General features: G+C 43.2%; 1 protein-coding gene across 2 annotated transcripts; it reads right to left on the bottom strand.

The window, feature by feature from the left end:
- Positions 1–34,795: 34,795 nt before the first annotated feature.
- On the bottom strand, positions 34,796–59,875 carry LOC124047787 (soluble lamin-associated protein of 75 kDa-like). 2 transcript variants are annotated; one of them, XM_046368098.1, is made up of 14 exons: positions 59,527–59,875; positions 47,037–47,173; positions 46,851–46,950; positions 46,483–46,568; positions 42,957–43,128; positions 41,622–41,801; positions 40,080–40,202; positions 39,600–39,697; positions 39,310–39,352; positions 39,040–39,151; positions 38,571–38,736; positions 38,114–38,266; positions 37,669–37,878; positions 34,796–37,578 (listed from the first exon to the last, which is right to left on the bottom strand). In XM_046368098.1, exons 2-14 carry the CDS (start codon positions 47,169–47,171, stop codon positions 36,856–36,858), a joined length of 2,301 nt encoding a protein of 766 aa, XP_046224054.1. In that variant the 5' UTR covers positions 47,172–47,173; positions 59,527–59,875; the 3' UTR covers positions 34,796–36,855. The 2 variants fall into 2 exon arrangements, with proteins under 2 accessions (XP_046224054.1, XP_046224055.1); XM_046368099.1 differs by having other exon boundaries at positions 37,684–37,878; positions 59,527–59,873.
- Positions 59,876–72,089: the final 12,214 nt, after the last annotated feature.

Below are 72,089 nucleotides of genomic sequence, written 5' to 3'. Positions count from 1 at the left end.
TAGTGAAGTCTAATTAACATAAAGAGGGTTAAAATTATGCCTACTTGATTTTGGCTACTTTCAGCACCACAAGCTGTCCATTTCCGATTGATTGTGCCTCGACAGCTGCATCAAGTTTTAGCACCACAATGTCAGTTACTCGAATCTGGCTTTTTGTGAGGTCAAATAGCAGCAAGCTATCAAAGTTGACTTCCAATCCTCCTCATCTTCTTGCTCTCCTTCTCGACCAGAGCATAGCGCAAGATAGTCCAAAAAATGCACTGGGCCTAATCAAAAAAGATTTTCGGGGAAGCCTTTGCCTCTGCACCTTAAATGCCACCATAGCCCTACACAGCACAGTCATTGGTTGCATCTATGCAATCAGATCCGCTTTAGCCGGCATCCGCAGAGCAGTTGTTTTGGCAGTGTTACAAGTGGAACTGCGTCAGATCTGTCAAATCAAGGCATAATACCTAAAGTGGACATTGCCATTGGCTGCATGGAGTCACATCAGGAGAAATCCCTTGCAGCCTTGTTTGCAAGGTCGAACACTGGAATGTGAAATATAATCTACAGCTCGATTAGGCTGATTGTAAGGACTGACGCTGGAGTAGAGAAGCAGGTACGGTGAGTCAACATTTAATTGAAACAGACATGGAACAGGACAGGAACAGTGTCAGAACCGAGTAATACACAGACAGAAGACAATTAATGCAGAAGCGGGGAACGGAGCTGGGGAACAGACAGATATAGGGGAGGTAATAAAACAGGTGATTGAGTCCAGGTGAGTCCAATAATTTGCTGATGCGCGTGACGAGGGAAGGCAGGTGTGCGTAATGATGGTGTCAGGAGTGCGTGATGCAGGGCATCCTGGCGCCCTCGAGTGCCAACGTGGGAGAGCGGGAGCAGGCGTGACACTGATAGGAATCCTTATGATTTTGTTTAATGATTGTCAATTTGAGCGTATTTACAGAGCCTTCAGAAAGTATTCAAACCCCTTATTCCACATTTTATTGTGTTACAGCCTGAATTCAAAATGGATTAAATATATATTTGTTCTCACCCATCTAGACACAATAACCCATGACAGTGAAAACATGTTTAGATTTTGTATGTATTTATTGTAAATGAAATACAGAAATAGCTAATTGACATGTGAATTAACACCCCTGAATCAATAAATGTTAGAATTTTGGCAGTGAATATAGCTGTGAGTCTTTCTGAGTAAGTCTCTTAGAGCTTTGCACACCTGGATTGTACGATATTATTATTTTTTTAATTCTTCAAGCTCTGTCAAGTTGGTTGTTAATCATTGCTAGACAAGCGATTTTCAAGACTTATCATAGAATTTCAAAGTCAAAACCGAAGACAAAACTGCAAATAGGCCAATATTCAATGTCGCCTAGGATTTTGGTTGTGCTTAGCTTCTTTTTGATCCTTAAAGCACTCTCTAGTCCTTACCGATGACAAGCAAACCCATAACATGAAAATAGCCACCACCGTGCTTGAAAATAATGGTACTCAGTGGTACTCAGTGATGAGTGGTACTCAGTGATGTGTTGTGCTGGATTTGCCCCAAACATGATGCTTTGTATTCAGGACATAAAGTTAAGTTCATGACCACATTTTTTTGCAGTTTTACATTAGTTTCTTGTTGCAAACAGGATGCATCTTTTGGAATATTTGTATTATGTACAGGCTTTCCTCCCTTTCACTCTGTCATCACAGTCATTACAAACTCTAACTGTTTTAAAGTCACCATTCGCCTCATGGCCTGAGCAGTTTCCTTCCTCTCCGGCAACTGAGTTACAAAGGATGCCTGTATCTTTGTAGTGATTGGGTGTATTGATACACCATGGAAAGTGTAAATAGTAACCTCACAACGCTCAAACGGATATTCAATGCCTGCTTCTTTTCTTTTTTTTACCCATCTACCAATAGATGTCCATCTTTGCGAGGCATTGGAAAACATCCCTGGTCTTTGTGGTTAAATCGGTGTTTGAAATTCACTGCTCTACTGATGAGGTAATCATTAAGAAAATTTGGTTAAACACTATTATTGCACACAGAGTGAGTCCATGCATCTTCTATGACTTGTTAAAGCACATTTTACTCCTGAACTTATTTAGGCTAGCCATAACAAAGGGGTTGAATACTTAGTGACTTAAGAAATTTCAGCTTTACATTTTTTATTCATTTGTAAACATTTCTAAAAACATAATTACACTTTGATACGATGGGATATTGTGTGTAGGCCAGTGACACAAAATCTCAATTAAATCCATTTTAAAGTCAGGCTGTAACAAAACAATTGTGGGGAAAGTCAAGGGGTGTGAATACTTTCTGAAGATATCCTTATCAATTTACACACAATAACCCATAAGGACAAAGCATAAACAGGTTGATGTTTTTTGCAAATGTATTAAAAATAAAAAACAGAAATACAATATTTACATACACATTCAGACCCTTTGCTATGAGGCTCGAAATTGAGATCAGGTGCATCATGTTTCCATTGATCATCCTTGAGATGTTTCTACAACTTGGAGTCTACCTGTGGTAAATTCAATTGACTGGACATGATTTGGAAAGGCACACACCAGTCTATATAATGTCCCAGAGTTGACAGTGCATGTCAGAGCAAAAACCAAGCAATGAGGTTGAAGGAATTGTCCGTAGAGCTCAGAGACAGGATTGTGTCGAGGCACAGATCTGGGGAAGGGTACCAAAAAATGTCTGCAGCATTGAAAGTCCACAAGAACACAGTGGCCTCCATCATTCTTAAATGGAAGAAGTTTGGAACCACCAAGACTCTTCCAAGAGCTGGCCAAACTGAGCCATCAGGGGAGAAGGGCCTTGGTCAGGGAGTTGACCAATAACCCAATGGTCACTCTGACAGAACTCTAGAGTTCCTCTGTGGAGATGGGAGAACCTTCCAGAAGGACAACCATCTCTGCAGCACTCTATCAATCAGACCTTTATGGTAGAATGGCCAGACGGAAGCTACTCCTCAGTGGAAGGGACTGGGACACTAGTCAGGATCGAGGCAAAGAGGAATGGAGCAAAGTACAGAGAGATCCTTGATGAAAACCTGCTCCAGAGCGCTCAGTATCTCAGACTAGGGTGAAGGTTCACCTTCCAACAGGACAACGACCCTAAGCACACAGCCAAGACAGCGCAGGACTGGCTTCAGGACAAGTCTCAATGTCCTTGAGTGGCCCAGCCAGAGCCTGGACTTGAACCCGATTAAACATCTCTGGAGGGACCTGAAAATAGCTGTGCAGTGACTCTCCCCATCCAATCTGACAGAGCTTGAGAGGATCTGCAGAGAAGAATGGGAGAAACTCCCCAAATACAGGTGTGCCAAGATTGTAGCGTCATGCCCAAGAAGACTGTAATGGCTGCCAAAGGTGCTTCAACAAAGTACTGAGTTAAAGGTCTGAATATTTATATAAATGTGATATTTAACCTGTTTTTGCTTTGTCATTATGTGGTGTTGTGTGTAGATTGATGAGGGGGAAAAAAAATCAATGTAATCAATTTTCGAATAAGGCTGTAACCTAACTGTCGCACCCTGACCATAGTTTGCTTTGTATGTTTCTATGTTTTGGTTGGTCAGGGTGTGAACTGAGTGGGCATTCTAGGTTACATGTCTAGTTTGTCTAGTTCTATGTTTGGCCTGATATGGTTCTCAATCAGAGGCAGGTGTTAGTCATTGTCTCTGATTGGAAACCATATTTAGGTAGCCTGTTTGGTGTTGGGTTTTGTGGGTGATTGTTCCTGTCTCTGTGTTTGCACCAGATAGGGCTGTTTTGGTTTTTTCCACATTTCTTGTTTTGTTAGTTTATTCATGTATAGTGTTAAACATGAATAACCACCACGCTGCGTTTTGGTCCGCCTCTCCTTCACCACAAGAAAACCCTTACTAACACTAACCAAATGTGGAGAATGTCAAGGGTCTGAATACTTTCTGTAAAACTTACGAAAGATGACGTTACCGTGTTCTCAGAACTTAACATATGTGTTCTAGACACGTTTAATGGGAACATTGCAAAAATATTCTAGTGTCGGTTGGTTAGGAGAATATTCCATCAACGTCCCACCAAACATACACAGCAAAAGAACATTATTAATGTTCAAGACATGTTTTATGGGAACATTGCAAAAACATTTGTGTAAAAATAAATAAATCAAGCCACTGATTTGACAGTTACATTGTGCATGTTCATTTATACAGCAATTATTATTCAACATCTCCTCGTCTTTGTCCATGTCCTTTGTCTGGTGTTAGTTAAGCTGACTCTTCTCTCATCATTGATTTGATTTACTAATTTCAGCAATTGATGGTCTTTCTGCATAGTTGTCTAATGTTGGCGTGGTATAATAACCTGTTGTAAGGATACTGCTGAATCCCTTTGATCAATACATCATTTTCATGAGTGTACTTTTAACAGAGTTGACATTGTACATCCAAGTCCATTCACCCTATTCCTTACACCTATCAAGTTGTTTCAGATATGTGCCTAGGGAGGAGGGGTTAGGGTGTCTTCAGCATAGGGCCTGGCTATACTGGCCCAAGAAGCACATGCTCCAGAGATACCCCTTATTGGGACATTGGTTAGGGGGTTTGACATTGTTGCTGGTGGCCTGGGTTTGAATATTCTCTGAACACGAGACACATGAATGTTTTTGCAACATCCCATGAAACGTGTATAGAACTTTAATATCGTATAGTTTGAGGAAATGGCAACCATGTTTTAGCTAATTAATGAATTAAGCAACCTTATGGGTAACATTAAAACAATGTTCTCTCTCCTTAGCATTGTTAGCTGGGTAGTTCTCTCTTTAATGGCAAACAGAATTTCCCTGCAGAAAGGATAGTGATATTGGTAAGGCCAGCACAGCTAGTGTTTACTAGTACATTCAACCGCACCAGTATACAGTATATAATGTAATCGTACTATATTCTGTAGAACTCTGAAATACACAGATTTAATTTCTAATCAAACATAATTTAGTCTGTATCTCGCTCCCCTCCTCACCCTTCTCCCATGGGATCTCCCTCCCCCTTCCAACCCAGGATTGTCGCCAAGGCAACAAGCAGTGCATTTCTAAAGTGTCAGTTTACATTATTGTCTTCACGCTTTCTATTGATAACCTCCACGCCTCTCTCTCTCTGACTCTCTTTCCTTCTCTCTGTTCTATATATCACTCCCTCTCGCCTCCTCTCTTTCTCGTGTTCTCTCGGTCACTGTCTCTCACATTCAAACACTGTTGTCTCTCGCTCGATCTCACTTCATTTCTCACTCTGCCTCTCTCTCCCTCTATCTCACTTCATTTCTCTCTCCGATTCTCTCTCTCTAACACACAGGACAAACTTGTGTGTGTGTGTGTGTGTGTGTGTGTGTGTGTGTGTGTGTGTGTGTGTGTGTGTGTGTGTGTGTGTGTGTGTGTGTGTGTGTGTGTGTGTGTGTGTGTGTGTGTGTGTGTGTGTGTGTGTCTGAATGTTTTAAGAAAAAGAGGGAAAGTGAGTGATTGAGTGAGGACAAAATGTACATTCCCTAAAAGGCGCTGACAAGATCTCACAGTAAAAGAGAAAAGGTTTGCACAGATAGAAGTGTGAAAGACAGTCGTTCCCATGTTCTACCATGTGGCCTATCTACACATGTTTAATGCTCACTGCATGTATAATGTACACGACATGGCCAAAAGTATGTCGTCGAACATCTCCTTCCAAAATCATGGGCATTAATATGGAGTTGGTCCCCCCCTTTTCTGCTGTAACAGCCTCCACTCTTCTGGGAAGGCATTAATATGGAGTTGGTCCCCCCCTTTTCTGCTGTAACAGCCTCCACTCTTCTGGGAAGGCATTAATATGGAGTTGGTCTCCCCCTTTTCTGCTGTAACAGCCTCCACTCTTCTGGGAAGGCATTAATATGGAGTTGGTCTCCCCCTTTTCTGCTGTAACAGCCTCCACTCTTCTGGGAAGGCATTAATATGGAGTTGGTCCCCCTTTTCTGCTGTAACAGCTCTTCTGGGAAGGCATTAACAGCCTCCACTCTTCTGGGAAGGCATTAATATGGAGTTGGTCCCCCCCTTTTCTGCTGTAACAGCCTCCACTCTTCTGGGAAGGCATTAATATGGAGTTGGTCTCCCCCTTTTCTGCTGTAACAGCCTCCACTCTTCTGGGAAGGCATTAATATGGAGTTGATCTCCCCTTTTCTGCTGTAACAGTCTCCACTCTTCTGGGAAGGCATTAATATGGAGTTGGTCTCCCCTTTTCTGCTGTAACAGAAGGCATTAATATGGAGTTGGTCCCCCCCTTTTCTGCTGTAACAGCCTCCACTCTTCTGGGAAGGCATTAATATGGAGTTGGTCTCCCCCTTTTCTGCTGTAACAGCCTCCACTCTTCTGGGAAGGCATTAATATGGAGTTGGTCTCCCCCTTTTCTGCTGTAACAGCCTCCACTCTTCTGGGAAGGCATTAATATGGAGTTGGTCCCCCCCTTTTCTGCTGTTACGGCCTCCACTCTTCTGGGAAGGTTTTCCACTAGATGTTGGAACATTGCTGCGGAGACTTGTTTCCATTCAGCCACAAGAGCATTAGTGAGGTCAGGCACTGATGTTGGGCGATTTGGCCCGACTCGCAGTTGGAACTCCAATTCATCCCAAAGGTATTCGATGAGGTTGAGGTCAGGGCTCTATGCAGGCCAGTCAAATTCTTCCAAACCGATCTCAACAAACCATTTGTGTACGGACCTCACTTTGCCATGCTGAAACAGGAAGGACCTTCCCCAAACTGTTGCCACAAAGTTGGAAGCATAGAATCGTCCAGGATGTCATTGTATGCTGGAGCGTTAACATTTCCTTTCACTGGAACTAAGGGGCCTAGCCTGAACCACGAACAACGGCCCCAGACCATTATTCCTCCTCCAACATTATTCTACAACACTCCAGCCGACGCTTAGCATTACATTATGGTGATCTTAGGGTGGTGTGCAGCTGTTCGGCAATGGAAACCCATTTCATGACGCTACCGACGAACAGTTATTGTGCCGACGTTGCTTCCAGAGGCAGTTTGGAGTGTTTTGAGTGTTGCAACCGAGGACAGACAATTGTTATATTTTTATATTGTTTTATATTTTAAAATAATTTATATTTTTCGTCATGCACTTCAGCGGTCCCGTTTTGTGTGCTTGTTTGTACTACCACTTTGCAGATGAGTCGTTGTTGCTCCTAAATGTTTCCACTTCATAATAACAGCACTTACAGTTGACCGGGGCAGCTCAAGCAGGGCAGAAATTTAATGAACTGACTTGTCGGAAAGGTGGTATGATAGGACGGTGCCACGTTGAAAGTTACTAAGCTCTTCGGTAATGCCATTCTACTGCCAATGTTTATCTATGGATATTGCATAGCTGTGTGCTCGATTTTATACACCTGTCAGGTGTGTGGCTGAAATAGCCAAATCCATTCATTTGAAGGGGTTTTCCACATACTTTTGTGTATACAGTGGGGCAAAAAAGTATTTAGTCAGCCACCGATTGTGCAAGTTCTCCCACTTAAAAAGATGAGAGGCCTGTCATTTTCATCATAGGTACACTTCAACTATGACAGACAAAATGAGAAAAAATCCAGAAAATCACAGCACTTTGATATATCAGCTGATTTATTATGAATTTATTTGCAAATTATGGTGGAAAATAAGTATTTGGTCAATAACAAAAGTTTCTCAATACTTTGTTATACACCCTTTGTTGGCAATGACAGAGGTCAAATGTCTTCAAACTGTTGCTGGTAGTTTGGCCCATTCCTCCATGCAGATCTCCTCTAGAGCAGTGATGTTTTGGGGCTGTTGCTGGGCAACACAGACTTTCAACTCCCTCCAAAGATTTTCTATGGGGTTGAGATCTGGAGACTGGCTAGGCCACTCCAGGACCTTGAAATGCTTCTTACGACACCACTCCTTCGTTGCCCAGGCGGTGTGTTTGGGATCATTGTCATGCTGAAAGACCCAGCCACGTTTCATCTTCAATGCCCTTGCTGATGGAAGGAGGTTTTCACTCAAAATCTCACACGATACATGACCCAATTCATTCTTTCCATTACACGGATCAGTCGTCCTGGTCCCTTTGCAGACAAACAGCCCCAAAGCATGATGAGTTGAGTTTTTACCAAAAAGTTATATTTTGGTTTCACCTGACATTCTCCCGATCTTCTTCTGGATCATCCAAATGCTCTCTAGCAAACTTCAAACGGGCCTGGACATGCACTGGCGTAAGCAGGGATGACACGTCTGGCACTGCAGGATTTCAGTTACTGGCGGCGTAGTGTGTTACTGATGGTAGGCTTTGCTACTTTGGTCCCAGCTCTCTGCAGGTCATTCACTAGGTCCCCCCGTGTGGTTCTGGGATTTTTGCTCACCGTTCTTGTGATCATTTTGACCCCACGGGGTGAGATCTTGCGTGGAGCCCCAGATCGAGGGAGATTATCAGTGGTCTTGTATGTCTTCCATTTCCTAATAATTGCTCCCACAGTTGATTTATTCAAACCAAGCTGCTTACCTATTGCAGATTCAGTCTTCCCAGCCTGGTGCAGGTCTACAATTTTGTATCTGGTGTCCTTTGATAGCTCTTTGGTCTTGGCCATAGTGGAGTTTGGAGTGTGAATGTTTGAGGTTGTGGACAGGTGTCCTTTATACTGATAACAAGTTCAAACAGGTGCCATCAATACAGGTAACAAGTGGAGGACAGAGGAGCCTCTTAAAGAAGAAGTTACAGGTCTGTGAGAGCCAGAAATCTTGCTTGTTTGTAGGTGACCAAATACCCGAATTTCTGAGGCTGAACTTATCCTCTGTAGCAGAGGTAACTCTGGGTCTTCCTGTCCTGTGGCAGTCCTCATGAGAGCCAGTTTCATCATAGCGCTTGATGGTTTTTGTAACTGCACTTGAAGACACATTTATATTTCTTGAAATATTGACCTTCATCTCTTAAAATAATGATGGACTGTCGTTTCTCTTTGCCTATTTGTGCTGTTCTTGCCATAATATGAACTTGGTATTTTACCAAATAGGGCTATCTTCTGTATACCCCCCTACCTTGTCACAACACAACTGATTGGCTCAAACGCAGACTGAAGGACGGAAATTCCACAAATGAACGTTTAACAAGGCACACCTGTTCTTTGAAATGCATTCCAGGTGACTACCTCATGAAGCTAGTTGAGAGGCTACTTCTAAAATGTAGAAAATAGTACAAATAAAGAAAAACCTTGGAATGAGGTGTCCAAAATTTGACCTGTACTGTATACTGAACAAAAATATAAATGCAATATTTAAAGTCCCATATTTCATGAACTGAAATAAAAGGCCCCAGAAATGTTTCGTACGCAAAAAAATGACTGAATTTACAGTTGGATCATTTTGAATATACACAGGAAGGGAGCAGAGATGTCTACTGTAGATCTACAGACCGTTCTGCAGTAGTTCTACAGTGCTGTTTACAGTAGATATACAGAGCTGTCTACAGTAGTTCCACAGAGCTGTCTACAGTAGATCTACAGAGCTGTCTACAGTAGATCTACAGACCATTCTGCAGTAGTTCCAGAGCTGCCTACAGTAGATCTACAGAGCTGTCTGCAGTAGTTCCACAGAGCTGTCTACAGTAGATCTACAGACCGTTCTGCAGTAGTTCCACAGAGCTGTCTACAGTAGTTCCACAGACCGTTCTACAGTAGTTCTACAGAGCTGTCTACAGTAGCTCTACAGACCGTTCTGCAGTAGTTCCACAGAGCTGTCTACAGTAGATCTACAGAGCTGTCTACAGTAGTTCTACAGAGCTGTCTACAGTAGTTCTACAGACCTGTTCTGCAGTAGTTCTACACAGAGCTGTCTACAGTAGCTCTAGTTCCAGAGCTGCCTACAGTAGCTCTACAGACCATTCTGCAGTAGTTCCAGAGCTGCCTACAGTAGCTCTACAGACCATTCTGCAGTAGTTCCAGAGCTGCCTACAAAGGTTTTACAGACCTCTCAACATTAGTTCTACAGACCTGTCTACAGTAGCGCCATAGAGCTGTCTACCGTAGTTCTATATACATGTCTACGGTGGTTCTACAGAGCTGTCTACAGTAGTTCTACAGAGCTGTCTACAGTAGTTCTACAGAGCTGTCTACATTAGTTCCACAGAGCTGTCTACAGTAGATCTACAGACCATTCTGCAGTAGTTCCACAGAGCTGTCTACAATAGATCTACAGACCGTTCTGCAGTAGTTCCACAGAGCTGTCTACAGTAGTTCCACAGACCGTTCTACAGTAGTTCTACAGAGCTGTCTACAGTAGCTCTACAGACCATTTTGCAGTAGTTCCATAGAGCTGTCTACAGTAGATCTACAGACCGTTCTACAGTAGATCTACAGACCGTTCTACAGTAGATCTACAGACCATTCTGCAGTAGTTCCACAGAGCTGTCTACAGTAGCTCTATAGACCGTTCTGCAGTAGTTCCAGAGCTGTCTACTGTAGATCTACAGACCGTTCTGCAGTAGTTCCACAAGAGCTGTCTACAAAGGTTTTACAGACCTCTCAACATTAGTTCTACAGACCTGTCTACAGTAGCGCCATAGAGCTGTCTACCGTAGTTCTATATACATGTCTACGGTGGTTCTACAGAGCTGTCTACAGTAGTTCTACAGAGCTGTCTACAGTAGTTCTACAGAGCTGTCTACATTAGTTCCACAGAGCTGTCTACAGTAGATCTACAGAGCTGTCTACAGTAGATCTACAGACCATTCTACAGTAGTTCCACAGAGCTGTCTACAGTAGATTTACAGAGCTGTCTACTGTAGCACTACAGACCATTCTGTAGTAGTTCCACAGAACTGTCTACAGTAGATCTAAAGACCATTCTGCAGTAGTTCCACAGAGCTGTCTACTGTAGATCTACAGACCATTCTGCAGTAGTTCCACAGAGCTGTCTACTGTAGCTCTATAGATGGTGCTGCAGTAGTTCCACAGAGCTGTCTACAGTAGCTCTATAGAGATGGTTCTGCAGTAGTTCTAGACATGTCTATGGTGGTTCTACAGACCTGTTCTGCAGTAGTTCCACAGAGATGTCTACAAAGGTTTTACAGACATGTCTATGGTGGTTCTACAGACCTGTCTACAGTAGCGCCATAGAGCTGGTTACCGTAGTTCTATATACATGTCTATGGTGGTTCTACAGACCTGTCTACAGTAGTTCTATAGAGCTGTCTACAGTAGTTCTACATGAGCTGTCTATGGTGGTTCCACAGACTGTCTACAGTAGTTCCACAGAGCTGTACTCAGTAGATCTACAGAGCTGTCTACATGTGGTTCTACAGACCTGTTCTACAGTAGTTCCACAGAGCTGTCTACAGTAGATTTACAGAGCTGTCTATGGTGGTTCTACAGACACTACAGACCATTCTGTAGTAGTTCCACAGAACATGTCTATGGTGGTTCTAAAGACCATTCTGCAGTAGTTCCACAGAGCTGTCTACTGTCTAGGTGGTTCTAGACCATTCTGCAGTAGTTCCACAGAGATGGTTACTGTAGTTCTATATATGGTGCTGCATGGTGGTTCTACAGACCTGTCTACAGTAGCTCTATAGAGATGGTTCTGCAGTAGTTCCAGATACATGTCTATGGTGGTTCTACAGACCTGTTCTGCAGTAGTTCCATAGAGCTGGTCTACCGTAAAGTTTTATACATGACCTCTATGGTGGTTCTACAGACCTGTCTACAGTAGCACCATAGAGCTGTCTACCGTAGTTCTATATACATGTCTATGGTGGTTCTACAGAGCTGTCTACAGTAGCGCCATAGAGCTGTCTACCGTAGTTCTATATACATGTCTATGGTGGTTCTACAGACCTGTCTACAGTAGTTCCACAGAGCAGTCTACAGTAGATCTACAGAGCAGTCTGCAGTAGATCTACAGAGCAGTCTGCAGTAGATCTACAGAGCAGTCTACAGTAGATTTACAGAGCTGTCTACAGTAGATCTACAGAGCTGTCTACAGTAGTTCCACAGAGCTGTTTACAGTAGATCTACAGAGCTGTCTACAGTAGTTCTACAGAGCTGTCTACAGTAGCTCTATAGAGATGGTTACAGTAGTTCCAGAGCATGTCTATGGTGGTTCTACAGACCATTCTGCAGTAGTTCCAGAGCTGTCTACATGTCTATGGTGCTTCTACAGACCTTCTACAGTAGTTCCACAGAGCTGTCTACAATAGATCTACAGACTGTTCTGCAGTAGTTCCACAGAGCTGTCTACAGTAATTCTACAGACCGTTCTGCAGTAGTTCCAGAGCCATCTACAGTAGCGCCATAGAGCTGGTTACCGTAGTTCTATATACATGTCTATGGTGGTTCTACAGACCTGCCTACAGTAGCGCCATAGAGATGGTTACCGTAGTTCTATATACATGTCTATGGTGGTTCTACAGACCTGCCTACAGTAGCGCCATAGAGATGGTTACCGTAGTTCTATATACATGTCTATGGTGGTTCTACAGACCTGTCTACAGTAGCGCCATAGAGATGGTTACCGTAGTTCTATATACATGATACATGTCTATGGTGGTTCTACAGACCTGCCTACAGTAGCACCATAGAGCTGGTTACCGTAGTTCTATATACATGTCTATGGTGGTTCTACAGACCTGCCTACAGTAGCGCCATAGAACTGGTTACCGTAGTTCTATATACATGTCTATGGTGGTTCTACAGACCTGTCTACAGTAGCGCCATAGAGATGGTTACCGTAGTTCTATATACATGTCTATGGTGGTTCTACAGACCTGTCTACAGTAGCGCCATAGAGATGGTTACCGTAGTTCTATATACATGATACATGTCTATGGTGGTTCTACAGACCTGCCTACAGTAGCGCCATAGAACTGGTTACCGTAGTTCTATATACATGTCTATGGTGGTTCTACAGACCTGTCTACAGTAGCGCCATAGAGATGGTTACCGTAGTTCTATATACATGTCTATGGTGGTTCTACAGACCTGTCTACAGTAGCGCCATAGAACTGGTTACCATAGTTCTATATACATGTCTATGGTGGTTCTACAGACCTGTCTACAGTAGCGCCATAGAGATGGTTACCGTAGTTCTATATACATGTCTATGGTGGTTCTACAGACCTGCCTACAGTAGCGCCATAGAGATGGTTACCGTAGTTCTATATACATGTCTATGGTGGTTCTACAGACCTACCTACAGTAGCACCATAGAGCTGGTTACCGTAGTTCTATATACATGTCTATGGTGGTTCTACAGACCTGTCTACAGTAATTGTTTAAAGTGAATCTCTGTGAAGGTATTAGGTGAGCATTAGGGATCACATTCTCATTAGATACTAAGAGGATTCTTAAGTGGTGACGCTTCCCACAGCCTGTTGTGTGTTTGTTTGTGTGTGTGTGTGTGTGTGTGTTGGTGTGTGTGTGAACGTGTGAGTGTGTGTCATCATCTGTTACGACCCAGCTAACAATTCTAGGGAGAGAGAACATTTTTGTAATGTTCCCAATAATGTGCCTCTAATGTTTGCGTGTCCAGTTGTCCGTTAGTTAGAGAAACATTCTATCTATGTCAGCAAAAAACTTCTGTAGCATGTTTTGGCATTGAAGGTAGAACGAACATTTCATGGGACGTGGCAAGAACGTTCATATGTCCACTTCTCTGTAGCGTTAGGAGAACATTCCGTCAACGTCCCACCGACCACACACAGAACATGGTTGCCATGTTCTCAGAATATAAGACAAGAACGTTCATATGTCCACTTCTCTGTAGCGCTAGGAGAATATTCCATCAACGTCCCACCGACCACACACCGAACATAAGACGAGAACTTATACACGTAACACTTTTGTGTATCATTTGGAACCAATTGAACGTTCGCCCTTCCGAAAAAACAGTTCCATTGCACATCACGCCTTGTTACTGTCGCCCAGCCAATGAAAGCCCTAGCTCTTTGCCCGTCGACAAGGTTGGAGCTACTTTAACACACAGCATTTTCTCCTTACATGCCTGACACACATGATTACATTGTGTATGTTCACTTACACACTAATTGTTATTCAACAGTCCTCACCTGAGATTTGAACTCACAACCTCTTGGTTCACTGTATATTCTGCCCTTGAGTTGCGTTCCCATGCAAAACTAGACAGATAGTGAAAAAACATCATCACAGCGGGCTCAAGCACAAGAATAACTGCACACGGTGGTTATGTTTCTACGTTCATCAGCCAACAAAGCCTCTTATCCTAGGGAAGACCAGCAGTCTACGATGCAACAACCAGAGCCAGGTGTTCAATAGAGAGATGGAAGAGCCTCTTCAGCACATTGGGACCAAGTCTCAATCTACAAGATCAAGGTCCTCAAAACAGTCAAGCAGATCCTCAACGGCGAGTTCTGCAGCAGTCAAAGCACGCACCCAAGGCAGACGCAGCGCGTGCACAAGTCCCCTATGCTGAGAAGGAAGCTTCTGTGATGAAGCAAAAAGCTGACCTCGAGGCATCTTTATATGTTCTCCAAGTTGAGGGAGCAGCTGCTGCTGCGTTGGCTGAAGCTGCTGCCTTTGAAGAAGCTGTAGAATCAGAACGCAGAGAGCTTCACAAAGAACTAGACACAGGGACACAGCCCTTAAGTCCAGTCCAACGTACATGTGAGTATGTGCAACAACATGCTAGGCCCTACTTTGCTGAACTTCGATTTGAAGTGGAGAAACAAGAGGTTAGTGTTGACCCAGCTACATGCCATAATCAAGAAAGTAGCAAACAACAGAACATGAGCAGAGACTCTCCGTTCAAAAGAAATTAACAGCAGCATGGTGGAAATGGAAAGCAAGCCCACTTCCAGTCACACACACAAAACTTACCTGAGTCACATGTGGCACCAGACTTCATCAAGTACCTACGCCGTGAGATGTTGAGTTCCGGACTCCTGAAGTTTGATGATCACCCTGAAAATTATTGGGCATGGAAAGCATCCTTTCTCAATGCGACCAGAGACTTGAATTTATCAGCCAGGGAAGAGTTAGATCTGATTACCAAGTGGCTAGGGGCAGAGTCGTCTGAGCAAGCAAACAGAATTAGATCTGTCCATATTTTCAACGCAACTGCAGGGCTTATCATGGTCTGGCAACGACTAGAAGAGTGCTATGGTACACCCGAAGTGATCGAGAATGCACTGTTGAAGAAAATGGATGATTTTCCAAAACTGGCTAACAAAGACAATCACAAACTAAGAGAACTAGGTGACATTCTTCTCGAACTGGAGTGTGCTAAAGTAGAAGGGTACCTTCCAGGCCTCGCTTATCTGGACACATCTCGGGGGGTAAACCCTATTGTAGAGAAACTTCCATTCAGTTTACAAGAAAAATGGATAGCACAGGGATCCAAATATAAGGAGGACTATCGGGTAGCATTCCCACCATTCTCCTTCTTCTCGAGATTCATCAGGAACCAGGCGAAAATTAGAAATGACCCCAGCTTCACCCTCTACACCTCAACTAACCATGTGTCCATGAAAAGTGAGAAACCTGCCAGATACGGCAGCAAGACACCTGTGACTGTATACAAGACAGATGCGTCATCTGAGGCCTCAGACCACCAAACCAAACCCAGTAAGAAAGGTTGAAAACCCTGACCATCACTGCCCAATACATAACAAGCCTCATCCTCTTAAAAAGTGTTGTGGGTTTAGATACAAAACTCTAGATGAGCGCAAATCGTATCTCAAAGACAATGGCATTTGTTTCCGATGTTGTGGGTCAACTCAGCACAGAGCTAAAGACTCTAAGGTTTCAATCAAGTGCTCTGAGTGCGACAGCGACAGGCATCTTGCTGCTCTGCATCCAGGCCCAGCCCCTTCAAATACAGACACCGCTACAGCTGAGACAGAGCATGGCGGGGAGCAAGGTGACAATGCTCTTCTGTCACCGCAAAGTGTACAGAGATCTGTGGTGAGGCAGTCAATCCAAGATCATGTTCAAAAATATGCCTAGTCAAAGCTTATCCGGCTGGGAAAAGAGAGAAAGCTGTCAAAATGTATGTAGTGCTTGATGAACAGAGTAACAAATCTCTGGCCAAGACAGAGATTTTCAGTCTCTTCAACATCAATGACAACTCTGCTCCATACACCATGAAGACGTGTTCTGGGGTAACAGAGACTTCAGGCAAGAAGAGCCGTCAACTTCATGGTGGAGTCTATAGATGGACCCATGCAGCTCACTCTCCCTACTCTGATAGTGTGATATGATGCCAGACGATAGGATGGAGATTCCCTCCCCCGACATTGCGTATCATCATCCCCATCTGCAACCAGTTATGGACAGAATTCCAGCTGTGGACCCAGACGCTCCCATCCTCCTGCTCTTAGGACGAGACATCTTAAGGGTATGAGAGCAAATCAATGGGCCCCACGACACTCCTTATGCACAGCGACTCGATCTCGGGTGGGTCATCGTGGGTGAGGTCTGTCTGGGAACGGCTCACCGACCAGCCAATGTTAACGTGTTCAGGTAAATCATCCAGGTAAAAGAGAACTACAGCAGCGTAGCTCAGAAACACATCTCTCCCTCTACAGTGCACTCGAGAGATCCAAGCACAACTGTGAACACAGACAGCCTGGGATGTTCCGTGTTCGACAAAACACAAGACGCTGATAAACCAGCACCATCAGTGGAGGACAAAGCCTTCTTGGACATTATGGACAAACAGGTTTTCCAGGATGATGGAAACAACTGGGTGGCTTCCACTACCCTTTTCTCCCTGCTAGACGTCGCCTTCCTAATAACAGGGAGCAGGCCATGAACCGACTCACATCACTTCGCAGGACTTTAGACAAAAAGCCTGACATGAAGCGTCATTTTATTGACTTCATGCAAAAGATGCTGGATAACGACCAAGCCGAACCTTCACAGCCACTAGAGGAAGACAAAGAACGTTGGTATCTGCCCATATTTGGCGTTTACCATCCACAAAAGTCTGAACAAATACGAGTAGTATTTGACTCCAGTGCTAAGTGTCAAGGCGTGTCACTTAACGATGTTCTGCTCAGTGGTCCAGACTTAAACAACACACTCTTGGGTGTCCTAATGCGTTTCCGCAAGGATTGCATTGCACTAAACAGCAGATGTGCAACAAATGTTTTACTGTTTTGGTGTACGTGAGGATCACAGAGATTACTTAAGGTTTCTCTGGTATGAAGACAACAACCCAGATAGAAACATAACCGAGTACAGGATGAAAGTCCATGTATTTGGGAACAGCCCTTCACCAGCCGTAGCCATCTACTGCATGAGACGAGCAGCGCTACAGGGTGAGAAGGAACACGGGTCAGAACCCAAGCAATATCTAGTGAGGAACTTCTACGTCGATGATGGTCTGACATCAGTAGCTACTACAGAAGAAGCGATCGACATTCTAAGAAAAACACAAGCAATGTTGGCGGAGTCCAACATGAAACTACACAAGATTGCATCCAATAGCAAAACAGTTATGGAAGCCTTCCCTATGGAGGACCGTGCGAAAGACTTCAAAGATCTGGACCTAGGAGTGGATCCTCTCCCCTTTCAACAGAGTCTGGGACTTTCCTGGAACCTGGAAACAGACAGCTTCTCATTCCAGGTGTCCCACAATGAGAAGCCTTTTACGCGGAGAGGCATCCTGTCCACAGTGAATAGTCTTTATGATCCCCTTGGGTTCGTGGCTCCAATAACAATGCAAGGTAAAGCTTTAAATCAGAGAACTGTCTTGTGATCAGAGTGAGTGGGATGCCCCTCTTCCCACAGAAAAATAAGAGAAATGGAAAAAGTGGAAGCAAGTTCAGTGTCTCACTGACACCTTTTGGAAAAGGTGGAGACAGGAGTACCTGACAACGCTGCAGAGTCGCAGAAAATGGACAGCAGAAAAGCAAAATGTAAAAGTGGGAGATGTTGTCGTATTGAAAGACAGTCAGGCACACAGAAATGACTGGCCAGTCGGGCTTGTGGTAAAAACCTGTCCCAGTACTGACAAAAAGGTTAGGAAAGTAGAACTAAAAATGGTCAAGCAAGGAGCTGCTAAGGTGTTTCTGAGACCAATCTCAGAGATTGTTGTTCTTCTTTCTGAAGCATCCTAGAGACAAAAAGATAAAAATAGAAAGGACATTATTTGTTTCTTGATATGTTTTTATTTAATAGTGGCACAATTTCATTATACCAGGCGGGTAGTGTGCTGCCATCCTGTTAGAAGGTAACATATTATTTTATTACAATGGTTAAATTGGATTTTCATTGTGTTCAATGGTGTTATTTGCCACCTAGTGGAGCTTTCTGGTACTTAGAATGAATACGCAAACTGGAAGTACAGAATTTGTTCTGCACGCATAGAAGCAGCTACAAACAACGCTACGGTGCAGGTCTTTCAATGTAGTTATTTCTTGTCACGCTTCAGCCTTGGAAAATATTTGTTTGTAAGTTCGATTCAAGCATTTAGCTAATGATGATAATCTTGTTATTGATAGAGTTGCTTACATATCAATGTTGGTTGTATTTACTCACAAATTGCAATGCCTTTAATGTGTCGTTAGCTGTATTACTTTGCTCGTGCGTCTTGCAAACTAATTGTAAAATAATACAATATTGTAGTTTTGTTACTGTTTCTAGTGTAATATGCTTTGTTATTCTACATAGATGGTTGTACATTATTAGAGTAATGAAAGGAACCAATAACAATTAGCTATATGGTTTGGCATCATGCCAGATGCATGGTACCTTAGCGCGTGCTTTGTATTTATGCAACTTCAAATGTTTAATGTACAGCTACAGTATGTCGGTAGTATGAATTGAATACTAAAGTATATTATTTTTTGTATTTTGCAGTTTCGCAACAAACGTTTTCAATATATTCATTCAAGAAAAGTCACGCCTTGGTAGTTTTATTGAAGACTTAGTTGTTAGCTATCTGTCTCGTTTTGCATGGGAACGCAACTCAAGGGCAGAATACTGTACATTCATCTTCCTGCTACACCACCAAGTCGACGCCACATGTACTGGTTCATCTGACTATTGTCATCATTGATTTGATCGACTTATTTCAGCAATTTAAGGGCTTTCGGTATAGGTGTCTGTTGTTGAGGCATGTTAAACCTGTTTTAATGATCGTCCTGAATCACTAATCCATTTTCTTTCTTGAATGTACTTTTAGAGCTGAGATTTACTTCAAAGTGCATTCAACCTATTGCTTACAGCCTTCCACCTATCCAATTATGTCAGATTTACACTAGTGCCTAGGGAGGAGGGTTTCCTCTGGACAGGACAGGGCCTTACTATACCCACCCAATAAGCGTGTCTAAATGATGGTCCTTATTGGGACAGTGGCTAGGGGGTTTGTCATTGGTGCTAGTGGCCTGGGTTCAAGACCCACTAGAGGGAAATCACAAATGCCCTAACCACTGTCCCAATAATGGATACTTCTGTGGCATGTGCTTATTGGGTCAGCATAGTTAGGCCTTGTCCAGAATAAACCCTAACCCCTCCTCCCTTGGCATGAGTGTAGATGTGAAACAGCTTGGTAGGTGGAAGGCTGTGAGAAATAGGGTGAATGCACTTTGAAGAAAATCCCAGCTCTGTTAAAAGTACACTCGTGAAAATTCAGGAGTGTCATTTAAACACATTAACGTGATCCACCAACAGACAACGGTACAGAAATATCTTAAATTGCTGAAATAAGTCAATCAAGTCAATGATAAGAGTCAGATTAACTGGTACCTGACATGGTGGTGTAGCAGGAAGAGCAGAGTACTGTGAACCACGAGGCTGTGAGTTCAAATCCCAAGTAAAGACATGTTTGCATATTAATGTCTGTACAAATTAACATGCAAAAGTAATCACCTATATCAAAGATGTAAGTTTAAAAGCCTTGTGCGAGTACCCCTTTGCAAATAAGTGAGTGACTAAGTAGAAGGGTAAAGAAACGATTTCAACATATATTTTAGAGACGTTCACAAATGTTACAACCCGGCTAGAACGTCTAGGCGTTCCAGATTGTATGCAGGCCTTCAGTGGCGGAATGCAAGGCCCGCATTTTAAAAGCAAACACAATGAATTCGAGTTCACATGAATGTCTTATATTGTGAGAACATGGCAACTACATTCTGGGTCAATTCTAATTGACATGAAGGGTAATGGTCTCTTGGAAACATTCGGTGCACTCTTTAAGGTACGAGTTGAACACGCCCTGCAGTAGAGTATGTGCTAGCCATACTTCTGAGTGTGTGTGAGGTGAGAACACACCATAGATGTTTGCCAATTAACCACAGAACAGTGGCGTGCTGGAGCTGGTTGCTGTGATGGAACACCAGATGTGACTGCAGCCCAGCCTGTGGGAATGTGTTAGATTTACCACCTATGAAGCCGTGTTGTTGCTTTCCATATCTCAGACATGTTTAGCATATTTTGTTAATTTCGTTATTATCTGCCCTTAAACGAGACACTGAAATGAGCAAATAAGGGTAGTGACTAAGTAGGAAAAAAAAAATCTGATTTCAACATATATTTGAGAGACGTTCACAAATGTTACAACCCGGCTAGAACGTCTAGGCGTTCCAGATTGTATGTAGGTCTTCAGTGGCGGAATGCAACGTCCGCATTTTTAAAAGCAAACGCAATGAATTCGGATTCACAAGTTGGGGCTATCAAAAGCCAACCCTCCTTCATATAACAATAATATTAATAATAAGTGGTAATTATGTAGCGCTTTTCAAGGGCCCGAAAAGCCCAGCCCCTGAACCTCCCCTCTCCCCCAGTGGACTGGCTGGAAGGTGAATATTTGAAGGAGGGAAAGTCCATAAATATGAGCAAAGGGACATTTAATTAAATAAGCACTTCTTAAGAGTCCTCCTGGGCCCAATGCTTTTGTTTAAGCATGATTGATTGACTGCTATCTCTCCTGACCAGAACCATTAGTTTTGCCACTCCCCCTCCCTCCCCTCTTCTCTCTCCATCCCTCTGCAGTCCCCTCCCCTCTTTTTCTCTCTCCATCCATTATTTTGTTACCTCTCCTCATGCTGTTTTTCCCTGTCTCTCTGTACCTCTCCCTCAGTCTCCCTGTACCCGAGCCTCTCTCTCTCACCCTCTCCCTGGGGACTAATATTTATCCTAACTGCTGACATGATAATGAGCCCATAGTAAGTCCAGCCATGCCCTGGGGCTAGCAAAGGGCTGAGGGGCAGGGCACTCCTTTCTTCTGTGTGTGTGTGTGTGTGTGTGTGTGTGTGTGTGTGTGTGTGTGTGTGTGTGTGTGTGTGTGTGTGTGTGTGTGTGTGTATAAAAAGGTGCTGCTGTGACATATGTCACCCACTCTCAACTAACCGTAATCATGGTGTGCTGTCATTGATCACTGAAAAGCCTGCTTTAAAAGGCAATATGTTCCCAATCGTACCTTGGGCCAAAGCTCTAGTCTGTCATGCTCTGTTCTCTCCTTCCCAACCCCTCTCTCCCACCTATGTATTTTTTAGTTTATTTCTCCCTTCCACCCTCCTATTTTTATCTATTTCTTTATTTCTCCCTCCCCCCGTCATGGTCTGCTCTGCTCTGCTGAGTTCTAGCTGTGAGATGTTGAGCTGCAGGGGAGTCTGCCTGGGGGCAGCTGAGCCGTGGAGTCTGCACACAGACAGACAGATTAAGAGTAAGGGGAGAGAGAGAGTAAACATTTGAGGGGTTTGTGGTGTTACCATTTCCCTCTGATCATGTTCAGTTCCTACAGTAAGTGTGCAGCCTGTCCCATCCTAGTCGCCCATCCTCCCTCCACTGGGAGCTCTGGACACACAGTACAGCATGGGGTTCACAAGGGCAGCACATAGGCATGGACCGTGTGTGAGTCTGTGTGTGCGCGTGGATGCGTGCTGGGGGAGCCAGGCAGGCTGGCAGACCCATTATAAATGCAGCGCTGGGGAGCAGGCCAGGGATTCACAGTAATTAGATGACAAAACGGTGTCGGCTGGAGATGAGAGAGAGGGGGTCATACACACACACACACACACACACACAGCTTCCACCGCAGGGCAATCTGTAAGTGTCAATCACCAGACTACCGCGGGAAAAGAGAGGGAGGGAGGGGAAGAGGGAGCCAGAGAAAGAGAACGCGAGTGGGACAGAAAGGGGAGAGAAAGTGAAGGGGAGGGAAGAGAGCAGGGGTGAAAGAGAGGCAAAGAGGGGGAAGGCGTGGGGTAGTAGGGAGTCAAAAAAAGGAGTGAGAGAGGAGAGATGGAGAGAGAAAGAGGGGCATGGATGTAGAGTAAAGTTTAAGGCCGAGAGACAAAACGAGAAGACAGAACATTGATATGTGGTGAAATCACAAGGAAACAGAGTTGAAGACTGTACTAGTCAAGAATCAGGCCTTGTAATGTATTCTGCTTGTTTACTGTAGGATCACAATACAACACATAAAGCCATGCAGCATTACATCGTAATAATCATCATTGTTCCAAAGTTAGAATTCGCTTTCAAGATACCCAGGGACACCCAAAATATAAGAAAATAACAATGATAAACATGACATCACCACAGCAAGTTCAACAAGTAAATTACACAAGGAAAAATGATCACAGCCGGACAAAGAAATGATGCTACTACTACTACCACCACTACTACTACATACAGTACTACATAGAGCCACGACAACATGGAACTCTTTTCCACATGAAGTAACTGATGCAAGCAGTAAAATCTGATTGAAAAAAACAACAGATAAATACACACCACACCTATTGCTACTACAATGATCTACTTTATAGGTCTAAATACATGTGGATAACGTTATGGTCACGTATGTGTTGGATAGCGTTATGGTCACGTGTGTGTTGGATAGCGTTATGGTCACGTGTGTGTTGGATAGCGTTATGGTCACGTGTGTGTTGGATAGCGTTATGGTCACGCGTGTGTTGGATAGCGTTATGGTCACGCGTGTGTTGGATAGCGTTATGGTCACGCGTGTGTTGGATAGCGTTATGGTCACGCGTGTGTTGGATAGCGTTATGGTCACGCATGTGTTGGATAGCGTTATGGTCACGTATGTGTTGGATAGCGTTATGGTCACGTATGTGTTGGATAGCGTTATGGTCACGTATGTGTTGGATAGCGTTATGGTCACGTATGTGTTGGATAGCGTTATGGTCACGTATGTGTTGGATAGCGTTATGGTCACGTATGTGTTGGATAGCGTTATGGTCACGTATGTGTTGGATAACGTTATGGTCACGTATGTGTTGGATAACGTTATGGTCACGCATGTGTTGGATTGCGTTATGGTCACGTATGTGTTGGATAGCGTTATGGTCACGTATGTGTTGGATAGCGTTATGGTCACGCATGTGTTGGATAGCGTTATGGTCACGTATGTGTTGGATAACGTTATGGTCACGCATGTGTTGGATAGCGTTATGGTCACGCATGTGTTGGATAACGTTATGGTCACGCATGTGTTGGATAGCGTTATGGTCACGCATGTGTTGGATAGCGTTATGGTCACGCATGTGTTGGATAGCGTTATGGTCACGTATGTGTTGGATAACGTTATGGTCACGCATGTGTTGATGATGAAAGGTGAAGTGTGCTCCATTCCATCAGGTGATGGGAGAGGATCCTTCAAAGTCTACCCACACACACACACACACAGTGAGGATATTATAATAAAATGAAGGATATATTTAAGTGATAATGCCCTCGAAACCAGTGTTTGGCGGATATATTAGCATGGGTGTCGTTAGGCCTGAGATGAAGTCGTGGGGCGGAAAACCGTGCCAATATATCCTTCAAAACACCGGCTTCGAGGGCATTATCACTTTTATACAACGGGTTACCAACCTATTCAAATAATGATTGACATATTTTCATGAAATGTTCCATTGCCGTACAGGCTGGCACCGTTCTTATCCCTTGCTTGCAAGCTACCCAACTACGGCTACCTTATTACAGCCACGTCAAAAAGTGCAGCAAGATTAACAGCAAAGTAGCTGCATTTGCCTTTGAGCGGTTTTCTAGTGACATACATGATGCATCCATAACAATGGGATAATGAGGCGAGATTCCGCCTGGTATAGAACATGTGCTCATTCGTCAGGACACTGTAGTTCAGAGGAGCTCGCCAACAACACAGCGAACACAATTACTTCAAACTGAAGCTGGAAAGGCTGCAAACTGGCTGCACTTTGTTTCGTGGTACGTTTTTTTTCAATTGGCATGTGTGTGTGTGTATATATATATATATATCCATAAAAATGCTAGCTGATTTCGATTGGCTGAGAAATGCTGCCTGTCTGTCTCCTCCCCCAATACGTTCACTACTACGGGACCACTGGAGACGAATTTGAATATTGAAACAATGTTGTAAAAGTCTGCGAGACAGACCGTAAGGTTTATACAAATCTCCGCTGTTGAAAACTAAATGTTCGTCTAAAAGAAATGTGAGATAACGTCGAGATGCTTTTTATAGTGGAGATCACATTTATAAATTACCTGGCTGGGCTGATTAGACACTGGATTGCGCAGTCAGATGGAACAGAGTAAATAGGCATTTTAATGTCATAGATTTAGCCGGTGGTAACTTGTGGAAGACACACCAATCAGCATTAGACCCACCCGGTGTATAAATTAAGGACATATTTAAGCCTCTCACAAAACAAGCAACATTCTTTTTCCTTTCCCCCAATTGTTTTCTCATTATCTGGTTTTATTGTTGGCCTTGTATATTTATTATGTTTTTACATTGTTGGCCTTGTAAATGTATTAGTCCATGATTGTTTTGTACACACCACGCAAGCACTCATGCACAGCTCAAAGCAGAAGTAAAACAGGACTTGGAATAGCTCCTCCCTTATGACAAGACACCTTCCTTTACATGATGCGTTTTCTTTTCACAATAGCAATGGCCGTTTCTTGTTACTTTTTGATAATGAGGCAAACAACTCCAGCCACAAAACATTCTATACATCATTTGAAGAGGCTGGTCCTTGGTCCTCTCTTCAGCCTCCTGTTGTTTAGCATCTGGCAACACACATAAAGAGATAGATGCAGTGCATTCGGAAATTATTCAGACCCCTTCACTTTTTCCACATTTTGTTTACGTTACAGCCTCGTTTTTATCCTTATCAATCTACACACAATACAATGAAGAGTAATACCTTATTTACATAAGTATTCAGACCCTTTGCTTTGAGACTCAAAATTGAGCTCAAGTGCATCCTGTTTCCATCGATCATCCTTAAGATGTTTCTACAACTTCAATAGAGTCCACCGGTGGTTAATTCAATTGATTGGACATGATTTGGAAAGGCACACCTGTCTATATATGGTCCCACAGTTGACAGTGCATGTCAGAGCAAAAACCAAGCCATGAGGTCAGAATTGTCCATAGAGCTCCAAGACAGGATTGTATCGAGGCACAGATCTGGAAGTAAGGTTACCAAAAAAAATGTGTGCAGCATTGAAAGTCCCCAAGAACACAGTTTGGAACCAAAAGTTTGGAACCACCAAGACTCTTCCCAGGTGGCGCAGAGCTGCATCTCAGTGCTAGAGGCGTCAGACCAAAGGCTGTATCACAACCGTAAATTGGGAAGGTGGTCTGGTTTAGGGTTTGGCCGGGGTAGATTGTAAATAATAATCTGGGCAAATTTTAAAAAAAACATTTTAACCTGTTAAGACTCTAGGGGCAGGGATAAAAAGACATGCCCGTTTTAAGACCAAAAAGATGCTCAACTATGCTTGGAATTGATAGTTTTGGAAAGAAGACACTCTTTCCAGAACTGTAAAGATTTTCACTGTGAGTGCCATAGAACATAATCTAGGCAAAACCAAGTTCCCAGGTTTCTGGAGGCACGTTTTCATGATCTCCTTATATGGCTGTGAATGCGACAGGAATGAAGGAACTTCCTATCGCATCTCAGTGCTAGTAGGCATATCATTGGAAGATTGACCACTACAGACCCATCCGAATCAGAGAAGAATGCACGCTTTTCAATGAAGAGATATATGACAAAACACCTCAATTCCAGGCTGTATCACAACCGGCTATAATTGGGAAGGTGACTGTCTGGTTTAGTAACAAAACAGAACGTTTGCATCTTTCAGGAAAAACTGGACATCTGCTATGTAACTGAGAGTCTCCTCAGGCTGTCATTGTAAATAATAATCTGTTCTTAACAAATTATTGATTTTCTTGCCTATTTTGAAAATAAAACAAATGTTTAAAAAATTTTGCGTTATGGTAATGAGCATTTTAAAATAATGGGAAAATAATGAGAACCTTCCAGAATCTTTGGCCTAAATGCTAAGTGTCACGTCTGGATCAAACCTGGCATCATCCCAACGGTGAAGCATGGTGATGGCAGTATCATGCTGTGAGGATGCTTTTCAGCGGCAGGAACTGGGAGACTAGTGAGGATCGAGGGAAAGACGAACGGAGCAAAGTACAGATTATCTTTGATGAAAGCGCTCTGGAACAGGTTTAGGACGTCAGACTGGGGTGAAAGTTCACCTAACAGGACAACAACCCTAAGCACACAGCCAAGACATCGCAGGAATGGCTTCGGGACAAATCTCTGATTGTCCTCAAGTGGCCCAGCCAGAGCCCGGACCTGAAACCGATCGAACATCTCAGGAGAGACCTGATAATAGCTACGCAGCGACACTCCCCATCCAACCTGACAGAGCTTGAGAGGATCTGCAGAGAACGGGAGAAAATCCCCAAATACAGGTGTGCCAACTTGTAGCTTCAAACCAAAGAAGACTTGAGGCTGAAAGATTTGAGGAGATTTGAGGGAAAACAACTATTTCATCAATTTTAGAATAAGGCTGTCATGCACCAAAATGTGGAAAATGACAAAGGGTCTGAATACTTTCCGAAAGCACTGTAGATAGATAGATCGAAGTAGCAGAAACACACTAGACGTACTTTGCTGCAGGCGGTCAATGAACGGACTTGCTAACAGGACACCCAGCAGGGCGAACAGCAGCAACACACTCAAGGTCGTCATTCTTTACTACAGCACATAGAAAACACAATTTTCATTCATTATCAATAAGACAGTGAATATTCAGATTTCAGATTCATATCAGGTGGAGTAGAGTAGACTACCGTTCAATTTAAAGGCAAATTTACCTCAAGAGTTTGAGGATGGAGGTTTCGGTTGATAGCTGACGAGGATGGAGTTTCTGAACCTTTCCGGAGACCAAGTTGGATGTCTTCTACTTTATATAGTGGGGTTTCATCCTCCCCATCTGCAGCCAACTGCCACACCCCTTACACACACACACACACACACACTCGCTGTGTGTACTTACAAATATGTACTCAGGCTCATCATGCATCTTGTTATTTTTATTACAGTTGAAGGGAAAAACAGAACGCTACCATATATGAATCACGTCTCCCATTGACATTTATGACATTAACATGAAAGTCAAGAGTTGTGCACGCTAATGTCAACTCTGAACCGGCCCTTTAGGCCCCCATATGAGCCAAACTAAATAACATGACTTGTTATTCTTGCCATAAAGGCCCAGTACCATCAAAAATATGATTTGCCCATGTTTTATATATTTCCATACTATGAGGTTGGAATAAGACTGTGAAAATTATGATAATGAAACTTTAATGTAGGAGCTGTTTGAAAAGACATGACATTTCAGCGGGATGGAGTTTTGGCCTGCCCGGTGACATCCCCAGTTAGTTAATAGTTCCAAAACATCACTGCCAATAACAGCTAGTTTTCGGTTTTCCCCTCCCGGACTCAGACAGTCCTAGCAAATTTATTTTTTAAGAAATTGCTCTTTTCTAATAAGCTATTTTTGTTTATTATTGACAATTTTAATTGAAATCAAATCACAATGCTCTTGCATTATAAACTGACATGTTGACCACCCATTAAAAGTAAATAAAGTGAATAAATCTGGTACTGAAAGCATAAGCTACAGTTAGCTAGCACTGCAGTGTATAAAAATGTGGTGAGTAGACTCAAAGATAGATAATAGTTGAACAGTTTAAGAAATTCAGGAGAAGCGAGAGAGAGAAAGATCTAACTTTCACTTAGCTAGTGAATGCAGCTAGCTAGTTTAGCCTACTCAAACACCCGGCTCAAACACAGGGATGCCATGTTAGCTAGCTGCCTATGGCTATCCAGCCCTGGAACTTTAAGTCAAGGTAAGCTTTGGTTTTATTCATTTATTGCCATCAGGGCCCGCCGGTGTAACTGCTAAATTGCTTGCTGTACACTGTATGATTGTAGAGGGTTTAGTAACACATTAGTTCTAGCAGCTATGTTAACCATGAAATCAGCTAATATGGTGACAACGATGTAGGCTGTGTGTAGCGGGTAGGGGTTATGATACGAAGGTTTGGCTTGGAAAGGTTCTCGCCTGGTCAGACAGCTGATGTGTTGTGCACTGAAGTCCACAAGCGAAAATAAATGGTGAGAGGAGAGCGCATAGATGCTAGAAGGAATTAATGAGCAAAGTGATCACAATGCTTATATGTGGCTGCTATGAAAGTGAACTGTGTTTGCGTGTGATCATGGGTGTGTTCATTCTGCCGATTCTGTTGAAAAACGTGTCATAAAAGGAGGCAAACGCGGAACAGTAAAAAACATACCGGAGTTTGTCCTATAGAAACTTTTGTTTGCAATTGTTGGACTAATGATTACAGCCTAGATCAGCTAGTTGCCTTGTGCACCTACATTGTAGCAACGCTATGATGGGTATAGGGAAAATGTTAGTATCATGTAGTAGCCTAAACCTATCGATGTTACATTGAGCTGGATGAACAGAATATGAATGACAGCCATCTAATATGCTGTAATAGAAATAAGGCCAATGACCACAACAACAAAAAACAATCGTCCTCCCTCATCTTCAAAACGGCACTGTGCTCAACATTTCTAAATACAAGAAAAGATTTAAAGATAAAACATTCGATCAGGTGAGTCTTCTCCTCTAACACAGGAGAAAATAAACAGAAACAGTTCCTGGTAGAGATCCCATCCCGTCAGGCTGTTTACCTATCAACCTCCTCCCAGATCCCCATTGGCATGGAATAAGCCGACCAATTGGAAACGCGGATAGAGTAATGGGTCCACAGTTTTCGATAACAATTAGATGTGACAATAAGTCAGTCAGCAGGAATGTGCAGTATTTTAGTCTGTTGTCTGTTCAGTATCCACAGAGTGTAGAACCTGTATCAGATGCTTGAGGCCTGGGACTTCATCTGAAATGGCACCCTGCAGTATATAGTACACTACCTTTGTCCAGAACCCCATAGGATCTGATCCAAAGTAGTGCACTATACTCCCTATGCATTGTATATGGACAGGGAAACATTTGTTCATTTGGCTCTATACTCCAGCATTTTGGATTTAAGATTTTTTTAAAGTCATGAGGAAACAGTACAGAATGACACTTTATTTACAAGATATTTTGTTATACCCATCTGTTTTACTGCTTAGAAACAAAAGCACTTTATGTATCATGACATACGTAGGAAGATGTGTGCTGAAAGATTGGGGGGGGAAACAGGATACAAAATGTGAATTTTATTCCAAACCCCAATTTACAGCACTTCTGTAGAATGGCCCATAATAGGGAATAGTGTGCCATTCAGACGCAGACATTCAAATACTACAGTACCACCTCTTGATAAATGCATGACTAAGCGAAACTGGAAGTTAGGATTTTGCCCCAGAGTGATGTACCATGGGAGGAGGCCTGATACTGTAGGGGGCCCCGAGGGTTGGACCTCTACCCGGATCTCTACCAGGATCTCTACCAGTTGATTTTTCTGTTTGTGAGGAAACCTGATCTACTGTTTGTCTTCAAGTATTTAATTGTTAGGTGAAAAGCTAAAAACACTGTCTTGTTCTTATACCCACAGTGTCTTCAAGAAGCAATCGCCCACCTTGATTTGTCCCACATTCTGTGTTACAAAGTGAGATTCAAATTGTAGTATTCAATCCCCTGAGTCAACACATGTTAGAACCACCTTTGGCAGCAATTACAGCCGTGAGTATTTCAGAACTTTGCAAACTTGGATTGTACAATATTTGCCCATTATTTTTGAAATTCTTCAAGCTCTGTCAAGTTGGTTGTTGACCATTGCTAGAAAGCCATTTTCTAGTATTTCCATATTTTCAAACTGATTCAAGTCAAAACTGTAACTAGGCCACTTAGGAACATGCATGTCATCTTGGTAAGTAACTCCAGTGTATATTTGGCATTGTGTTTTAGGTTATTGTCCTGCTAAAAGGTGGATTTGTCTCCCAATGTTTGGAAACCAGACTGAAACAGGGTTTCCTCTGGGAAACCTTGCCGATGACAAGCATACCCATATTGCAGCCACCACCAAACTTGAACATTTTATTGAGAGTGGTACTCAGTGATGTTGTTGGATTTTCCTCAAACACAAAGTTTTGTATTCAGGACACAGAGTTCATTTATTTGCCACATTTTTTGCAGTATTACTTTAGTGCCTTATTGCAAACAGGAGGCATGTTCTGGAATATTTGCGTTCTGTACAGGCTTCCTTCATTTAGGTTAGTATCGTGGAGTAACTTACAATGTTGTTGATCTATCCTCAGCTTTCTTTCACAGCCATTTAACTCTAACTGGTTTAAAATCACTATTGGCCTCATGGTGAAATCTCTGAGCAGTTTCCTTCCTCTCCGGCAACTGAGTTACGAAGGACGCCTATATCTTTCTGAATACTTTCCAAAGGCCCTGTACCTTTTGTAAAATAATCAAATCACCCATGTACTGTATATTGATTTCCAAAGCAACGATTCTAACTAGTGGGTTTCTGCATGCATCTCTCTGGTAGATCAGCGTGGTTAGACCGTCAGGTAAGCAGGCTTGTTCTATTGAGTGGGCACAATGTGGAGCTCTGTTGGCATATCTCCAGCAAGCAGTGTGTGTGTGTAGGGACATGAGTCCAGACAATGAGTGAGCAGAGCTTCCCCGTGTTTGTGCACAGAGCTAACACACATTGAGCATGCTGACAAAACATAACCCTCTGTATGTACTGTAACACAGACACAGGAGCTCAGGACAGGGACATACACTGCATTTCTCAAGAGGATACGATCCTGACAGACCGCTGTCTTGCGTCATCTACGCACACACAGCATTCGCATCTAAATAGTACACGTTGTCTTTTTTAAAAAATCATTATTTTCCTTTAGTGCTGGTTCATTTGTTCGCCGTAAAGAAGTGGATTATTGAAATGAACTATGAAACAAAAAGGAATTTAAAGGCTTCACAAGATCATAAGTTTACCCTCTACTGCACCACAACTGAAAGTTAGTTACACACACAATGTAATTAAATCCACACAAAAAAGGCAAATTGATAAAGTATCACTCAGGTAATTGAACATGCACAGTCGTATGCACTCACGCCCTTTGAAATGCATTTCAATTGGAAAGTCAAATTCTACTCGCTATCCTACCTTCCACAAACAGTAATCCACGGAAAACAGTATATAAAAAGGTGGATAAAGTCAGACGGTGACAAACAGACACCTTCTTTACGTGACATTCAAGCAAAATTCTAAATCCAAAACGAGGCAGGCAGCTAGGTGCCACATTAAATGGAAAAACACATGCTTGTGTGTATGTGTGCAACCTGACAGCCCGCCACACGGCAGGGGTCTCAGTGAGTGTGAACTCTGTGTACACCACAGCTGCAGACAGCAGACGGAACCAACAGCTTCCTGCTAATAAAGAGAATAAATAAATACTGCTTAAAAACGTTGTGTTTACCCCGTCAGTCCACGTTTAACGACGCTCGCCGATCGAAAGCTGCAAATGAGCTCCAATGTCACTGATGAGTTTGAGTATGGGTAGAGGTGTGTAACCCCAAAACCACACAAGGGTCATTCGAGACTCAATAGTACCTTAGTCCACTGAACTGATTCCCAGGCATTAGCTGTGGTAGTGCTAACACAAATCTAAGGTGAAGTTACTCAACACCAAAACATTGTTCACCAAACCCTCTTGCTTATACATTGGCTATACTGGTCACTCCCTAGCAGTGAACAGAACACATTAGCAACAAGATTGTCAGATTAGCATTTGTTTATTCTTCCCTATCATATTAGCCATATTGCTGTGAGTGAAGTCGAAAATCAATCACTGATAGTTATCAATAAGTCTAAATATCTAAGAGTTTCTCTACAGAGCATTGTTTCAAGATAATGTATGCCTCACGGTTTAGATAAAACAAGGAATTCTAGAGAGAGAAAGAAACAACTGTGGCAATAACAGTGTGTGTGTGTGTGTGTGTGTGTTAGTCTCGAGCAGGTTCCAAGGTCGAGACAAACGACAGAGAGAGGAGGATGAGGGATGGGTGGTGGGTTTGGATGAGAGTGGGGCCAGAGAGAGAGGAGGATGAGGGATGGGTGGTGGGTTTGGATGAGAGTGGGGCCAGAGAGAGAGAGAGAGAGAGAGAGGAGAGAGAGAGAGGGCGAAAAAGAGTGAAAATGAAGATAGAGGGGGAGGAGGAGAGGGGGGGGCGTAAAGAGATGGAGAGAGACTGCCTGCACACACTGTCAAGACAGTTAATATAAGGTTTGGAGATAAGGTCCTGCAGACAAACATTGACCAAATCAGCCATTTCAGTGTGCGAGCCTGAACTGCCAGTCACAATGACAGACAACGCAACAATCAGCACTCACTCTCCGATAAGAGCTCCACTGGGCGCGTGCAGCAAACAGCCAATCTACTGCGTGCCTGGCAAGGAGGGCGATAGAGAGAGGGAGGAGGGAGGGAGAGCAGACAGCAAGAGAGAGAGATGGGCAATAAATCTACAGAGAAGATGTGGACAAAGGATGAACAGCACAGTGAAGAGGGAAGAATAGCAGAGAAAGAGAGAGAATGAAAAGGCAAAGAATCTTTCCAACACACACACACACACACAGAGAGAGAGAGAGGGAAAATAAAATAGGTGATAGGTAAAACAGGAACGGTGTGAGATGGAATCTTAAAATAGGGCCTCTCCTTGGTCTCTTGTCACAGCAGACATTTATGATCATATAGTGGACTTGTTCATTCTTTAATAATCAAGTCTGCTTTGCCTTACACAATAGCGTCATTTTATTGCCTCAACTGATTAATGGTGCGTGCACGTGTGTGTGTGTGTGTGTGTGTGTGTGTATGTGTGTGTGTGTGTGTGTGTGCGCGTGCGGAAGGGTGGGATAACACTCCCCATCTATTGATAGTCTCATACAGTATGCCAGAGAAATCCACACATAAAATAAACACATATTGAATGCCAGGGTGGATGCCTGAGGGAAGCCAAGCTAACTACACACTGGGTTGTGTTGTGTTCTGGGACCTTGGAACCACACTGGCCCCTTCTGGTTGGAGCAGGAACTACAGCTGAGACACCCACAGAGGGTTGGGAAACACTCCTAGTCATTTACCTCCGTCAGACACACTTCGACTCAGTCGAGCAAAACAGTGGACAATAGCTACTGCTGCCTGGAAGAACTATCGGTGTTCCCGTCGAGTCAGAGAGAGCGAGCGGGGCCTCGGTGTCTCAATCACACACACCTAATATGCTATTTTTCTGTCTACTGATAACAGTATAAGAAAACAACATATTGATGTTACTACGTGAGAGAAAAACAAAAAAAAGGAGAATGAAAGAAGTGTGAATTTGTTTACTGAATGCGTGTGTGTGTATAGAGTGGTAGGTTAAAGGGTTAAGTCCTGTCCCAGGCTGCATGCAGCTTTCCCTTGCTGTGTCAAGCCCCATTAAACCAGCTACACCACAGCAATATGGTGCTATCAATTACACACACACACCAGACCAGCAATGAAGAGAGAGAGGCTGGGAGAGGGGGAAGAGGAGTCGGTGAGAGAGGCAGGAACACATAAACAGGAGAAAACAGAGCCACACAGAAGACCTGCAGCTTGGCTCGCACACATCCCGTACACACCAGTGGAGGCTGCTGAGGGGAGGATGGGCTCATAATGTCTGGAACGAAGCGAATGGAATGGCATCAAAAACACACGTGTTTGACATCATTCCACCTCTTCCGCTCCAGCCAGTACCAACGAGCCAGTCCTCCCCAATTAAGGTGCCACCAACCTCCTGTGGTACACACGGACATCCTTCTCGCTGCTGCACTCTAGACAGCTGACGATAAGGCTCTGCCGGGCTTATCGGATGGCAAACACACACAGGGCTGTGCTCCAGTGGGGAATGGGACAGGCTGCGGGGAGAGGAAGCAGAGTTGAGATCACTCAGAGATGTCCCTGTCGTGTTGGACCCACAAGGCAGATCTGGAGACATCACTCTGGTACACATTTTTTTTTTTTTAACACAGGCCACTCTACAAGGTTTACTTGATATACAGATACAATCAAATGATGCATGCATACGATAAAACAACTAAAAAAGGGGGAAAAGGTCAGTGTTTGCCAGTCTGAGGTTTCAGTCAAGCCACTCTGGCTACTAGATACACACGGAACAAATCCAAAGTGTCATTTCAGAAAAACTTTTTTTTATTATTTTTTATTAAGAAGAAGGAAATCATAAATTGAAATATGTTCTGCAAGATATAAGATAAAGAGTAGCCTGTGATAATACAGCTGAGAAACCAACAAGGATTGGTCCAGTCACATCACAAGAGGCAGATTATGTGGAAGTGACAAGATGCAGGAACGAGTTGTAATCTATTATAACTCGGTGAATTCAGGTGATTTGAAATCATACTTATTAGTTAAAAAATATCACATGCAAAACTCATTGGGGGGGGGGGGGGGTCCCTTACACAGGTAGGGACCAATCAAAAAAAAAGGCACATTTCTCTCTTTTGAAATAGACATCTTTCCAATTCATTTAAATGTGGATTCATCTCCTGAATTGAGACCCTGATCGTACCGGTGACTAAACATAGGTGTCAGCGGTGAAACGGTTAACCTCTCTGACCACAAGCCGTACACGTTACAGTGCAAACTAAATCAACAGAACACTACCCTAAAAAGGGCCCTCTGTACTCCTTTTTGATCAGTGCCAATAGGGCTTTGGTCAAAAGCGTGCACTATATAGGGCATCATTTACCATTCAGGACAGTCTAAAGTCGATTGGTTGTGAACGAGGCCAATAAAGGACGCCTGATTTAGAGTCGCACCAGGTACATTCAGGAAGGTGCAATGTTCTGAACGTTGCAAATAAGGAGTGTCTTGTACCCGGCTAACAAACCATTTCTGACATTGCACCCTACTGAACACGACCGCTGGGGCAAGCCAGCCTTCATTCTTGGAGAGCACCAGCACAAACCCAGTCAGACATATCTACGAAGCATGCATGTATGAAACCACCAGACACAGAGGGAACCACAGCAGCTGAATGTGGCAGAATGCGAGTGCCACCAAGTGGTGGACTTCCATTTTCAACCCAAATCTGAAAACGCCACAACAGGGTCAAGACAGGCTATACACTATACTCGCCGCTGCAGCTCAACGACACCTACTCTGGCTCCCTCTGCTGTTGCAGCAAATCCAGAATACATTCCAACAGAAAACAAACAGAACTAACATGGCTGTGTACACCAGCTTCATGGCGTCACAATAAGCCTTTAAAAACACTTGGGGGGAACCAGACTAGAGTAGCAACAAAACCTAATGGAACCCATTCACAAGTATAGCAGTGGTTGAAAGAACGGGTATTTCAGCAACAAGCACATGGTGAGCATCTCAAGAGTACAGAGTGGCATCCTCTCCTCGCCTCCTTTCCTTCCCCTGCACTGATCTGGAAGTGGAGAGGTGAAAGCAAAATCCCCTGGTAGGTTTCTGCCACATTACCTTCACTTACCCCTAGTTCTCAGATCAGTGCAGATTAGGGAGAGGAAGCCGCTGCATCAGGAGCTGTAGCTCCTTGTATGTGACATATCCTGGACACAGCGAACACACGAGTCATACACAATGGATATATTTCTGCCTTTCACAATAGATGTTATGAAGGAAATTAGATTAACAATAGAGGCAGCGTTGGTCATCTTTTTGTTTGTTGTTGTAAGTAGGGAGAAACCAAAAACTCATGTCGCCCAAAACACCACCTGTGAAAGACTGACATTCTGACATCCTGACATCAAGGTTTACATTATAGAAACATAATTACTAGAATGGGGAGACCCTATTTCAAGTCAATGACTAATTATATACACGTCTATGGTTCACATCAAACAGAAGGTATTCTTTCAAAGTTTCCTTCCTTAAGAGTCCCATATAGTCATAAAAAATAAGGTTGATTAGCAAAACTGGTCTTCGGAAGCTAATGGGTCTGCTGGCTTTCATTGGAACAGAACTTTAAATGACTTTTTTTTAAAGAAAATTACTCCTGCAAGAATTAAACTAAAGAGGTGCCTTTCGACCAAAACTATTTAAATATTGTAACGTCTATAAATATAACAGTGGCACCTCAAGACGAGTATGGAACCAGGCTATAGGAGAACATGGAACTGGGTTTGATAGTGAAAGTCTGAGTGACGATCACATTCAAACCACAATAGACCTGTTCAACTCGATATCAGTCAGTTCCTATAGAACAAGGCAGTAAAAACAAGATCACATGAACAACGTTAAAAGACTTCACATTGACAAATTACATCAGCGAGTGCTGCGTTTTCCTGTACAAACACTTTTTTGGTCGTTTTCTGTAAAGATAAATGAACTACCTAAAGTAAATGCATCTAAACATCATACTGAGATAATACAAGTAAACTTTAGACCCCTTACAAACCCTAAAACCAGACAGAAAACATCACCGTGTGTGTGTGTGTGTGTGTGTGTGTGTGTGTGTGGTGCAATGCCTGGTGTGTTTAGATCTTGCCGTGTCGTTTCCCTCTGGCTTTATTTGGAGTCTGGACCGGTCGGCTCTTCCTTCTCAATGCCCTCTGGTCAATCACTTGTGGCTGCTCCTCTTCCTCCACCTCTTCCTCAGCCCAACTCTTCTCTACAGCCTCTTCCTCCTCCTCCTCCTCTGTAGTTGTAGCCTTCTCCTCCTCTTCCACTGTGACCTCTGGCTGCTCCCTGTCCTGCTCGATGACCACCCTGTTCAGTCTCTTAGATTTACGTTCAGGCGCCGCCGGGCCACTGCCCCCAACTCTCCTCCAAAGGGCCTGACCCTTGCCTCCCTCGTCGGAGCTCTCACTTCCCTCCTCGAACTCCTCTGTAGTCGTAGCATTCTCCATCTCCTCTACCCCTTTATTTTGCTCATTCACGACCAGGACCTCTTCCTTCGCCTCCTCCTCTCCTTCCTCCAGAGGCTGGTAGGACACGTCTCCTCCCAGCACCTGGACCACCGTTTCCTGGCTACTGCTGTCCACCGCAATGACCTCCAACAATTTATTCTTTGCCTCTGGTTCCTCCATTGCGCTCTCCCCCACCTCTTCTCTCTTTACCTCCTCTCCTTCCATGGGCGAGGGGGCCTCCTCTGGAGCGGAGGCCGGCTCTTTTACTAACGGGAGAGGAGCCTCCTCCTTCTCCACATCCTCCACCACAGCCAACCCCTCAGACGCCACAGGAGTTGCTACTACAGTGTCCTGCGCCGTAGAGGACAAAAAGAGAACAATTTGCATTTGTTAAAAACGTATTCCCAAATTCCCTTTGTACAAATCCACTGCTTTCCCCACCTTTCCTCCCTCTACCTCCTCTCCTTCTTCCATGGGTGTAGCCTCCTCACGCACATCCCCAGAGAGGGAGGCCACTGCTGGGGATGGTTCTGCAGGCGAGGGGGCCTCCTCTGAAACAGATGCTGGACCGTCTACTAACGGGAGAGGATCCTGCTCCTCCACAGCTTCAGCCAACCCCTCCGGCGCCACAGGAGCTGCTTCTAAGATGTCCTGCAGGGGACAAGAAAAGACAGAAAAAAAAGGTGCATTTGTTAAAAACTACCCAATTCCCTTTCTAACACATACCATAGAAAGAAACATGTCCACGGTGCAAAAATTAAAAACTGTCCAACAATGAAAGTCTCCCATCGTCTCATCTGTGAACCCCTTGCTCCAATAATGGCCTCGTCCCACACATACCAACTGTCATACAAGGTTAATCCTCCTGAGGAATTGAACCACATACTTCGGCCTCGATGGACTCTTCCTCCTTTGCTGCCGCCTCCTCCACATCTTCCTCTGTCGTTCTATTCTCCAGCACAGCCTCTCCCTCCACCTCCACTCCATCCTTTACCTCCTCCCTCTGGCCATCAGTCAGTTCTCCGTTCATCTTGACTATCTGTTTTTCCCATGTCTGAATCTGTTATTCAACGTGTTTTTATGGCATAATTGAATTAAAGCCAAATCAATGCGGTCTGAAATGGGACCCTATTCACTATATAGTGCCATACTTTTGGCCAGGGGCCATAGGGAATAGGGGGTGCCTTTTGACACAACAATTGTGACAATCTATGAGTGACTGGTTATTCTCTAACAGTAACCATAGTAACACAACGATGACAATCAAAACAGAACTGCCAAATTAACCTTTGTTTTCTAACGCTGTATTCATATATTGACCCCCCTCCCCCATATCTTCTCACCTGAACTTTGGTCGTCGCCGTCGTCACCTCCTCCTCCTCCTCCTCCTCCTCCTGGGCCACAGCAGCCTCTGCCTCTCCAGACTCCTCCCCCCCTCTTCCTTCCGCCTCCTCCTGTCCTCCGTCCTCTACAACCGTTTTGGTGGGCTCAGACTTTGCATCCTCCATTCTAAACCCACAATAGACCAGTGGTATTATTATAATTTAGAGCCAAAAGGAAGCTATCATACTTGAAAACCATATATAGGTTGGGTTACAACCCGAAAGAAAAGGTCACATTTCAGTGTTGAAAGTACTATGGGTATGAGTCTTGATTGACTGATTGACTGCCTGATGAGTAAAATAGTCACTGAATTTATGAGAATTAAGGAGCACTTCTGCCCTGGGGGGAAAAGACTGTATACATTGAATTCTACACATTTCATTGATACTTTAATGTAGGTTTCTATTTCACTGAGACTCCTTGTCTAACCTGTTCATCTTCAGAGGAAGGCTCTCCTCCGTGGAGTCTTCAGTCTCTTCTCTGCCACGCTTTTTATGTCCGCTACTCCTGCTACGTGTTGACACGGGTGAGCCATCCAGCGCTAGAGAAAGAGTAGCCATTTTCATTCCAAAGTCACACCAAAAAAAAAAAAAAAAAAAAATTATCTTCTTCTCTGTATTCAGAAAATCTCAAAATGGTTCTTATTGGTTATTTATTTCAGGACTCCATGGAGATCCTAAAGACTTCTGAGCTACTTACCTTCTATTAACTTCAGGGGAGTATTTACCACCAAAACATCCTCCTATAAAAAAAGAAACAAAGACCAAAATCAACTCCTCATTACTTGATTATAATGTCCCTACACTACAGAACTGAAGTTGGAAGATATTCTTAAATTATAAACAAATACATTCAAAGAGCTGTTGGAGGAGACCGGAGACTGAAGAGGAGACCCAAAGGAGAGAAAGCATAGCAAAGGAGGAGATAAAAGAGAGAAAGAAACAAGAGACCAAGTTGGATAGATAAGAGATGGAGAGCCGGAGACGTACGGTGATGTCCAGAAAGTTGTCCTCCTCCATGCTGACGTCTGTGTGGTCCAGGGAGGCTGCTCGTCGGTCTCCGTTAGAAGTCACCGCGTGGAGCACCGCTTTATGGGAATCGGCACAACAATCATAAGTCAATTAGCTGCCCGTCATGTGAGTCTGACCACTGTCTGTCTGATGTCACCAAGTCCCCAGCCCACATCACAGCGGAGCTAATCTGAGTCTCCTGCCATCATCCTGCTATGGTCCCGATGGATCAACTGGGTTGTAATTCAGTGAGGTCGCAGATAGAAATGTAGCTGGATAGAAATGTGAATGAATAGAGCTGACGTCGCGATTCGCTACTCTATGACGATCATATCGGTTCTACATTACACATTTCTATCTGAAGGTACTGTAACTTCACATCTTCCTGAATAGGCCGGTGGTGTTAGAGCATGGTGTTGAAAGTGCATTCCTGTATAACTCCTGCCACTGTGCCAGTACCTTTCAGTGCTAGGGCTTTCATCTTGCTGGCCACATTCTCTCTCTGGTAAGGTCCTCCCACTCCCTCTACCACCCACAGCAGATCCTGGTCAGCTGGGTACCGACACAGGTACCGGCCACACACTGCAGGTCAGGGAGAGATGACACACTGATTGACCGGTTTATTTTGGGGACGGAAAGTTGTACAGCTCTAGAGTGTAGTGGAGAAATACTACCACCCTGTGTACCTGTTTAGAGAGAGAGACTACTACCACCACCATGTATACCTGTTTAGAGAGACTACTACCACCCTTTATACCTGGTTAGAGAGACTACTACTACCACCCTTTATACCTGGTTAGAGAGACTACTACTACCACCCTTTATACCTGGTTAGAGAGACTACTACTACCACCCTTTATACCTGTTTAGAGAAACTACTACCACCACCCTTTATACCTGTTTAGAGAAACTACTACCACCACCCTGTATACCTGGTTAGAGAGAGACTACTACTACCACCACCCTTTATACCTGGTTTGAGAGAGACTACTACTACCACCACCCTGTATACCTGGTTAGAGACTCCTACCACCTTTTATACCTGGTTAGAGAGACTCCTACCACCTTTTATACCTGGTTAGAGAGACTCCTACCACCTTTTATACCTGGTTAGAGAGACCCCTACCACCTTTTATACCTGGTTAGAGAGACTCCTACCACCTTTTATACCTGGTTAGAGAGACTCCTACCACCTTTTATACCTGGTTAGAGAGACTCCTACCACCTTTTATACCTGGTTAGAGAGACCCCTACCACCTTTTATACCTGGTTAGAGAGACCCCTACCACCTTTTATACCTGGTTAGAGAGACTCCTACCACCTTTTATACCTGGTTAGAGAGACTCCTACCACCTTTTATACCTGGTTAGAGAGACTCCTACCACCTTTTATACCTGGTTAGAGAAACTACTACCACCCTTTATACCCGGTTAGAGAAACTACTACCACCCTTTATACCCGGTTAGAGAGAAACTACTACCACCACCCTGTATACCCAGTTAGAGAGAAACTACTACCACCACCCTGTATACCTGGTTAGAGAGAAACTACTACCACCACCCTGTATACCTGGTTAGAGAGAAACTACTACCACCACCCTGTATACCTGGTTAGAGAGACTACTACCACCACCCTGTATACCTGGTTAGAGAGACTACTACCACCACCCTGTGTACCTGATTAGAGAGACTACTACTACCACCCTTTATACCTGGTTAGAGAGAGACTACTACTACCACCACCCTTTATACCTGGTTAGAGAGAGACTACTACCACCACCCTTTACACCTGGTTAGAGAGAGACTACTACCACCACCCTTTATACCTGGTTAGAGAGACTACTACTACCACCCTTTATACCTGGTTAGAGAGAGACTACTACTACCACCCTTTATACCTGGTTAGAGAGACTACTACTACCACCCTTTATACCTGGTTAGAGAGACTACTACTACTACCCTATATAGACAGTTAGAGAAAGAGAGTACTACTACTACCAACCTTTATACATGGTTAGAGAGAGAGGGTACTTCAGGCCAAGCTGGGTGTCTTTGAAAGAGTCCACAAAGTCCTCCAGCATCTGCAGGCCATGGCCCTTTCCACGGTGACACTTCCTGACAAATATGGAGTCCATAACAGGAAGCTGGTAGCGCTGGGTCACAAAGTTATTACACAAGCTGTCTGGAGAGTGAGAGGTAGAGCGATTTACTGTTAGTTCATGTCTGTAAGGTATGCTATAATTGATTGATACATTGACTGTCATATAAAAACACAGGATAAATCAAACGAGACATTGCAAGAGATCAAAACTGAAGTCTGTACTTGCTCAAAAAGCTGGGATCTTTTAATGTTGACTAATGTACTGACACGGTTTTACAAATCTTTCATTGAGAGTATTTTAACTTTTTATATTGTTTGTTGGTTTGGCAATGCCACTGTCAGACAGATAAATATGTTGAGAAGAATTGTCACCACAGCAAGCAAGGTACTTTGAGTCAAACAGACAGGCCTGGATGAGATTTTTAAGGTCAGGGCCCTCCGCAAGGCTCACAAAATAATTTTAGACCCAAGCCACCCCATGTACCCAAACTTCGAACTCCTCCACTTGGCAGGAAAAACAGAACTAAATCATTTGTGCCAGGTGTGATATCCCTGCTAAATAGCTTGGGCTAAATGTTCCTATCGACCCAGGAAGGCCAGCAGGCTAGTCTCTTTTTATTGGTATGTAACTGTTATGGAAGTTTGTGTTACCAAATTTGTTTTGTATTTAAAACGTGTATATGACACTGCAACAAAATGTCCCCATGGGGACAATAAAGTCAGTAAAGTGAAGTCTGGATTCTTAATACATTGCTGGAACACTTCTCCGATTAGAGAACATTAAAGTCAAACAAAAGTGGAAAAACATCTTCTGGCGATCTGCCCGTCTCAATGTGGATCTAATGAAAACGTTGGACAAATTCATTCCAGCTCATCGGTTGTACTACCATGTCCTGCTCTGCAGTGGTCCTGTGTCTTCATTGAGCAACACTAAAAACAGTTTAAAAACACAGGGAGCGATACTTTGTACCAATAATACTGAACATTGTGATGGGTTCTGACTTATAAAAATATTTAAAAAACAGAACAATTTCAACTTTGTGCAACTATATTTCTGGTGTAGTATAAAGTCTATATCTTGGCCATTACAGAAATCATCTTCAGGAGGTTGAAGCTAACGAATAGCCTTGTGTAAGTTGGGGATACTGTCCAGTCTCCACTAACGTCACAGATCAAATAAGAGCGGTTTTAGTTTAAACAAAAACTTGAAAGTTTGACCAGACAGAGACCGCTCACCTTTGGGTTTGACTGAGTAGAACCCGACAGCGTTTCCGTCCTTCCAGAGGAGCTTGGCGAAGTCGTGCTGGCCGTGGCACAGGAAGGGCACCTCAGGTTCGTCCATCTCACCCACGCGGTACACAATACGGTTCAGAATGTACAGGATGAGCCGCTCACCAAGACTCCTCACCTGGGGTGGGGACAGAGAAACAGAATGAAACTTAACAAAAAAGGTAGCACACACACACACACCTCTCCCCAGGAGTTTTCAACAGCAACAATGCACAATCCTCACTACTCAATCTACATACACTGTAGTAGGACAAGATTCAGAAGGGACTTGGTTCAGTACATCGCATTATCGTCTTTCACCTCCCACTAAAATGGTTGTGACAGCATTTACTGCTCCGTAGCTCTGCTAACCTCTTGTAAACATAGAAATAACTTTGAACTGTAGGGTTTAAATCATGGCCCTGAACAGTGTACTGCTCCTAGTTTCAAATGTGTGTGTCTCTCTCTCTCTTAGGGTTAAGACAGCATCGTCTATCGAGGATGATTGACAGGCATTGGCGACGGTGACGCCATCGTGATGTGACGACATCGTGATGTGACATAGATAGCCTAGCCTATTTGAACATGACGGGCAACTAAGTAAATAGCGGAGTTGGGCAGTGCACAGCAGGGCCATGTTGAGAGGCCTATTCCTTTGCAATGGCCTGCATAACATTTAAATATATATCTATAATAAACCATTTACAGAATGCACATGAACAATGTAGACAGAGAGATTCACCAATGCGGAGTAAAATGTCAAGTCAGGATTTTTTCTTTTTTCTCCCTTGACTAGTCGGAGTTTCTGGGCCTAAAAGCCAAAGACATTATGTAATTTTTTATAGCAGACACACAGTCTAATTGTTATTGAAGCCTACCTTCCTCTTTTCTCTCCATTTGATAGGAGGATGACTTGACATATCAAGCTTCTTTCAGGTTATGCACCCTGGATTTCGCCAATCTATTTCCTGATTAAACAATTACGTTAATCTAACAGAATTTAAAATAGTCTAAAAGTTTGGTTGTTTTTGAATGACCTTTAACATGGTAGGCCGAGGTAATAACGAGCAAGATAGAAAAAAAACAACTATTAGTGCGAACAAACCTTACAGTTGAGCAAAGCTTAGGCTTTTATGAGACAAGAAAATCCTTTGTGCAGTTACGACACCAAAACGGCCAAAAGCAGACGAATCCTACTGAAATATCATAAGAGACGGGATAGTTATGAGTATTTCCCATATATTACAAGAATTTGTCAAATGTTTTTAGTTTGAAAAAAATAATTGGTCTGGCCACATTCTCTAAGGGGTAATTTTATAAGTATAGAATCACGCTACAACAGTTGATTTTGCCAACAACACACACACACACACACACACTGTTTCTCCATTGTTCCATGCTAATCATAACAAGTTGCTGGGTAAAGCCAGGGCAGCGAGCCATGAGTTTGTTCTGACTGGTGTCTTTGTGCTCGGTCCTCTACACAAACACACCAGAAATGCAGTGCTTGGCATTCTGTCCAAAACAACGTTATTATGCATCTGATGGGGTAGATAAACATGCCAAGGGTAATGCGTGTGTTTCATCCATCATGTTGTTGTAGTATCCTGTGTAGGGCTGAACCCAAGTACAGTCGTGGCCAAAAGTTTTGAGAATGACACAAATATTAATTTTCACTAAGTCTGCTGCCTCAGTTTGTATGATGGCAATTTGCATATACTCCAGAATGTTATGAAGAGTGATGAGAAATTGCAATTAATTGCAAAGTCCCTCTTTGCCATTCAAATGAACTGAATCCCCCAAAAACATTTCCACTGCATTTCTGCCCTGCCACAAAAGGAGAAGCTGACATGTCATTAACACAGGTGTGAGTGTTGACGAGAACAAGGCTGGAGATCACGGTCATGCCGATTGAGTTCGAATAACAGACTGGAAGCTTCAAAAGGAGAGCGGTGCTTGGAATCATTCTAGTTCCTCTGTCAACCATGGTTACCTGCAAGGAAACATGTGCAGTCATCATAGCTTTGTAGAAAAAGGGCTTCACAGGCAAGGATATTGATGCCAGTAAGATTGCACCTAAGTCAACCATTTATCAGATCATCAAGAACTTCAAGGAGAGTGGTTCAATTCTTGTGAAGGCGTCGGGGCGACCACAAAATTACAGCAAGCGCCAGGACCGTCTCCTAAAGTTGATTCAGGATTGGGGTACCACCAGTACAGGGCTTGCTCAGGAATGGCAGCAGGCAGGTGTTCTCTCCAGAAAAAACATCAGGGACATGCTGATATTCTGCAAAAGGTACAGGGATTGGACTGCTGAGGACTGGGGTAAAGTCATTTTCTGATTAATCCCCTTTCCGATTGTTTGCGGCATCCGGAAAATAGCTTGTCCAGAGAAGACAAGGTGAGCAATACCATCAGTCCTGTATCATGCAACACTCCCCATCCAACGTGACAGAGCTTGAGAGGATCTGCAGAGAATAATGTGAGAAACTCCCCAAATACAGGTGTTCCTAGCTTGTAGTGTCATACCCAAGAAGACTCAAGGCTGTAATCGCTGCAAAAAGGTGAATCTACAAAATTACTGAGTAAAGGGTCTGAATACTTAATTAAATTTGATATTTTTGGGGGGAAACATTTCTAAAAAACAGTTTTTGGCTTGTCATTATGGGATATCGTGTGTACATGGATGAGGGGAAAAAAACTATGTTATCCATTTTAGTATAAGACTAACGTAAGAAAATGTGGAAGAGGTCAAGGGGCGTGAATACCTTCCGAATGCACTGAATTAGGCCTGTAGGCTACCTGGCCTGCATATAAAATGTGCTTATTGGGGATCTGATAGTATTTGGAATTGGTTTAACGCACCACCACTAATGAGCTGTGGAGCTTCAAAGTAATCTTTTCTTCCCATCAAACAGCAAGCAAACTAAGTCTGTTTTACATCCATTGAGAATAACAATAGTTCCTCAATGCGTTTGAAAAATCTTTCCAGTTCTCTCCGTTTCCATAACCACCCAGTGTGAAAGGGAACAATGTAATGCTCCGATTCAGTGGAAACATCATCTGTAGCTCAGTTGGTAGAGCATGGCGCTTGTAACGCCAGGGTAGTGGGTTCGATCCCCGGGACCACCCATACGTAGAATGTATGCACACATGACTGTAAGTCGCTTTGGATAAAAGCGTCTGCTAAATGGCATATATTATTATATTATTAAAACAAAACCTACCTGATGATTTCGTATCCCTTGCGCAAATAGCCTACAGCTGTGTCTGGCACAGGAAGCGGAGTTTTGTTATTTAGACCAATTGATTGTCGTTTTTTTGGGGGGGGGGGGAGCCCTAATCCTGTGTGTCCCCTCGTATTGTCAGATTCAGAGCTTTTCCTTACACCAGACATAACCGAGATCCTACCTCAACAGAGTGTGTTTGTGTGTTTCAATGTGCTAGCTTTACATTAAATCTTGTGTTGTAGTGTGTGCGTGTGTGTGTGTACCTTGACCAGGCCAGTTCTGGAGGGGTCTGAGGTTCTGAGGATGTCCTCTACTGACCACCACTGTCCTGCCAGGTACAGAGCTACCGCTGGAGACATTGAGAATGGAGTTCGATGAGTATGACATATGGTTAGAATCCAAACTTACGCTGTAGGAAATATAAACCCCCAGGCCATAACCTAAACTATAGTATATCTGAATGGATCGGCTGTGTGTATGCTGGTCGTTTCAAACAAAATAGCTTACACCTACAGTATCTATGTGGTGGAAACTATCAGCTTACACTGACTGTGTCAAAGGATAGAGACAGGTGGGCTCAGGATGGGTTTTCAGACTGTGCAGAGGTTGTGTGTAAAAGGGTTGTGTGTACCTGTGAGCTGATCATCTGGGGAGAACAGGGCCATAACCTTGTGCTTCAGGTCTCCTCCATAGATGGGAACAAAACCAACGTTGCATAGACCGATACTGATCTGAGAGGGAGAGAGAGAAAGTGTGACATGGTGTTAGAGTTGACTAAACTAACAGTGTGTGTGTGTGTGTGTGTGTGTGTGTGTACCTTTCTGTGGTTGGGCAGGGTAAAGCTCTCGGTCTTGTCGGGGCTGACATATCGTAGCTGGGTCATGTAGCCCTCTGCTGCCTGTTCCACCTCCTCTTGCCTTACTGAATCCAACACGTCCACAGGGAACTCCATCCCTACAGGGCAAAGGTCAGGAGTCACAGGGTCACTCATGCCAAATAAAATATATAATGTCTGGTCCCGTTGATGAACACAGTGGGAACGGATTATTTTAAAACAAGCCTAACTTTACACCTGCATTCTGTCTTCCCCTAGGCCCAACGTAAAACCACCTTCTCTTCATATCCAAAATAAACCCAAATCAATGAAAATGGAGTCGCACCATGTATAAAGTGCTGAAATACTAACTCTGTGGCTCAGTCGACAGACAAGGCCTGCACAATAAAAGCCATGCTATTCTGATGTTACCAATCAACAATTGTTGTTTTATTCGTCACATGCATCGGAAATGGGTGTAGACTAACAGTGAAATGCTTACTTCAGTGACACACTTCCAATGCTGCCCTACCTTGAAGGACAAAACATCCCCACCTATAAAAACACCTATGTACAGAGCCCTCAACATGGACAACCATAGAGAACAGGCTACTTCCATCTGGCCACTACACAACCAACCACATGCACACTGAAGAGGATGGGAGGAAAAACGCTGACATTTTGTCAGCAAATTAATCGTACTGTTTATAGTATTTAGAAATTACAGTCACCACGGTCTCATTGCAGAAAGGTCCCTCACATGATAATTATTAATATGAAGGAGATCAAGACTATGTTATAGATGAATAGTCAGCTATTGAATTAAAGGGACAAACAAAATAACATTCAAATAATCAGATATGGAAATTGAAAACAAAAGGGTCCATTGTGCTAAATGTTATGAGGCAATACTTTCCCTTCGGGATAAGTTAGATATTACTGCACAGTATGTTTTACAAGCAAAAGAGAGAGTGTGTGTGTGTGCTTTCAACCGATGCTGGTTCACCGGTTTCTTATTAGACACTGGAAGGACCACGTCCCCGGAGGAGACTTTACAGTGGGACTCGGGGCCTGTTCCGTGAGCCGAAGCAGACACACACACACACACACACACATCAGCACTAATGAAAACCAGGTCATGTCTTCTGTGACGCTGGCCTGTTGCCAGTGTACACACTGTCACAACTCGGACACACACAGGCACGCGCACACCAGAGACACAGGCGCACGCACACCAGAGACACAGGCGCACACACACCAGAGACACAGGCCCCGGAGACACAGGCCCCAGAGACACAGGCCCCGGAGACACACGCGCACACAAATTAGTGTACAGGAAAACACTCTTGGATGCACGTACGAGTCTACACACACACAGGTTCCGCCTGTCCCAGAGAGTTGGCAGTAGTCCCAGCCATCCTGAGATGTTCTGTGACTGTCTGTCACCCCCGATCTGCGTCAGCATCACACCAGAAAAAGAGGACAGAAGACTGAGAACTAAAAGGAGCCCCCCCCCACAAATTCCATTTAGTTTTTCCATGTTTTCGTTTCCCCCAGTTTTTTACTCAACAAATATCACTGCTGCTAGACACCTGATTGACCTGAGTGCTTTCAGAAAGTATTCACATCCCTTGACTTTTTACAACTTAATAAAAAGCTCAAATGTTGAGTCAACTATTCAACCCCTTTGTGATGTCATGCCTAAATAATTTCATGAGTAAAAAATTTGCTTAACAAGTCACAAATGGCAGAGACTGTGTACAATAATGGTGTTTATCATAATTTGACTACCCAGTCTCTGCATAACACAGTAATTTCCCTCAGTCGAGCAATGAATTTCAAGCACAGATTCAACAATAAAGACAAGGTAGGTTTTCCAATGCCTAGCAAAGAAGGGGACCTATTAGAAGATGGGTAGAAATGGCCTCCCGGGTGGCGCAGTGGTCTAAGGTACTGCATCACAGTGCTAGCTGTGCCACCAGTTGAGCCCAGGCTCTGTTGCAGCCGGCCGCAACCGGGAGGCCCATGGGGTGGTGCACAATTGGCCCAGTATCGTCCGGGTTAGGGAGGGTTTGGCCAGGGGATATCCTTGTCTCATCGCGCTAGCGACTCCTGTGGCGGGCCGGGCGCAGTGCACGCTGACCAGGTCGCCATGTGTAGTGTTTCCTCCGACACATTGGTGCGGCTGGCTTCCGGGTCGGATGTGCATTGTGTCAAGAAGCAGTGCGGCTTGGTTGGTTTGTGTTTCGGAGGACACATGGCTCTCGACCTTCGCCTCTCCCGAGTCCGTACAGGAGTTGCAGCGATGAGACAAAACTGTAACTACTACCAATTGGATACCATGAAATTGGGGAGAAAAAAAAATGGGTAAAAAATAAATAAAAGCAGACATTGAATATCCCTTTGAGCATGGTGAAGTTATTCATTACACTTTGGATGGTGTATCAATACAACCAGTCACTACAAAGATACAGGTGTCCTTCCTAACTCAGTTGATGTAGAGGAAGGAAAACGCACAGGGATTTCACTGAAAGAGGCAAACGGTGATTTGAAACCAGTTAGAGTTAAATGGCTGTGATAGAAGAAAACTGAGGATGGATCAACATTGTAGTTACTCCACAAATACTAACCTAACGGACAGGGTGAAAAGGAGGAAGCCTGAACAGAACACAAATATTCCAAAATATGCACTAACAGCACTAAAGTGATAAGTAACTTTTTTTTGCAGTAACTTTTTGTCATGAATACAAAGCATTATGGGGCAAATCCAACACGTCACCGAATACCACGCCCCATATTTTTAAGCATGATGGTGACTACATCATGTTATGGGTATGCTTGTCATCAGCAAGGACTAGAGTTAAAAAGTCCTAAAGGAAAACCTGGTTCAGTCTGGTTTCCAACAGACACTGGGAGACAAATTTACCTTCCAGCAGGACAATAACCTAAAAGACAAGCCAAATATACACTGGCGTTACTTACCAAGACGACATTGAACGTTCCTGAGTGGTCTAGTTCCTGTTTACTTAAATCTACTTGAAAATCTATGGCAAGTCTTGAAAATGGTTGTCTAGCAATGATCAACAACTTGACAGAGCTTGAAGTTTGCAAAATTCTAAAAACCTCACAGCTGTAATTTCTGCCAAAAGTTGGTACTAACATGTATTGACTCAGGGGGTTGAAAACGTATCAAATAAAGTGTTTTTTAAAATTAGTCCATTGACAAAGTGAATATTAAAATCGCTTTTAATTCCACTGTGTAACAAAATGTGGAAAAAGTCAAGGGGTGTGAACACTTTCTGAAGGCCCTGAATGAGTGACTATTTACCAGTTGTGTACTCATTCTCAGAGACTTTTTGTTTGGGGGATACCTGTAGACCGGCCGCGACTCGTCAAATTTGTATTTTGTGGTTGGGGCAGCTCTAAAATGCAGGCGTTTCAGCCTGGCTCAGTGCTTTTTGTGGTGGTTTGGGCCAGCCAGCAGAAAATAGAGCGCTGCACCGTGATTGGCTCAGTGTTCTGTCACTCATGGGGACACTACGTCACTGCCAAGTCCAGGGGAAAAGCTAGAACATTCTAGCCCCTTGGGTGTTGCCTTAGAGTTACATTAGAAGTGCCCATCAAAGAAAGCTCAAGGTCATTGGCCACAGAACGTGATTTGACATCATTTTATGTCTACAGTAGCTGATTGGACTGATCATGTTCAAGAGAGCACAGCAAGGTGAGCCCAAAAATGTATTGTGCTGCTTTATAAATGACATAATCTCAAATCAAATTTATTTAAATAGCCCTTCGTAGATCAGCTGATATCTCAAAGTGTTGTACAGAAACCCAGCCTAAAACCCCAAACAGCAAGCAATGCAGGTGCAGAAGCACGGTGGCTAGGAAATACTCCAGGCCAAAAGGCCAAAAACCTAGGAAGAAACCTAGAGAGGAACCAGGCTGTGGGGTGGCCAGTCCTCTTCTGGCTGTGCCGGGTGGAGATTATAACAGAACATGGCCAAGATGTTCAAATGTTCATAAATGACCAGCATGGTCCAATAATATTATTAAGGCAGAACAGTTTAAACTGGAGCAGCAGCACGGCCAGGTGGACTGGGGACAGCAAGGAGTCATCATATCAGGTAGTCCTGAGGCATGGGGCTCAGGTCCTCCGAGAGAGAGACAATTAGAGCACACTTAAATTCACACAGGACACCGAATAGGACAGGAGAAGTACTCCAGATTTAACAAACTGACCCTAGCCCCCAATACATAAACTACTGCAGCATAAATACTGGAGGCTGAGACAGGAGGGGGTTAAGAGACACTGTGGCCCCAGCCGAGGACACCCCCGGACAGGGCCAAACAGGAAGGATATAACCCCACCCACTTTGCCAAAGCACAGCCCCCACACCACTAGAGGGATATCTTCAACCACCAACTTACCATCCTGAGACAAGGCCGAGAATAGCCCACAAAGATCTCCGCCACGGCACAAACCAAGGGGGGGGGGGGCACCAACCCAGACAGGAAGATCAAATCAGTGACTCAACCCACTCAAGTGAGTGAGCCATCCCAATTGAGCCATCCCCATCACTTTGCCCAATTGAGCCATCCCGAGCTGGGTTAGTTCGTTTCATGTCTCAGGCACTAGGCCTGTGCCACGAGAGAGCAGAGTTAGCAGCACATTCACCATTCTCCCAAACAGCTAAGGCAAATCCGGGGGATGCAGGTGAGCAAACCCCTGTTCATGATTTTACTCATTAAGCAAAGAGGCAGACACAATTTTTTTTAACTCAGTCCGATCAAGAATATAAGCTTTCTGAGTTTTGATCCACTCTGGGTGTAATATTTTTAGATGTTGACCTGTAATTGATTGTGTGTCCACATTTATCCTTTTCTTCTCAAATTTGAAAAATAAATTAGAGGTCCAGACCTTGGGGTCCTCATGTAATTACGGCCCTTATGACATGTTTGTTACTTTGGGTGAGTGTGTTTCCCTACAGGCATCTCTCAACTTGAGGTAGCCCCCTACTGCCTTTCTTGCAGCTAGCACTACAACTGTGCTCCCCCTCACATGCTCACCACAACTCCCGCATTGCAAAATACATTTACACATACATGTTATTCAATCATTGCACGGGTCAGCCAACATCGGTGTGGACAGGCGCTAAAATAGAACTTGGTTCCATTTGTGACGCTCCACGCGCTGCAAGTCCAGCCTCTCAAATCTCCTCATTGTTTTTTAGGAGCATATACCCACGTGTGTGATTGAAAGAAACTGAGGTCCACACTCCAGTCGGTTGTGGTACCTAAAGTTGGTTGCCAACCGCCATATAAGGTCCAAAATAAGAGGCCTGAAGGACAGAGGAGACGACTAGAAACAAATTTGGTTTACTGTTAAATTGTGCATTTCAGGTAAAATAACAACCCAATGTTTATATCCCAGGACAAGTGAGCTAGCAACAGCAAGCTAGCTAAATAGGACAAGTGAGCTAGCAACAGCAAGCTAGCTGGCTAAATTGCCACAGATGTTTAATGCTTTTCAACCTGTCACCAAATTAATACAATTGGTTCAGAGTTTGTTTTGATACTTCAACCTGCGTGTCCTCATGTGGGTGGACAAAAATCAACTTGCGTGCAGTCTGGTCAGCATGTTAGCCCTTTTCTTGACCAGAATGATTTGTTTCCAGCCGAACATGTTGGGGTTGCGCTGACACGGGTCACTACACCTATAACCTCGGGGGCTCAGCGACCCGCCAACATGGGGCAGCAGGTAGCCTAGTGGTTAGAGCACTGGGCCAGGAACCGAAAGTTTGCTGGATCGAATCCCCGAGCTGACAAGGTAAAAATCTGTAGTTCTGCCCCTAAACAAACCAGTTAACCCACTGTTCCCCTGGTAGCCCATCATTGTAACTAAGAATTTGTTCTTAACTGACTTGCCTAGTTAAATAAAGGTTAAATAAAAATATGATCCAGGTTTGGGGTAAGTCTTTCGCACAGACACACACGTCAACCCTCTCCCCAACATCAGAAACCCACACTCTCTGAATAGCCCCCCCACCCGCATAACTTTACCATGGCATTCCAGAGCTTTGCTGTGTGCTCCATTAGGCCAGGGTGGGGGTGTGGTGTTAAAAAAATCTGCCCTGTTCCCTGCTGACATTTTGTGCTGCTCCTGTGAACCATATATGGTTGCTCACATGTTACACACTACTGTCACACTGGGGAAATGAGAGTTAATAAGCAGGGGGATATAATATCAGCGTAACTAAAGTAGGTTATTCATTTCTGAATAGTTTGAGGAAAACCTACTGCTGTTATTGCGTGGAAATGGAGAAGTCTGTGTGTAAGTGATCTTATGTAGTGTGTCTATGTGCAGTGGAGATGTGAATTCACGTTAAACTTATCTCCACTAAACCTCTCTCTGCAACTGGATCCTGGACTTCCTGACGGGCCGCCCCCATGTGGTAAGGGTAGGTAACAACTGACTGAATTTTCCCGCAAATTTTCCATGGGAAGTTAAGACTGGGAATTTAGATTAAATTCATCAAAAAAAGGTTAGCTTATAACAGTGAACCTTTTTGTGTGAGACAAAGCAATTCTAGGTCTTGTGGGGTATTTTGGTTAAACTATCCCCAATTCAGTGGATTTGCAACCCTCTGCATGCACAGTGCATTCTTTCATCACATGTACAGCTGAATCTCAAGATCTTGCACACTAATGAGATGCTATGGAGTCCACACTGTCTGAGCCAAGGATATATGCTTTCTGGTAAGTTGATTACAATACTGGGCGGGGTGAATGTTATATGACATGATTTCTTGTTAACTAGTAAATAGTAGCCTACAGAAAAGTATGTTTCAAATAATTTCTAACAATTTCTGCTAGTTAGTTTTTGCTACCATGTGGGTTTTTAGCTTGCTTGAGCCTGCTAACTGAGCAGTGTTAATACACCTGTTTCCATACAAGTTTCATTTAAAAACATTTCTTTAAAAAGTTGTTTAATCTATCTGCTTAACTATTTCTGTACGTGGAACTGTATTTGTTTTTACTCTTCTAATCTTTACAGGAAAATGCCACAGGCACTATCTGATGTGTGGAGACATTTAACTACAGCTAATGTAGAAGGAAAAGCCATTTGCAAATGCCAAATCATGTGTGAAGAATGCAACAAAGATGCAGTATCATCTGGCCAAGTGCATAAAGTTCCCTAAGCGCTCACAAGCAACCTCTGACAAAAGTCCCTCTTCTATTCGAGGTGAAAATGATGAAGCAGACACCGTATCGATAGCAACAGCTCATGGTCCTCCTGGAATCATACGTTTTTTACTCAATGGAGGAACGTAGTCAGAAATGCTGATGAATGTCTTGCTCGAGCTGTGAATGCATCTGGTTCACCTCTGATGCTCACAGGCAATGAGTATTGGAAAAGATTTCTGAATGTTCTTTGCCCAGCATATACCCCTTCAACCAGACATGCTTTATCTACTAATTTGCTGGATGCAGAGTTCAGAGTTCATGTGAAAGTCAAGCAAATCATAGAGAAAACAGACTGTATTGCAATCATCTCCGATGGGTGGTCGAATGTTCGTGGGCAAGGAATAATTAACTACATCTCCACCCCTCAACCAGTATTCTACAAGAGCACGGACAAGGGAAAACAGACACACATTGCAGATGAGCTGAAGGCAGTCATCAATGACCATGGACCACAGAAGCTACAGTTGAAGTTGAAAGCCTACATACACCTTAGCCAAATACATTTAAACTCAGTTTCACAATTCTTGACATTTTAATCCTAGTAAAAATTCCCGGCCTTAGGTCAGGTAGGATCACCACTTTATTTTAATGTTAAATGTCAGAATAATTGTAGAGAGAATGATTTCACCTTTATTTTCTTTCATCACATTCCCAGTGGGTCAAAGTTTACATACACTCAATTAGTATTTGGTAGCATTGCCTTTACATTGTTTAACTTGGGTCAAATGTTTCAGGTAGCCTTCCACAAGCTTCCCACAATAAGTAGGGTGAATTTTGACCCATTCCTCGACAGAGCTGGTGTAACGCAGTCAGGTTTGTAGGCCCCCCTTGCTCCCACACGCTTTTTTCAGTTCTGCCCACAAATGTTTTATAGGCTTGAGGTCAGGGCGTTGTGATGGCGACTCCAATACCTTGACTTGGTTGTCCTCATGCCATTTCGCCACAACTTTGAAAGTATGCTTGGGGTCATTGTCCATTTGGAAGACCCATTTGCAACCAAGCTTTAACTTCCTGACTGATGTCTTGAGATGTTGCTTCAATATGTCCACATAATTTTCCTGCCTCATGTTGCCATCTATTTTGTGATGTGCACCAGTCCCTCCTGCAGCAAAGCACCCCCACAACATGATGCCCTGCCAACCCCTAGCTTCACGGATGGGATGGTGTTATTCGGCTTGCAAACCTCCCCCTTTTTCCACCAAATGTAACGATGGTATTATGGCCAAACAGTTCTGTTTTTGTTTCATCAGACCAGAGGACATTTCTCCAAAAAGTACAATCATTATCCCCATGTGCAGTTGCAAACCGTAGTCTGGCTTTTGTAATGGCGGTTTTGGAGCAGTGGCTTCTTCCTTGCGGACCGGCCTTTCAGGTTATGTCCATACAGGACTCATTTTACTGTGGATATAGATACCTTTGTACCCGTTTCCTCCAGCATCTTCACAAGGTCCTTTGCCGTTGTTCTGGGATTGATTTGCACTTTTCTTACCAAAGTACGTTCATCTCTAGGAGACAAAACAAGTCTCCTTCCTGAGCGGTTTCACGGCTGCTAGGTCCCATGGTGATTATACTTGCGTACTATTGTTTGTACAGATGAACGTGGTACCTTCAGGCGTTTGGAAATTGCTCCCAAGGATGAACCAGACTTGTGGAGGGCTACATTGTTTTCCATGAGGTCTTAGCTGATTTCTTTTGATTTTCCCATGATGTCAAGCAAAGAGGCACTGAGTTTGAAGGTCAGCCTTGAAATACATCCACAGGTACACCTCCAATTGACTCAAATGATGTCAATTTGCCTATCAGAAGCTTCTATAGCCATGACATCATTTTCTGGAATTTTCCAAGCTGTTTAAAGTCAGTCATCTTAGTGTATGTAAACTTCTGACCCACTGGAATTGTGATAGTGAATTAAGTGAAATAATCTGTCTGTAAACAATTATTGTAAAAATTACTTGTGCTTTGCACAAAGTAGATGTCCTAATCGACTTGCCAAAACTAACAAGACATTTGTGGAGTGGTTGAAAAACAAATTTTAATGGATTCCAACCTAAGTGTATGTAAACTTCCGACTTCAACTGTACATGTTGGGCCCCAAGTATGCTGGCAAAAGCATCCTGTCTGGTGCAGAGATCAACAAGGCCTATGGTGTCATCACTACCGTGTCTCGCCACATTGGCCTGGATGAGGGCAAGGTTCTTGGCAGTCTGGTGAAGTCCACGTCCAAGCAAGGGCTTTGGGATGGAGATGCAATATGGCAGTCGTGCCAACATATCTCATCAGCCACCTGGTGGAAGGGACTTTGTGGATCTGAGGCTCTTTCCCCTGTGGCCTCCATCATCCTCCAAATCCTACCAACATCAGCCACCTCAGAGCGCAACTGGTCCTTGTTTAGGAACACACACACACACACACCAAAGCACGCAACAGGCTGACCAATACAAGGGTTGAAAAATTGCCATCCGGGCATATTTGAGGATTTTTGAGCCTGACAACAAGCAATCCTCAACAAGGTTGGAAAGTGACAGTAAAGATGAGGCCTCAGAGTCTGATGTTCAAGAGGTGGACATTGAGGAGGTCCAGGGAGAAGACATGGAAGCCTGAGAGGAAGACAACCAAAGCTTTAGTTTCTAGATTGTCATTTTACAGATGCATGTTGAAAACATTTTGGGAGATGTGACAGATCATTGGGGGATCATTCAATTTTCCCTTTGTGACTCATTCCATGTGAAGAGTCAACTCATTTAATTAAAGTTCAATCTGTAACTAAATCATTTTTTTATTACTTATTTTGGAAGGATTTCATAATTTGCAATTATGTCTAATTATGATAATGTAAAAGGTTAGTTTCTGTCTCCATATGATATGGTGAATATATTCAATGCAAAAAAATATTACATTTAAATGGTGTTAATATTAATTCCCATATATTCCCACAGAAAGTTTCCACCTCTGAATATAAAAAAAGGGTAACACATCCGCCATGCTGATCCTCAACACAGGTGCCCCTCAGGGGTGCGTGCTCAGTCCCTTCCTGTACTCCCTAATCACTCATGACTGCATGGCCAGGCACAACTCCAACACCATCATTAAGTTCACTGATGACAACAGTGGTAGGCCTGATCACCGAAAACAATGAGGCAGCCTATAGGGAGGTGGTCAGAGACCTGGCAGTGTGGTGCCAGGACAACAACCTCTCCCTCAATGTGAGCAAGACCAAGGAGACGATTGTGGACTACAGGAAAAGGAGGACCGAGCACGCCCCCATTCTCATCGATGGGGCTGTAGTGGAGCAGGTTGAGAGCTTCAAGTTCATTGGTGTCCACATCACCAACAAACTATCATGGTCCAAGCACACCAAGACAGTCGTGAAGAGGGCACAAAAAAACCTTTTCCCCTTCAGGAGACTGAACAGATTTGGCATGGGTCCCCAGATCTTCAAAAGGTTCAACAGCTGCACCATAAAAAACATCCTGACTGGTTGCATCACTGCCCGGTATGACAACTGCTCAGCCTCCGACCGCAAGGCACTACAGAGGTTAGTGTGTACGACCCAGTACATCTATGGGGCCAAGCTTCCTGCCATCCTGGACCTCTATACCAGGTGGTGTCAGAGAAATGCCCAAAACAATTGTCCAAGACTCCAGCCACCCTAGTCAGACTGTTCTCTACTGCACGACCAACAGTACTGGAGCACCAAGTCTAGGTCCAAAAGGCAGGTCTCTACGGTTTCTAACCCCAAGCCATAAGACTCCTGAACATCTAATCAAATGACTACCCAGACTATTTACATTGCCTGCCTAACCCTCCCTCCCTTATGCTAATCTGTTTATTTATGCACAGTCACTTTATCTAAATGAGTATTTTACCTCGACTAACCTGTGACTCTGTACCCCCTGTATATAGCCTCGCTATTGTTATTTTACTGCTGCTATTTAATTGTTACTTTTATTTATTATCACGTATTTGTCTTAACTGCATTATTTCATTAAGGGCTTGTAAGTAAGCAGTTCACTCTAAGGTCTACACCTATTGTATTCGGAGCATGTTACAAATACTATTTTATTTGACAATGGCCAAAAAGAGCTCCACACTAATTGCACTAAAAACATCTGATCCAAACTGAACATCAAACAACCAAATAGAAACAAAAGCACAACCTACACTGCACATACAGTAAATACCTGATGTTGTCAACTCTCCACTGCACGTTTGTGTGCATGCCCTGCTGTGCACTTGTGTGTAGCATATGTTACATAACACTGGTCTATAGGGGCAGAGCAGGAAACAGACACCCAGTCGGGGCCTCAGAGCTTGCTCATAGGTACATATAGGATGTCACACAGCAGATGTAGCCACCACAAAGTTAATAGTGTGTGCACTCAGACAAATACCAATGTCGAAGTGGAAGATCTTGAGCAGTTTTGCTTGTTTTAACACACACACACACGTTATAGAAACAGTTTTGCTCGCAGTAACATAATGTATTGCTTTCCTTACATACCCTCACACATCCCCTTTCTCTGGGAGATTGATATATAAAAACACACTTTTCTGAAGTTACATAACATTCCTTAACCAGACCTTCACTCTGTGTTCACGTTTCTAAGTAGCCTAGCCCTATCTGGTGGCAATAATGTGAAACGTCAGAAGAGGGACCTCCTATACTATAATTTAGCCTTGGTGAACGAGAAGAGTACAATACACACACGCACATCAACTTTACGATCTCTCGTAGGTTATAGGAGAGGCGTGGCTGTGTTAGGGCCGATTCAGCAAAAACGAGCCACTATGTTGACCTATCGAAGTTCAAACACTATGCGAAATGCAATTAGATCTAGTAACCCAGGTGAACGGCCAATAACTTCGGACCTAATCTTCTGCGAATCCTGATTTCCCACAGCACGTCACCTGATACTTCAGATTCCATTTCCAAATTCCTTACATTGTTCTTGGATGCCGCCACTTGAGAAAACACCGGCCCTATCCAAACGTATCCATCCAGCACAGTCCTAAATTCAAAATCACCCCATACGTACATTTAAAATTCGAAAACGGTAGCTGTTCTCAGTGAGCCATTCTGTAATCCTGTCTAAAGTGATGCTTCCCCTCATCAGCAGGGCCGAAACAGCGGCCAACACCAAACATCTCATCCCAGCGCGTTTCAGGACTCCAAACACTCCCGCAACAATCTACAAATGTCTCCAATTTAAAATACATTGTGTTGTTCGTGAAAGAATCGGGAACCCACCTTTATCCTGCTGATGACACGTATGCAGTTTCTTTTACTTCTATTTCACCAACTACACGGTTTATTCCTTGAATGTTTTTTAAACCCTCGAACGCCTCGGGTGCTAATAGCTTGTAGCCTGCGCCACAGTGCGTACGCTCCCCATGATGCGCGCGTTCCGTTCTTTGACTGCTGGGACTGATGTCTCGAATATTTATTTAAAACATTATAAGAGCAAAGTGCAAGATTGTTTTTTATAGTGGCCTATATCCTCTAAATTCTTTCCAAGTTGGAATTTGATTTTCACTGTTTCTCTATCATAAAAGCATTTATTTGAAGTAATCCTAGACTAGGCGACATATCAATATATTCACAACATGTGTGTGATACTGGTGCTTTACAATTACACAGAGATGATGTGAAACTCTCTGACGTGATTGGTCGAAATACCAATTAGTGGAACAAAAAAGATCAGAATTGGGCTGCCTGTGTAGACGCTGCCTTTGAACAGCAGATGGAGTCAAATCATTGAGAGATGCTTCTCTTTTCAGCCCAGCAACAAGCATGGGCATAGTAGGCTGCATTTACACAGCCAGACAGATCACATCAGACCTTTTCACGTCAAAGCTCTTTTTCAGAGCTGATCTGATTGGTCGAAAGACCACTTAGTGACAAAATATCCGAATTGGCTGCCTGTGTAAACCAGGAGCCTCTTTTATAACCACACTAAATATCTGTGTGTGCCATTTCTGAATAAAACTGCGCAAATTCAAAAATATTGAGATTTATCTACTTGGGGCACATCACACATAAACATGTTTTCAGTTATAAATCAGACCCATCCTGAAACTGTGCCTGAAAAACGCCCATTATTCACCCTTTATACCGAACAAAAATATAAACGCAACATTTAAAGTGTTGGTCCCATTTTTCATGAGCTGAAATAAAAGATCACATAAATACTTTTTTTTCTCTCATATTCTGTGCACAAATTTGTTTACAACCCTGTTAGTGAACATTTCTCCTTTCCAAGACAATCCATCCACCTGACAAGTGTGACATATCAAGATTAAACAGCATTACACCTTGTGCTGGTGAAAATAAAAGGCTACTAATATGTGCCATTTTGTCACACAACTCAATGCCACTGATGTCTCAAGTTCTGAGGGAATGTGCAATTGGCATGCTGACAGCAGGGATGTCCAACAGAGCTGTTGCCAGAGAATCCACCCCAGTGGGTGGGCCTAGCCCTCCCAGGTCCACCCATGGCTGCGCCCCTGCCCTGTGAAATCTATAGATTAGGGCCCAATGAAATTATTTCAATTGACTGATCTATGAAATGTAACTCAGTACAATCTTTAAAATTGTTGCATGTTGCGTTTGCATTTTTGTTCAGTATGTTGACAATAAAGAACCTATTTGCTGTATACTTTGGAAGTATTGAAATTAGGGCAAGGCGGTTTCTAAAGGAAATAGCAATTGCGAACTTGATCAAATGTCTCTGGAGGTGTTGGCAGAATGTTTTTAACTTTTAAAGTGACATTTGCTGTGGCTTATCTGACCATTTCTGGAGAAACAAAATATTGCAAATTGTTGTAGAACTGTAAACAGATTTTTGAATTCAATAGCGTTTTTTATTAACTTTTTTCCCGAACCTAATTGCCCACGAATTTTGAAAACGTATCTAGTATGTCTATTAAAACATTGTAAACTACAGTGGTTGCTAGCCTAAAAACTTCAAAGCAAAATATAAACTGCCTCTTCATCTGTTAAATTATACTGTATGTTATAAACCTTACTCGCTTTCTGATGCATAGAGCTAAATATTTCAAATAATAGCCATTCTAATAGGCACAATTTAATGAGAAATGGTAATTTGTTGAAGGCTAAAGATTCTTCGGAAATATGAGCCCATCATGACCAGAAAAGGTGGCAAGGAATTTATTCAGCAATGGTTATACAAATATGTATTAGGTGTATACTAAATATTGTTTACGTGCGACAATTACAATTACAGGAAGCTATTCAGGCGCATTTATACACAATAGCAACAAAAAAACGTAAATGGATCTGACCACAGAGCAAAATACTTTAAATAGTGTATCTATTTACTATTGTAAAGTGGGTCCAATTAAATGAGAGATGGGATGTTGTAGGCCTATAGGCTACTTTGTGAGCATGAAACCATCACAGTCAGACAAGGTGAGGAATTTATTCTGAAATTATAATGGAAATGAATTAGGAAATAGCCCAGCTAGCGCATAACATTCTAAGGACCATGAGTTTTGTGAGAGCATGATTGTCCCATGGTTGTTTTGCATACAACCTTCCCACACCATTCTGGGAATGGTGCAGGATAGATGCTTGGCTTTGGAACATTCTCAGCACATTTAAGGAACTTGACAAAAAAATATATATATTAGTATTAAAATATATTTAATTACTTTAGCAGAATGTTTCGTAAGAGTTCAAACATGGTTACATTTCATTTCAATCTTGGTCATTTTCTCAGAACATTCTCCAACTGATTTGACATTGGGAATGTTCTCAAATAGTTCAGAGAACGCTAAGAAACAACTTCTGCCGAAGTTGGTCCCTCTCTTTGTTCGGGCGGCGTTCGGCGGGCGAAGTCACCGACTTTCTAGCCATCGCTGCTCCTCTTTTCATTTTCCTTTGGATTTGGCTCTTCTTCCAGCACACCTGGTTCCAATCCCATCATTACATGTTGTGTATTTAACCCTCTGTTTCCTCTCATGTCCTTGTCGGTGATTGTTTATTGTAAATGCTTGTGCACGGCTGTCCTAGTGTGCGGTGGGTTATATACCCATTTGTTTTATTATTCTGCTTTCTGGTGGGTTTTGATAAATAAACTGCGCCGTTGGAAACACAGTTATTTCTCTCCTGCGTCTAACTTCTCTGCCGCCAGTTCGCACCCCTTACAGCATTTCAGTACTTCAGTGTAACAATTCTTACAGGTGTCCTCATGGTTCTATTTATATTAATGTTCTCAAATGAATCCAAGAACATGGTGGCACGGTGGACTAATTCCGTGGATAGAGAACAGACGATTATAGGGTTGAATGTCACTGATTGCTGTCGCAATAAAAAAATCAATATGTTTGCATGATTAATGCCTAAGGAAATGCATTTCCATGTGTACTATCTGTGCTTGGAGTTCAAAAAAACGCTATGGCAGAATGAGTATAATTGCAGAACATTTGTGGTAAAACTGCACCATTTTTCTCTACGACCCATGGCAAAATGAGTAGAATTGCATGAAATGTGTTATGAAATGGCAAAATACTCTCTCAGCCCCATGGCAAAATGTTAATAATTGCAGCAAACTTACTTAAAAACTGCAACATTTTCTCTACACCCAATGGCAAAATGTGCAGAATTGCAGGAAACTTTAAAACTTTGCTGTCACAAGGGGTGCCGCTAAAATATTTTGCACATGAGCCACTACAGGCACCACTTGAGATTCAGTTTATGTTGCCCCCACCCCCATCAAAGTTGCCCATCCCTGTTCTAACTATTTCGAATGCAAAGATGCAAAACTTTTCTCTTCTCTTCTCACCAACAGCAAATGTGTCACACCTTGATCTTTTCAACTGTCTTTGTGCTCGTCTCCACCCCCCTCCAGACGTCACCCATCTTCCCCATTATCCCCTGTGTATTTATACCTGTTTGTCTGTTGACAGTTTGTTTTGTTTTGTGAAACCTACCAGTGTTTGTTCCCCTGTTCCTGTCTGTTCTTGCTCCTGTTTTCTAGTCCTTTCCGGTTTTGACCATTCTGCCTGCCCTCCCTGAGCCTGCCTGCCGTTCTAAACCTTGCCCCACCTCACTGGATTATTGACCCCTGCCTGCCCTGACCCCTGCCTGCCCTGACCCTGAGCCTGCCTGCCGTTTTGGACCCTTTGCACCCTCTTTGGATTCCTGACTCTTGCCTGCCTTTGACCTGTTGTTTGTCTGCCCTTGTATTAGAAATAAACATGTGTTTCTTCGACACTGTCTGCATCTGATTTGATACCTGAAACCAAGTAAAATGATTATATCTGGTTATTATATTTATGTTTAAACTTTTTTATGAATAAGTGTGTCATCATATCCCCCATTTGCACAAACACAATACTAGGCTACTTCCCTAATTGAAATGCAGAACTTTAACCACTCGAAACTAGAAATCACAAGGTCTAAAGTTTGTGAAAAGCTAAGCACATTCTCATGTCAAGTTCAGTTTTCATAAATGCCAACTTTGTGAAAACTGGCGCACGCATGTTTTAGCAGATATTTTGTACTTCCACAACGTTTATAAATGAGGCCACTGGTACATGCAACTGTAAAAGCCAAATAAAAGTGGTTCTGAAAGACACACACACACCCCCCCCCTCCCCCCACAAATACACACACCCCAACCTATACCTTCTCCCAACCACAAAATAAAGAATGAACTGCTACCCTAACCCCACACTCCACCACATCGTCACATTACCCAGCCAGCCAGACAATCAAGAGTGTTGTGTTCGGTCTTCCTTAATTACTTAAATCTCTTCCAGGAGTGAGGAGCAGCGACAGAGGCCAGGACTTAATAATAACAGCACTAATATGATACGGAGGTGCTCACAAACACCCTAGTGTGTAGGCCAAAGACAGGACAGAGAGGTGGACTGACAGGGTTCTGTTGCAAGGTGGCCGGCATGTCTAGTGTACAATGGTATTATCGTAGTGTTTTTCGGGCTGGGGCCTCCTAACTCTCAGCCAGGGTAAATCTATCTGAATTACTCTGCAGATTCCAGAGGAGACTCTCCACCTTCACTGCATTTACTGGAAGGAATTTAATTAAGTGATAAGAGCAAGGAGAAGCCTAAGGGAGTCCAATATCAACATGCACAGGGCTTTCGGGAAAGTATTCAGAACCCTTGACTTTTTCCACATTTTTTTACGTTACAGCCTTATTCTAAAATAGATTAAATATGTTTTACTCTCATCAATCTTAACACAATAACCCATAATTACAAAGCAAAAAATATATTTTTTATTATTTCGCAAATGTATAAAAAATAAAAAATAACAATATCACATTTACATAAGTATTCAGACCCTTTACTCAGTTGAAGCACCTTTGGCAACGATTACAGTCTCGAGTCTTCTTGGGTATGACGCTAAAAGCTTAGCACACCTGTATTTGGGGAGATTATTCCATTCTTCTCTACAGATCCTCTCAAACTCTGTCAGGTTGGATGGGGAGCATCACTGCACAGCTATTTTCAGGTCTCTCCAGAGATGTTCGATCGGGTTCAAGTCTGGGCTCTGGTTGGGCCACTCAAGGACATTGTCCCAATGCCAGTCCTGCATTGTCTTGGCTGTGTGCTTATGGTCGTTGTCCTGTTGGAAGGTGAGCCTTTGCCCCAGTCTGGTGTCCTGAGCGCTCTGGAGCAGGTTTTCATCAATGATCTCTCTTCATCTTTCCCTCGATCCTGACTAGTCTCCCAGTCCCTGCAGCTGAAAAACATCCCTGCAGCAAAATGCTGATTCCTCCAGATGTGACGCTTGGCATTCAGGCCAAAGAGTTCAACCTTGGTTTCTCATGGTCTGAGAGTCCTTTACGTGCCTTTTGGCAAACTCAGGGAGGTGACCAACACCCATTGGGTTCTTGGTCACCTCCCTGACCAAGGCCCTTCTCCCCCGATTTCTCAGTTTGGCTGGGCAGCCAGCTCTAGGAAGAATGTTGGTGGTTCCAAACTTCTTCCATTTAAGAATGATGGTGGCCACTGTGTTCTTTGAGAATTAAACCATTTTGAAAACGCAATTAAGGGAATTAACTGGAATGATATCTTGTCCTATACAGACGTGGAAGCTGATAGTCAGGTTTTTCTATCCACAATCCAGACTACAATAAATGGTTTCCGAGTGCCAAAAGAGCACTCTTCCTTGGCTAAATGGAGAAATCTGGAAATTGATGAAAGAACTAGATAATGCTCTAAAAATAGCCCTAAGATCCAAATTGAAGCATGACAGACGTAGGTTTAACATGTTGAGAAATAAGGTGATGAAAGAAATCAGACAGGCCAAGGCAAACTTTTTTAAATTGGTAAAGCAAAGGGAAATTCTAAATTGATTTGGGAGAATCTAAAAAAGTTAACAGGGAAAGACCATCGTAACACTGCAAAAAGACTAGAAATCATGGTGAATAACAATCTAACACAGGATGCATTCGAAATAGCAATAGCCTTCAATTCCTACTTTATTAACTCTGTCAGGGTACTGACACAGAACCCCTCCACTGGTTTCTTTGGCTCAGTGCTAGTGAATGATGCTCAACCTGTCTTCATCATAAGGGAGGTTTCTGAGTCAAAGGTGAACATGGTGATTAGCTCACTAAAGAACTCTAAAGCCAAATATGTCTTTGGGCTGGACTCTACCTTTCTTAAAAACTACAAAGAGTCACTCATTGGCCCCATTACTAAGGTCACCAACACATCTATTGGTCTCGGGGTGTTTCCAAGGGTATGGAAGTCGGCCATAATAACGGCCATCTTTAAATCGGGCGACCCTGCTGACGTGAGTAACTACAGGCCCATTAGTATACTACTACCTGTGGTGTCAAAGGTTGTTGAAAGGTGTGTAGCAGAACAACTGATTGTCCACCTCAACAACAACCCCTTCACATTACACTCCATGCATTTTGGCTTCAGAGCGAAACACCACAGAAACGGCCAACTGCTTTCTTCTGGAAAATGTGAAGTCCAAGATGGACAAAGGGGGCGTTGTTGGGGCTGTGTTTCTGGACCTAAAGAAGGCTTTTGATACTGTTAACCATGAGATTCTCATCACAAAATTGTCCAAGTTAAACTTTTCCCCCAAAGCCTTGAGATGGATGAAATCATACCTTGAAGGCAGAACTCAGTGTGTCAGAGTGAGCAATGAGCTGTCACCCACTCTTAACTATGATGTGGGCGTGCCCCAAGGGTCAATACTGGGGCCCCTCCTGTTCAGCCTGTACATTAATGATCTGCCTTCTGTCTGTACTGGGTCTGAAGTTCAAATGTATGCAGATGAAACAGTGATATATGTGCATGCAAAGAGCAAACAACAAGCTGCACAAGAACTCACTACTGTAAGGGTCCAGGTTACAAAGTGGCTCAGTGACTCGTGTTTGCATCTCAATGTGAAAAAAACTGTTTGCATGTTCTTCACAAAGAAGGCAACAGATGCTGCTGAGCCAGATGTCTATGTGTCAGGGGAGAAGCTCCAGGTGGTATCTGATTTTAAGTACCTTGGCATCATACTTGATTCCAACCTCTCTTTTAAAAAGCATGTTAAAAAGGTAATTCAGATAACCAAATTCAACCTAGCTAATTTCGAATTTATATGAAATTGTTTGACTACAGAGGTAGCAAAACTGTACTTCAAATCTATGATACTCCCCCACTTAACATACTGCTTGACTAGTTGGGCCCAAGCCCTATTCAGTCTGTCGACAAACAGGCTTTCAAAGTGCTTGATAGGAAGCCCAATAGCCATCATCACTGTTACATCCTCAGAAAGCATGAGCTCCTGAGTTGGGAAAATCTTGTGCAATACACCGATGCATGTCTTGTATTCAAGATCCTAAATGGCCTGGCTCCCCCTACACTCAGTATTTTTGTTAAACAGAAAACCCAAACATATGGCAGCAGATCCACAAGGTCTGCCATGAGAGGTGACTGTATAGTGCCCTTAAGGATAAGCACCTTTTAGTAAATCCACTTTCTCTGTGAGAGCTTCCCATGTCTGGAATACACTGCCTTCAGACACACATAACTGCACCACCTATCACACTTTCACAGAATGTATGAATAGATGGCTAAAGGTCAATCAGATTTGTGAACATAATCCCTAGCTGTGTATTGCTGCTTTCCATGTTTTATGTTGTCTGTAGCTTGTGAGGTGTGGAAACACTTTGTTGCTTTTATGAATTTTGTCTTGTTGCTTTTTGTTCTATGTTGCTCAGTCTGTATGCTACGTCTTGCTTGTCCTATGTTGCTCTGTCTGTATGCTATGTCTTGCTTGTCCTATGTTGCTCTGTCTGTATGCTATGTCTTGCTTGTCCTATGTTGCTCTGTCTGTATGCTATGTCTTGCTTGTCCTATGTTGCTCTGTCTGTATGCTATGTCTTGCTTGTCCCACGTTGCTCTGCGTGTGCTCACTGCTCAATGATTGTCTATATTGTAATTGTTTTTAATAACCTGCCCAGGGACTGCAGTTGAAAATGAGCCGGCACTTTTACAGAAATGTTGATTAATGTGCACTGTCCCTGTAAAAATCAACTCAAATCAATGCTGTCCAATTTTGGGGGGGTTCCCGTCCTCCGATCTGTGCCTCGAGATAATCCTGTCTCGAAGCTCTAAGGACACTTCCTTTGACCTCATGGCTTGGTTTTTGTTCTGACATGCACTGTCAACTGTTGGACTTTATATAGACAGGCGTGTGTCTTTCCAAATCATTTCCAATCAATGGAATGTACCACAGGTGGACTCCAATCAAGTTGTAGAAACATCTCAAGAGTGATCAATGGAAACAGGATGCACCTGAGCTCAATTTCGAGTCTCATACAAAGGGTCTGAATACTTATGTAAATAAGGTTGACCTTTTTTATATACAGTACCAGTCAAAAGTTTGGACATGGCCTTCAATGGTTTTTCTTTATTTGTACTATTTTTTACATTCTACATCATAAGCATTTCGCTACACCCGCAATAACATCTGCTAAGCACGTACGTGTATGTGTTCCCTGTTCATTTAATATGTGGAATTTCTTACCTTCTTAATGCGTTTGAGCCTATCCATTGTGTTTTGACAAGGTATGGTAGTATACAGAAGTATACAGAATACAGAAGACCCTATTTGATAAAAGACCAAGTCCATATTATGGCAAGAACAGCTCAAATATGCAAAGAGGAATGACAGTCCATCATTACTTTGAGACACGAAGTTCAGTCAATTCGGAATATTTCATGAACTTTCAAAGTTTCTTCAAGTGCAGTCGCAAAAACCATGATGAAACTGGCTCTCATGAGGATCGCAACAGGAAAGGAAGACCCAGAGCCCGCATTAAAGTCCCCGGCCACTAGGAGCATCGCTTATGGATGAGCATTTTCTTGTTTGCTTATGGCCTTATACAGCTCATTGAGTGTGGTCTTCGTGCCAGCGTCAGTTTGTGGTGGTAAATAGATGGCTACGATAAATATAGATGAAAACTATCTTGGTAGATAGTGTGGTCTACAGCTTATCATGATGTACTCTACCTCAGGTGAGCAATACCTCAGGACTACTTTAATATTAGACCGTGCACACCAGCTGTTATTGACAAATAGACACACACACCCACACCTCTTCTTACCGGATGTATCTGTTCTATCCTGACGATGCACAGAAAACCCAGCCAACTATATATTATCCATGTCGTCGTTCAGCCACAACTCGGTGAAACATAAGATGTTACAGTTTTTAGTGTCCCGTTGGTAGGATAGTCTTGAATGGAGCTCATCCAGTTTATTTTCCAATGATTGCACATTGGTCAATAGAACGGATTGTAGATGCGGGATTCTCACAAGGCTGACGAATTCTCACAAGGCACCCTGATCTCCGCCCACTGTATTTCCTTATTTTCATCATGCGAAAGACAGGGATTTGGGCCTTGTCTGGGAGCAACATTGTGTCTTTCGGGTCAGACTCATTAAAGAAAAAAACTTCGTCCAGTTCGAGGTGAGTAAGCGCTGTTCTGATATCCAGAAGCTATTTTCGGTCATAAGAGACGGCAGCATCAACATTATGTACAAAATGCGTTTTTTTTTACCACTTTTTCATGATATCCGATTGGTAGTTACAGTCTTGTCCCATCGCTGCAACTCTTGTGTGGACTCGGTAGAGGCCGGAGAGCCATGCGTCCTCCGAAACACAACTCCACCAAGCTACACTGCTTCTTGAAACACTGCTCATTTAACCAGCCGCACCATTGAGTCAGAGAAAACACCATACAACTGGTGACTGAAGTCAGCGTGCATGCGCCTGGCTGCCACAAGGAGTCGCTAGAGCACAATGGGACAAGGACATCCCAACCATACAACTAGGAATAAAGTGACAAATAGTAAACAGTAGCAGTATATGTGATGAGTCAATAAAGTTTGTGCAAAAAGGGTCAATGCAGAAAGTCCAGGTAGCTCTTTGAATAACTATTTAATAACTATTTAAAAACTATTTAGCAGTCTTATGGCTTTTGGGGTAGAAGTTGTTCAGGGTCTTGTTGGTTCCAGAATTCGTGCATTGGCAATGCTTGCCATGCAGTAGCATGGAGAACAGTCTATGCTTTGGGTGGATGGAGTAGTTGACCATTTTGTGGGCCTTCCTCTGACACTGTCTAGTATAGAGGTCCTGGATGGCAGGGAGCTCGGCCCCAGTGATGTCATGGGCCGTAAGCACTACCTTCCACAGCGCCTTTCGGTCAGATGACACGCAGTTGCCATACCAAGCGGTGATACTGCCAGTCAAGATGCCTTCAATGGTGCTACTATAGAACGGTTTGAGGATCTGAGGGCCTATGCCAAATCTTTTCAGCCTCCTGGCGGGGAAGAGGAATTGTCGTGCTCTCTTCACGACTGTGTTGGTGTGTTTGGAACATGATAGATCCTTAATGATGTTGACACAGAGGAACTTGAAGCCCTCGACCTGCTCCACTACAGCCCCATCGATGTGAATGGGGCGTGTCTCGGCCCTCCGTTTCCTGTAATCTGCGATCAATTCCTTTGTCTTGCTGACGTGGAGGTAGAGTGGCTGCAGATGTGAGTGCTTATGTGGCGATAGTCATTTTGACAGGTTACCTTGGTGTTCGTGGGCACAGGGACTATGGGAAGTTAGCTAAATTCTAAGTTTCTTTGAACCAAATTATACTACCCAGAAGGCACTCAATTGGTGGAATGACCCACCTGTGGTTTATAGAGTGTCCAATACCTCATCTGTGTATTTCAGAGTTTGTTCATTTGTTTATCTAATATGTGTCATCCACTGTTGACAAAAATGTAACGATCCACAAAGTAGTCAAAGATGTAAAGCATCATGTTGCCTGTACCATGACCGTGAAAATCCGGAGAAGATGTAAAAAGCCAAGTTAAGTAACACAGATGCAGTGTGACCCATCCTAAATACACTGGGTCAGAGGTTTGTTGTGGGTTTAGTTCTCAGTAATTATTAGTGCACAGATAACCAGTACGAGAAAGCCATTTGTGACGTGTGGAAAAAGTATGTCCTTGCATGTTGACTTAATGGTGACACTTTACTTGACACCCAGTATCATAACACGTTATGACATGGTCATAACCATGGCATAATATGGTGATAACACTGCCATGACCCATAAATGTACACCTGTTGTGACATGTATTGCATTATTTTATGGCTGGTTATGACACCTAAAGAGTGTCAAAGCCCACATTTATTCAAATGTGTTTTTTCCTTGCCAATAAGTTCCCTTTCTTTTGAAAGTTTGTTTCTTAGGTCCTTTCAAATCAATTTTTATTTGTCACATGCGCCGAATACAACAGGTTGTATTGAAATGCTTGCTTACAAGCCCTTAACCAGCAATGCAGTTTTAAGAAAATAATAAATGCGTCGGGCCATCCCGGATCCGGGATCATGAATACAGCCTCAAGCTCATTACCATAACGCAACGTTAACTATTCATGAAAATCGCAAATGAAATGAAATAAATATGCTAGCTCTCAAGCTTAGCCTTTTGTTAACAACACTGTCATCTCAGATTTTCAAAAATATGCTTCTCAACCATAGCAAAACTAGCATTTAGCATTTAGCGTTAGCATTTAGCATTAGCATTTAGCGTTAGCATCAGCAGGCAACATTTTCACAAAAACCAGAAAAACATTCAAATAAATCATTTACCTTTGAAGAACTTCGGATGTTTTCAATGAGGATACTCTCAGTTAGATAGCAAATGTTCAGTTTTTCCTGAAAGATTATTTGAGCAGGAGAAATCCGTCCGTTTTCTGCGTCATGTTTGGCTACCAAAAAAAAACGAAAATTCAGTTATAAAAACGCCAAACTTTTTCCAAAATAACTCCATAATATCGACTGAAACATGGCAAACGTTGTTTAGAATCAATCCTCAAGGTGTTTTTCTACATATCTCTTCAAAGATATATAGTTCGTGGAAGTGTGCTTTCACCTCTGTATCCCATGTGAAAATGCATGCAGCTGAGAATTACGCACCAATTTAGACAAAGGACACCGGGCGGACCCCTGGCAAATGTAGTCTCTTATGGCCAATCTTCCAATGATATGCCAACAAATATGTCACAATGCTGCAGACATCTTGGACGAACGGCAGAGAGCATAAGCTCGTTCATGGCACATTCACAGCCATATAAGGAGACGATAGAAAAACAGAGCCTCAAAAATTCTGCTCATTTCCTGTTTGAGGTTTCATCTTGGTTTCGCCTGTAGCATGAGTTCTGTGGCACTCACAGATAATATCTTTGCAGTTTTGAAAACGTCAGAGTGTTTTCTTTCCAAAGCTGCCAATTATATGCATA

The sequence above is a fragment of the Oncorhynchus gorbuscha genome, linkage group LG11 (assembly GCF_021184085.1).
Source record: "Oncorhynchus gorbuscha isolate QuinsamMale2020 ecotype Even-year linkage group LG11, OgorEven_v1.0, whole genome shotgun sequence".
NCBI lineage: Eukaryota > Metazoa > Chordata > Actinopteri > Salmoniformes > Salmonidae > Oncorhynchus > Oncorhynchus gorbuscha.
Note: the sequence above shows the minus strand (reverse complement) of the source record. Positions and strands in the feature narration are given on the sequence as shown.

Excerpts from the sequence above, each read along its gene's own strand:
- LOC124047787 (XM_046368098.1), bottom strand. The coding sequence starts at position 47,171 with ATGGAGTTCCCTGTGGACGTGTTGGATTCAGTAAGGCAAGAGGAGGTG. Across the intron at positions 46,951-47,036 it reads CCCTGCCCAACCACAGAAAG|ATCAGTATCGGTCTATGCAA; the intron begins GTACACACACAC and ends TCTCCCTCTCAG. Across the intron at positions 41,802-42,956 it reads CTACTCAGTCAAACCCAAAG|ACAGCTTGTGTAATAACTTT; the intron begins GTGAGCGGTCTC and ends CTCACTCTCCAG.